Genomic DNA, 72,089 nt, shown 5'->3' on the forward strand with positions numbered 1-72,089 from the left:
TGTCCTATGTTATCATTTTCTGAAAGAAAAGAAACACAAACAATAGTCTGTCTTAAAAAACTGTGTGTATGTGTGTGTGTGTGTGTGTGTGTGTGTGGTGTGTTTCATATGTGTGTCCTGGCATGCTTGATGTGGAGATCAGAGGACAAACTCAATGTTAGTCTCATCTTGCTAGCTACTGGTTCTCTTTGTTGTTCATGGCCATGCTGTCCAGGCTAGCTCACCCATGAGCTTCAGGATTTCTCCATTTTGGCTATCTGCTCTCGTCAGAGGAGTTTCAAGATCAGACACAAGAGACCTTGCCCGTGTGTAAGTAGGTTTTGGAGATTTGAACTCCTCACAGTTGTGTGGCAAGCACTTGACCAACTGAGCTATCTTTACCACCTAGGTCTTCTTTTCAACTCTTCAATCACAACTTTTTTTGATATAAAAAATTGCAAAGTTAGAAAAAAAACTAATAAGCACTGAGGAAAATACAACAAAAACTTGAAATGCGCCAGAATATTGCACACAAATTAACAGAACCGAACTACAGCGAATCAGCAGTTATCATATTTGCTCAAACAGTACTACAACGTACAAAATAATAGGTTGGCCTTTTTATTAGGTACACTGTAGACTAGTCCTAAGAAATCAAAGCTGAGCATGGGAGCACACACCTGTCATCCCAGAAGTAAGTAGAGGTGGGAGGACTTCAAATTCAAGATCAGCTTCAGCCACACATGGAGTTCAAGGCTAGTCTGGGCTATGAACATTTTTTTTTAAAGGTGGGGGCTCTGGACACAGGCATGGCACTTCTGTATGCAAAGAACCTCAAAGGAAGCTTGAGGTCCAAGAAGCATGTTCAAGCTAAGTGTCTGGTTCCTGACCCACCTGTCTTCCAGATGTGTCATTAAGACTGGAATTCCTCTTCCTCAAGGTGGGTGACAAAACTTGAAGTCTTCTCAGAAGCAAGACAGAAAGCATGGTCTCTGCCTTCTCCTTCCATCTGGTTCCAGAGGGGCACTGACTTACACAGGGATAGCCACCTGAACCCCCAAGCCTTGCTGAGGGGCGCTGGCTTACACAGGGCGAGCCACCTGAATCCATAATCCCTGCTGAACTTCCTGCTTCTGGTATGATCATTTGTCCAAACATGTTAGCACGGCTGTCCATTCCTCCAAGAACCAAAGCATAACGCTTTCTGTGAGAGACTGGGTCTTTGTAATTACAAGCTCCTGTTACATAAAACTTCCAGGAAGCAGGGTCTGTCTTTTGCTTTGGGAGTCAGCTATGAGTCTTGTGTTGGGGATATCTCATCTTTCCATATCCAGATTGTAGAGCAATGGAACAGAACCCATACCCAGGATGGGGCGACTGCTAGCATCCCACTTAGTGCTTCTGGATGTCACTTAGCTTTCCTCCCATGATAACTTTAGGGGTATTTATTCCTCTAACCTTTCAAGGGTCTCAGAAAGGCTATATGAAATAATGTATAGAGACAAGATTTTAAGTTACTATTATTTAAAGATACAACTCCAATTAAAAATTGCTCTTTGTGCTTTTAGCACCAACTGATTTGCATGATTGAGCCATTCAGCACGTATTTACTGGTAATCTCCAGAGATACACCCAGTTAACACATATTTGTCGGCTGGACTGGCTCCAATGTGAGTCTAATTTTATATGTGGAACTGTTCTTGACAGACGGCTTTGTAACCCTTAGTGAATGGCATATCAGAGCCGTGCCCCTGTCTTGTTCCTGTTGCAGGCACAGTTCTGCCCACACCTGGCTCTGTTCCTTACACATTTTAGGATGGAGAACTTACTGTTCCAAGCAGAGTTTCCAGGAATCTAAAAGCCTAGGGAAGCCATATTTATAAGTATATAAAGGGCTTGTGATACAGTTTGGTGACAACACACGCTCAACATATACTAGGTTTAATTCCCAGTTCTGAAAACAAAGAACAAGGCATGCAGAATGCTTATAATAGGCAGGAAAAAGGATTAGTGGAAGTGAAAGTTTCTAAGCTGAAGATTTAAAGAGTTATATGATCAAAATAAAGCACCCCAACTTCCACATCAATGGGGGTTGGGTGCTTAGTTATGTATAGGGTAAAGGTGGGCATCTGATAGTATTTGCAGTAAAAAGAATGAACATACTACCCCATAAGTTTAAAAGTCACTAAGTAAAACTTAGCTATGAAGAATTGTTCACAAAAGCAAAGTTGAGACTTATTTGTACACATGAAATAAAAATTCATAAACTAACAGACTTTTAGGAACGCAAACATCTCTCATCATTGTTACTGAGAGATTAAGATGGGTTCTCTCAATTCAAACATTAATTTAGGAGAAGCAAAAAATAATCTGACATTTCTGGTGGTCTCCTGCAACTGAGTGCAAGTCCAGTGACCTTGGAGCAAGGGCTCACTGAGGAGGCATAGGCTCTACCTGGCTCTGCATTAGCACACTGTCATTTTCATTAGACCCAAACGAGATTACAACAAAAATACAAATAAAAAGGGATCGGGATGTCTGTGGCTATAGCTTTGTTAAAACTGATTTATTTCAAGGACTGTAGAGAGAATACTTCTTGCAGTTAGGAGCTTTAGTGCTAGTTTTTTTTTTTAATCAAATATACTTAAAATACATGCCAATGAATAAAAAGGAATCCATGGAGTTTATTAATCTACATTGGGATATCAAAGCAGACTTGCACATCATCTTTCTCCAAATAATTCCAAGAACACCCAAGTGCGTGCCTGTTTGCAGAGTTCACTATCTGGTTATAAAGGCTATTTGGAAATGAGTTAACTCCAGGTCATTTCTGCTGCCTCTGCTTGCGTGGGAGCTTGCGCAATGGAGGGGATTCAGAGAACAAAAACAGTACCTAGTGAGTGTGAGTAGACTCTTTATAAGAGCAGCCAACTAAGAGTGGAGCCAAAATCAACTGCTCCTCAAGTTGGATTATCCAAGAGGACTGAGTGCCACCTGATTAAGCTTCTACTATTGTCTGATTTTCTGCAGTTTTTTAATTTAAAACATTATTACATATATGTTAATGCACATTCAATCTACTGTGCTTAAATTTTCTTAACTCCTCTTTCATATTTCAGGGGAGCCAATGGTTACGTGAAATTAAGAAAAGAAAGTGAATAGGTATTAGTACCTTAGCACTGAGGTCTGTATGGAGATATAAACTTACAAGGATCAGAAGACATGCCAGTGACTAGTGCCCCTTTGGTGGCTTTTGAGTAAACAAATACGAGCCATGAAACAGGGTGAGGAATTTCCACTGGAGCCGGCTGCAGAGAGCAGAGCTCAGTTTACAAACAGAAGGTTTTAATTAACAGATCACCAGGGAGAACAAAGACAAGGAAGTAGAGACAAGGAATGTAGAGTAGCACATTCCTGTATGCTTGAAGGAGAATGCGCTGTACAGACCTCTTCCCCTCCCCCCCCCAGTCCCTCGTGTATCTCCGGTCAGAGTTACTATTAGACAAATGGCCTTTTCCAGATGAGGGGTTGGCAGGATCTTCCTTGTCTCCACATTTCTGGAATCATAGCACACACGGGCTGGGACTCAGAAATACCCAGGCTGTTCATGAAGGCATTCGCTAGGTGTTTCCACCCATTACCATGAAGGAACTACTGGAAACTTTACTTAAACTATGGTATATACACAACTAGTCCTGGAAATGAACCAAAGTGGCATTTCCAGCATCTTTTTTTCCTTTCGAAACCTAATAAAACTACAAACATTGGCTATTACTGGTATCAGTTCTTGGCAGATTCTGAATCTGTTTAGAAACATAAATGCATAATTCTTCCAGTGTCCAGAGACTCACTGGCTTATTACTTAGCCATTTGGAGGCACTCTTGTGTAAGGTACTGCCATAGGACCTAGGGACCTAGTGGGTAGAAGTCCCTGTACTCTCTGAAATGCTGGGGAATGACAGCAGTGTTGGCAGATGAGAACAGAAGTTAAGTTACTAGATTATTGCGGATAGCTCCTGTGAACAGGGTAAGTGGGCTACGGAGGCAGGGATGGCAGGCTGAGGCACAAAAGGAGGCTTCTTTTTTTTTTTTTACTTATTTATTTATTTATAAAAAATTCCACTTTCTCCCCTCCTCCCAATACCCTCCCACTCCCCCTACTCCCTCTCCTCCTCCCTCTCCAGTCCTAAGAGCAGTCAGGGTTTCCTGCCCTGTGGGAAGTTCAAGGTCCTCAGCCCTCCCTCCAGGTCTAGGAACATGAGCATCCAAACAGACTGGATCCCAAAAATCCAGTATATGCAGAGGAAACAAGACCCAGTGTCATTGTCAATGGCTTCTCAGTCAGCCCCCATGTCAGCCACATTCAGAGAACCCGGTTTGATCACATGCTCGTTCAGTCCCAGTCCAGCTAGCCTTGGTGAACTCTCATTAGATCAGTCCCCTTGTATCAGTGGGTGAACGCACCCCTTGCAGTCCTGACTTCCTTGTTCATGTTCTCCCTCCTTCTGCTCCTCAATTGGACCTTGGGGGCTCAGTCCAGTGCTCCAATGTGGGTCTCCGTCTCTATCTCCATCCATCGTCGGATGAGGGTTCCCTCTGATCCTGCCTAAAAGGAGGCTTCTTTGAGGAAAATATTTATTAAGTAAGTTGAGGCCAGGATAAACCATACAATACAATGACATTAACTGTAACATGCCTGTAGAGAACCCTGATCTCAGTAAGTCCTCAATAACTGATAAACGCAAACATCTCTAAGATGTATACTTCTCATTGAAAATGAATGGTATACATTCTTAATATTAAAGAATATAAGATCAGATTAGCTTGAGTTGCTATAGAGTACCTACATGCACGATATTTCAAACACTACCATTTCACTATAAATATATGTTGTGAAGGGGTATTCCAAGATTCAATATTATTATGCATTTTTATAAACATGAAAACACTGTAGTTGCATACAAATTTATTATATGAATAAAAATACTTCATGCCATGGAATGTTGAATTTAACATTAATCTACAGAAAACGTTAACATTTAAGAATTACTTCTCTTACAACTGTCAACTTCAGTAAAAATTTCAGGCTACTGAAAGCAAGTTGTCCATTTGCTCTCAACTATGTTCACAATGATGTTCAAGTCAACAATTTCCTGAAAATTTGTCTACATTAGCCACTTTTTAACTACATAGGTTATCATATAACACTAAAAACGAGTTATTCTAAATTCTAAAATAGAAGTGGCCAAGTTAGCAAGGAAATAAGTCTTTGTCATAGAGGTAAAAATCAAGAATGAAATGGGGAAGCTGCTAAATATGAAAAACACACCAAAGAACCTTTTGTAACGTGTTCTGAAAGAGACAGCCGAATGTACACTACGTGGAGGAGAGCACAAACCAAAGTCAGAGGCACAAAATCAAAAGGGCGTTTAGTAGTCTTTTTAAATGCTCCAGTACCAGAAACACCAGCAAGCCAATGCAAACCGCAGGGAGAGAGGAAGGGTGGCAAAGATGGTTTAACAAAGGGCAGCTGCTACCAACTGCTGTAGGAATTCTTACTGCCAGTAGCCTGTAAGTTACCCGTCCACTTGGGCGTGGCCTTTTATACTCTAACTATCTGTGTGAAGCATGCATCTGGTCTCTCTTCCAGCTGCTGAATTCAGTTGCTGTTCCCCATTTGAGCAGAGGACTGTGATCTGTGAGTCTACCCCTAAATAAATAACCCTTTACTACACTCAATTCTGAGCTAGTGTGGGATTTCTTTTTAGCATCCGTCTTCATCTGGCACACACGTGAATCCGAACGCCACACCCGCCAGGTGGACCAGCTTAAAGGCCTAACTGGTCCACAGCTTAGAATGTCTCCCACCCCTGCCTGCTTGGCTTGCTTTTACCTACTAAGCGTTTTTTGTAAAACCCCCACCATAGCGGAGCTAAATGCCTGTGGTAACTTGGAAATTTCCCAAACTTGTGCACCCCCGCCCACTGCTGCGTTTTGGTTTGTGCTACCTGCTCTTGAGTTCTAGGCTTCTTGCCCCGTGTATAGAATTCATTTAATTACTTTTAATTTGTCAAGGAAAGCATATTTCTCAGTATTTAACCAGCACTAAGATGAAAAACCAAAGTGGTGCTGGACTGTACCTGCTTATTATAATATTAAGCATATTACAGGTATACCACAAATCCAGTCAAGCAGTTATAGAAAGATCGAATTGAACTATAAAGGATATGTTAAACAAACAGAAAGAGATGAAAAATACCCCAAGAAATATATTACATAATGCTTTATTAACCTTGAATTTTCTTAGTGCTAATGAGAAAGGGAACAACAGCAGCAGAGAGACATTGGGTAATAGAACAGTCTTCTGAGTTAAATCAGCTGGTGTATTTCAAGGATGTATTGATCTCACAATGGAAGCCAGGAGATGTGCTACGTTGGGGAAGAGGTTTTGCTCTTGTTTCTACAGGAGAAGAAAAGCTATGGATACCATCAAAATTAATAAAGATTCTGTTTGAAAAAGAGAAATCTCTTGAGAAAGAGAAATGACGGTTTATCCACAGAGCTGACAACCAACCAGGTGGTAAGGAAACCTCATAAGGGTTGGGGCAGTGTTCTGTTCTTGTCTTTGCAGGAAAATACTCATCTTCAAAAAGTCAAGAGACCCTAGACATCTAGATGCCCAAAGAGAAAAAGATAATTATCCAGATAGAATCACCAAGCAAAGAGAATTATCACTTATGAGGACAGGTCATCTGAAGGTAAGAATTTCTGAATAGTAATTAGAATAATAGTCATGACTCACTTAAAAATCAAAGCTGGTTTTGGAGTTGGACAAGGGCTCTGTCCTCTGAATCCAAGCATGTTGTTAAAAGAAAAATTCAGAGTTTCTGTCTCATGTCAGGAACCATCTGATATGAGACAGAAAGAATTTAGAAAAAAATTTACTTTTCTTCAAACCTGTGTTTGTCTCAATCATACCTTTCATTGAATATATGTCTGTATAAATAATGTTTAAGTCTTCCACAATGAACAATGAATTTTCCTGCAGTAATCTTTGAATTTTCCAGGAAGAAGACAGGGCCCCACAATAACAACTTCACCTAGTTGATATGACATCATGACTATAAGACCAGTTTTGGGTATCAGCTGTTCAAGATGGTTCCAACTTAGTTAGCTGAAATGGTGCACTTTTTCACAACATTCTGGCCAGAACTCCAAATAGGAACCTTGGTGTAGGAGGTTCTGTCTATGTGTTGCTTTCTTTGGTTGAATAAAGAAACTGCCTTGGCCTTTTGATGGGGCAGAACTTAGATAGGTGGATTAGACCAAGCTGAATGCTGGGAAGAGCAGTGTGACAGACATCATGGTTCTCCTGCTCAACACAGTTGCTGGATAGACTCATGCCGGTAAGCCACAATCATGTGGCAATGCGCAGATTGGTGGAAATGGGTTGAATTGGGATGTAGGAGTTGGCCAATGGGAGGTTAGGGCTGATGGGCCAAGCAGTGTTTAAATGAATACAGTTTCTGTGTGATTTTTTCGGGTGTTTGCTAGCTGGGCAGGACAGAACAAGGGGCTCCGCTCCCTTCAACAGAACCTCAGAAAAACCCTACTGACTACTCAGAGACTATTTGCAATTATACCAGACAGTAACCTTGAAACTTAACCATCATTTTACTTTCACAGGACCCCATAGAAAGAACATTGTCCCATGACAACTAGAAGTAATTCTAGAAGATGACGCCCCTCTCCCAACAAAGTTTGTCCTCAGGGTTAGGGACATCATTTAGGGGTTGATTATCATTGCTATATGGCTGGGGGTTCGGGGGGAAACTATGTAAGCTCAGGGATCTCTTAAAAAAAGGGGGAAAGTGAATGGGATAATAGATTAGTGTGCGCTTACTTACACTAATAATATAGTGAGTAATAGAGTGAATACTTGTAAGCTATTATTTATAGGCAGTTTACATTGGTATAGATTCTTGTATATTGATACAAACTTAAATTATATTGAATATGTTCCTATTTTTGTCTACAATATTTGCATACCTAGGTAAAGTTATTTTGTTATATTGTATTCATGCATGCTTCTACCTCTGCTTAAGGCATTTTGTATATTGATACAATTTTAGGATATATTTATCATATTACAATATACATTTCTACCTCTGATCAAGACACTTATACATTGTTTACATTTTGAGGTCATTGTCCTCATTTGCTGCACAGTTGTTCAAAGATTGTTTAATATTCTAATATGAGGTCTTAGTCTTTAAGTTATATAGGTATTAAGAATTATAGGTTAATAGTCATCCATGTTTGTCATACTTATAATTAGACTAATCAGGTTCTTTAGATACATAGGTTGTATTCTGCATAGATAAGTAACCTTCAACAACTTCAAAGAGCTGTAGAGTATGGCATTTAAATAACTTAGGGTTTTATTGACGTGAGACAGGACTGCTCCTGGCAGCATCGATCTATTCCCAAGAGAATGCTGAGTACTGAAGACACTCTACTTGGAGCTTGTTTTCTTCTTGGCAAAACTGGCCTTCAGGCAAGGAACTGCCCATGCATCGACCACTGACAAAATGCATGATGTCTGGACAGGACAAGCAGGATACAAGAAAAGACTGTCAAATCTTGCTAAGACAGGGTAAGACGGTTTTGAAAAATTTCCTGCCACTGAAAATGGTCTGTCAGTTACCCTAGGCCTTAGCCAAAGTTGGTTGCTCCAACATTGCAAATGAGATTTTGAGTGATTGCCCACGTAGCCAGTTGTCTCTGTCATTTGTTGCACACTTTCCAAGTTGCTTGATTGCACTTCCTGCTTACTCAAGTAATATTATTTCCCTTCTCGGATCTTTGATGGGGTTGAAGATTAGATAGTTGTGGTGGTTACTTTCCTCTTGTGACTTGGCCAAGTTATTTATAATACAAGACTTAAACTCCTTAGGATAGGATAATATTGAAACATTTATTATGTTTCTTGCTTGATATATTGTTTATGCTGGTTGTAATTCTTATTTTTATACCTGATATTTGTTCTTATTGTATGTAATTTTGTAGGAAGCTTAGAACTCTTATTTAAACAGAAGGGGGAAATGCTGTAGGAATTCCTACAGCCAGTATCCTTTAAGTTACCTGCCCACTTGGGTGTGGCCTCTTATACTATATATGCGAATGTAAAATGTATGATCGCCTTCCCTTCTGGCTGTGGGATTCAGTTGCTGTTCCCTGTTCAGAGGACTGTGATCTGTGAGTCTACCCCTAAATAAATAACCCTTTATTATATTCAGTTCTGAGCTAGTGTGGGACTTCTTTTTAGCATTAGTCTTTAACCCACTTTTAATCTCTTGGCCCTTTTTTGTGCTTCTTATTAGCATATAATCCTTAACTTGTCAACAACAACAAAAAAAGGGTTGTGTTGCTAATTCTTTAAGTCCCCCCTACTGAATTACTAGTCATTTATTTGATCTTGCAATAAAAGGGAGTGTCATCTATCACACAATCAGTGGTGACTGCTAGCTTTCTTTCTGATGTCCTTCCTGTTAGAAGCTCCCTCTGAAGTCAACTGCAGCGTTCAAGGGAACTCTTTAGGTAGTTGTAGAGTCAAGCGATCCTGAGTCTTCCTGCCCTCTCGGAAAAACATTTACCTAAAGGAAAAGAGGCCATCAAGTTTGAACTGTCTGAAGAGGACTCTCCCCATGGCCTCTAGGTCACGGCCCCGTGGTCTTTCAAGAGGGAAAACTGCAAAGCTACATGTTATTATGTGTAAGTCACATGGTCATTATTTGGGCTATATAAACACATGCATGCACACACACTTGTAAACACACATTTACATATGCAGCAGTTCTTTTTATAAACTCTTTAATTGAAATTCAAGGAACACTAAATATTTTACAGATTATAAAAATTTCTCCAACTTTTGGCACTACTGGCCAGAGATGTATCAACATGAATACAAGCTCTTACAGGGAAAACTGAATGCACCTTAATATAATACACTTCCAATGTTTTCAGAAATACACAGGGAAAAACAGTCAGAAGGTACCTGAATCTGTTCGTGTAGTAGAATAAAATCAGAAACAACCATGGAAAACTCAGGTGACAATGCCTTACCTCAGACCCTTCTCTGCCCTGAAACAAGGGCAATTAAGCCATATGAAAAGACTCAAGTTCAAAGCAACCCAGTAAACCACTGAAATCAAGCTGCACATAAAGGCTGATTTTAAAAACATATTCAACGAGTTTGAATGAAAGCATTATTTGTAAGCAGATACTGCAACTATTTTTTTATTATATTACATTATCATTTAAAACAGCTGTCCCAGGACAGTAGTCTGACTATTCACTGTACCACCTTGCTTTATAATGATGATGCATTTAAAATGTTTGAGTCCCTCTGAAGGTGGTTGATAGCTGCATGGCTGGGGCAGACTGAGGGGCCACTGGCAGTGGCACCAGGATTTATCCCTACTACACGTACTGGCTTTTTGGGATCCTATTCTCATTGGATGTATACCTTGCTCAGTCTAGATATAGTAGGGAGGGCCCTGGACCTTCTACAAGGCAATGCGCCTTACCCTCTCTGAGGATTAGATGGGGGTGGGGTGAGAGGGTATGTGGAAGGATTGGGAGAAGGGGAGGGAGTGGGAACTTGGATTGGTATTTTTTCAAAAAATAAAAATAAATAAATAAATAAATAAAATGTTACAGTAGAACAGAATAAACAGATTCTCAGTAAAGCCTGTAACATCTGTGAAAGGACTGGTCATCATGTGGGCCTTCACTTCTTGTCCTAACAGACGCTTCTGTCTTTTGGACAGAAAGAATGCAAAAATGGCAGTCAGTTTTTAGCATTTGTAGGTACTTAATACAACTGATACAAAATCTACAAGAAAAATTCACATTGTTTTACAAGGTTTGGACCTTTTTTTCCTGTTTTAATACAGATAATGCCCTATTATTTACAATGACTAAGGAGCTATTAGTCCGTGTCTGTGTGTGTGTGTGTTTGGGACACACATGCGTGCGCGCGCACACACAGAGTCTAGTATGCAAGACCATGTATGGGCTTAGAGGCCTGAAGTTGACAGTGTTCACCTGTTCTTTATTAAAGGGGGGCTCTGCCTTAACCTGGAGCTAGGCCATTCAGTTAGTCTAATTAGCACTGATTGCAGAGATCACCTCTGCCTGCAAGATGCTGAGACTAGAGGAGGCCACCATGCATCCCAGGCTTTCATGGGTCTGGGCAGGTGGTTTCCACACTCCTGCTCCACCTGCTGATTCCATCCTGCCCACCCTGATTTGCTCCATGTGGAAGTTCAGTCTCACACTGTAACCTAGGCTGGCCCCTAGGTCACAGTTGTCTGTCCTTAGCTCTGAAGTGGTGGTATCAGGTATTATCAGGTATAATCTTCTGAATTACAGCTGTTACCCACATTGTGTTTAACAGCGCAGAAGGAGCAGGGCTGGGCCTGTATTGTTAGGGTAAATCTTTTTTCTCTATATGATTGAGAAAAATTCTGCATAGAAATGTTGTAGCCACAGTGTCTCTCAGTACTTGAAGTCTTAGCTCTCTGGTCACTCTGATCTTTAATCCTAGCACTCGGGAAGAAGCAGCAGACGGATTTCTGTGAGGTTAAGGCCAGCATGGTCTACACTCATTAGAGTGCCAGACCAGCCAGGAATATACAGCAAGACCCTGTCTCAAAAACAAAACAGAACAGAACAAAACAAACAGCAGAACAAAACTCCCCAGCTCGCTTCCTTGCAATAACCAGAGACTTCTAGGTCCCCTACAGCACATTCTAGCCAACCAGGAGGTTGCAAAAATCCCAGCTTTGATCACATATAGCCTCAGTGCAGAGGCTAAGGCAGTTTTGAGGACGGTGACAAGAGCCCAGCCTGCTTTATTCAGACTGTTAGTAGAACAGGCTAGTGCTGGAGAGGGCTTGGAAGGAGCTCAGACTTGGTAGAGAAAACCTATGTCACCAGAGAATGTCTAGACGGCTGAGCAGTCTTTAGAAAAGGTGTGTTAAAGGTTGTGCTGCTGAGGGCTCAGAGCAGGAGGAAGCACTATTGGAAACTCAAGCTTAGCCGAGTTGCACAGTCACATGCAAAGCAGGGCTGGACATGAGGAGTTTGAGACTAAGCTGGAATTCAGGACAACTTTAACCTGCTTTCTTCTTCCTGGCTGAAGTTTGACAGGAAACAGAAACACTGTGTGAAAAGGTGATTCATAGAATGACACCAGGGCTGTGGAGCTCTCCGCCTACCTCATGACAGACACTTAAGAAGGAAGGTAATTTACAAACAACATCACTGTCAGGAAAGCCTGAAGCAGAAAAAGGAGGGTGTGGGTGCACAACCCTCAGATAACACAAAGGGCTGGAATGGCTCAGTAGCTAAAGTGCTTGCCATGCTGTCTGGGTGGGATGGGCGCCCACAATCCCTGAACTCGGAAGGTGGAGACAGCCTAGCGGTAGCTGCTGTGGTGAGCTCTGGGCTTAACTGAGATCTGCCTAAATGAGTAAGATGGAAGAAGACTGAGGAAGACTCCCAACATCAATCCAGGCTTCTCCCAGACACACATCCAAACGTGCACACAAGCAACACACCACACATGTAATGAAATGGTTTGCATATTCAGTCATGCAAAAGGCTCTCAAGGGTATGATGCAGTTCTGTCTTCTCTGAAAAACTAAACATTAGAGATGGGATTATTTCTGTTACAGAAAGATGCTTGGAAGAGCTTCCTGTTTACTGGAGCCCATCTCCACGACACATAGGCAATCTGTGAGGTTTTTAAATAAAATAAAATGAAAGGCACACAGCACAATATGAGAATTAAAAACAAGCTGTGTTGCTTCAGCAAAAGGAATGTGACGTAGACAGTTAAAATTCAAAGGACTAAGTTACAAGAGCCATATGTTAATGTTGGGCCTGAGACGCCGATGGAAGGTCTGGCTGGATTTGCAGGCTTCTTGGTAACAGGGTCTCTGTTTTTCACTGTTGCCTGCCTTTTACCATCAATGTTTATAGCTTATTCTATAGCTGTCCTGACATTTATCTGTGAACAGATAATTCATTCTTAGTGTCACAGGCAGAGATGAATCTCCACTTAATTTAGGTCATCCTAACAAGATTTGGGACTTCTGAAACCAGTGAAATGCAGGTAAGGTTTTAGACTTTGAGTCGAAGTGATACGTTGAGATTTCTGAGCACCTGTGGATGAATGGGGTGAGTTTATTTGGTAGATGAATCTCCAAGACAATGTGGGCCGTGGTAAGCAACCATATCAACTCCCCCACTCCCAAGAAGGTGTAACTGAAGTGGAAAAGCAACCCTGAAGGGTGATTAGGGTCACTCTAAAGCTAACGCTAGGCAACGAGCATGGGTTCACCTGTGCATCCTGTCTCGTCTTTATGTCCTCGAAAGCAGAGCACACTGTAATTACAGAAGGCTCAGGGAGGTGAAAGTGCTGGCTGTAGAGGAGGGCAAGCACCATGGGTAAGGAACACAGGTGGCCTCTGGAGGCTCAGCAGCCAGGCAATCATTCTCTAGAGTCTCCATGCAGTCCTTAATTCTAGCGCAGAGAAACTCTTTTTCAATATCCGACCTACATACCTTTAAGATAATCTCTGCTACTTCAGTCACAAGCTCTGTGTTTTCTTACCTCAGCGACTGAAAAGTACACAGCAATGGTGGCTAAGGACGGAATGGTGTCTGCGGGGAAGCAAGCTTTTCTGTTCCTGATGAAAACTGCCCGCATCACTCAAGGCGTGCCTCGACAAGGGAAACACTAACATCTTGCTGGCAAGTTTTGCTCCAGCCTCTCAGACTGAGTTCACACGCTGAAGAACAACACATTCTGTGTTGCACATCTACAATAATGATTCTAGTGTAACAGATCCCTGTTAAAATGCTGGATGAAAATGAAAGTGATCAAGGCAGGCCTGGATGGGACTGCAATGCCTTGACTTTAAAGTTCTGTTTATCCCATCTTCTCAAAAGCGGTTGACCTTTACAGATACTAAAATTTAGTTGTAATTTTATAAAATACAAGGGCAAAATATACTCTGTGATACTAACATAGTTCAAACGACATGTAAAAATTAACAATATGCAAAATCTTAATTACTTTATGATCAAACAATTTCAAACTCAGAGTAGACACTGGTATATATTACAGAAAAGGTATCCTTACTGGTTACTGGTCATTGCTGCATTAAAAAACTTCAGTGCAAATTTTACCAAACCAAATTTTACCTCTTTTTACCAAAAGAGGTTCTTTCCACTTCATCTGAAAACATTATTACATTAACACTGAGTAATTGTTATGTAAGAAATTGTTGACCTAGATGTTTATAGCTATCAACCAATATAAGCCTGACCTGCAACTAAAAATTCAAACATTCAAAAATTCATCTAGACAAATACTGGAAGACAGATCAACAGCAAAAACAGGATTTATCTGAATAATAAAAATAATTTGGTTGTTTTTATGCTGGAAGTATTTTACCAATATGCACAACATTACCTATTCCTACATGGGTTGGAACAATACTATTTTAGCTGTTGGAGTATCACAGTATTAAGAATATCTGCTTCTTGTAGTGTCTGACTTTCATCTGTTAGCTCTTTACTCGGAAATGAAGTCACAAGAATAAAGTCTGTTGTTGCAAACTCAGGACGTGACTGTATTATGAAGTCTCGGACATCCAGGACCCTGAAGGAATAAGCAAAACGTTCACTGTAGCAAGGACACATTTCCATGTATACTTTTAGCTAAAATCATTCTCACGAAAAAAGTGATATAATCCCAAACTTTTGTTTAAAGGTGCTATAACTTTACTTAATTTACATTATTTTAACGGGAAAGTTCATCATGTTATGAAAGAAAAATAATAATTTTTGAGTATATATTTGTAATAAAACAAAAACAATCTTTAAGTGAATTATGTATAAAATAAGGATTAACAATATTGTTATATTAAAAGAAATCAAAATAAAAACCATTGGCAGCCTATGCCTCTAAGCCATCTGTGTAGACAGTGAGCAGATAATTCTAACACTATGAAAGACACATGCATGCACGCGCGCGCGCACACACACACACACACACACACACACACACGCACATTCAAACATATAAAAGTTAGGTGTGGTGGTACAAGCCTATAATTCCATTTCTTGTATGGCTAAGTCAAGATCACTAACTGAGGCTAGCCTAAGCTATATAGTCACACAGTAAAATCCTATCATTAAAAATAATAACAAAGAATTTAAAAATTATTCTCACATATACTTAGTAACTTAACTAAGACCATAAGCACATGTAGGGCCCACAGATCTACCCCTCCTCCTGGGGTTCATACTGAAGATCGCTTGCAGTTTCTGGCCAAACTTCTTGTTTCAGGTTCTGGCTAAACACCGTTTGTTCCTGTGCTCCTTCTGCCCCCACTGGTGGTTGGTTAGCTATAGGGCCATTGTTTACTCTTGAGCCTGGTAGTTTCCCACCTCTTGTGCAGCAGTGCCAATTGTACCGCAGAGAGTGACGCAGGCGTTACAAGTGCACATCAGGGTCTTATAACCAGTGAACAATGAAAGCACTATTATGTGCAGGGAAAATATTTATATTTAAGTGAGCATTAAAGAGAATGAGACAGCATATAAGAGAATACTGTACCAACAATACAAATGACTTATATCATGCATTTACAATATGAGGTTGCTAAACAGAAAGTTCTGATTAGAATTTCATAAACTTTTTGTTTGTTTGAGATACACCTTATTATGTAGCTCAGACAGATTTACTTCAAACTTGTACTTGTTTTGAGCTTCCAAAGAATGAAAACAGGTGTGTACTACCATCCTAAGTTATAACGACCAATATGTTAACTGAGAAAGTCTCAAAAGATTCTTACTATCTTGAATCTGAGTCCATTTGATGCAGTTTTAGTTACAATGCAAAACTACAGCTAATATATTTGGAGTTGTCTAAACTTGGACTAATAGGATCATTTACTATGATTATTACCATCAATTTCATGTAGTATATAGGTAGTTACCATCCTTTTAACTATTCTTCTGTCAAAAGCTTACTTTGAAAATGTAAAGAACATCTACTACCTATGCTTTGACAGTTTTCTGTGGATCAGCAACAGTATATGAAGAAAAGACCCCTGGCTGGGGAGCAGCTCACCGGTGGGTGCTGTTGAATCTCTGGATCAGACGACTTCCATCTGCCAACCTAATCTGAACTTTTGTAGTGGGCACAGAATCGTCAATAAGAACAGCTGCATTAAGTATTGATTTGTCCTCTTCTTCTGGAGAAGAAGGAGTACTGACAATTTCAGGTGTAAGGCTAAGAAAGAAGAAAGAAGAATCAGAACACACACTGAGTACACGGGACACAGGACACACTGAGCACACGGGACACAGGACACACTGAGCACACGGGACACAGGACACACTGAGCACACGGGACACAGGACACACTGAGTACACGGGACACAGGACACACTGAGTACACGGGACACAGGACACACTGAGCACACGGGACACAGGACACACTGAGCACACGGGACACAGGACACACTGAGCACACGGGACACAGGACACACTGAGCACACGGGACACAGGACACACTGAGTACACGGGACACAGGACACACTGAGTACACGGGACACAGGACACACTGAGCACACGGGACACAGGACACACTGAGCACACGGGACACAGGACACACTGAGCACACGGGACACAGGACACACTGAGCACACGGGACACAGGACACACTGAGCACACGGGACACAGGACACACTGAGCACACGGGACACAGGACACACTGAGCACACGGGACACAGGACACACTGAGCACACGGGACACAGGACACTGAAGGTGGCCAAGCCACAGCTCTGCAGTCAGCTGTGCCATGACCCCTCTGAGGACTTCCCTAGCAAGACCACAGCTTCCTCCCCGTTTTCTCTACTTCTTTTGGCCTCTTTAATTCTACTTATTAATCCCAGATATCTCAGAAGCCTCGCTGCATTTTCTCCAACCCCATCTCTGAACTTTCCTTACACTGTTTAGCACACAGTTCAGGGAGAAATGAGAAACCAGAGACTTAATGTCAGCATGCCCAAGAGTATAAAGAAAATAGACTTCAAATTCCAACTATGTTCTAACTGGATACACTTGAGGAAGAACATCAACCCAGTATAATTCTGTAAGACTGCATTCTGTAGTGCATTTACTACCCCATGAAGTCCTTCAGGACAATGCCTAGGACAAAGAACTCAAAAGTTAATTTTGCTTACATAATCAGAACTGAACTGATACTTTAAAACATTGTTAAAACAATTTTAAAAACATTTGTCTTAAGTAGATACTGCTTTGTAAAAGAGAAATAGCTCCAAGCTATTAGTGAAAAATAAATTCATTACCCAGATGTCCTTTCTCCTCACCAGTGGCCATGCACAGACATGATCCATAGCACGGTACACTCACCTCACCCACCTGCCCCGTGACCCCGAGTCAGCCACCCCATTGGCCTGAGTCCTTGTCTGGTGGGAGCGTACCGCTCTGTTGGACAGATTAACCCCGTCAGGTACAAGGGTTCTTCAAGTTAGGTTGCTACACTACTTGAAGACGGGACCTTCTGAGAAAGGGAAAAGCTGACTTAGCCTTTTCCTATGACAGAAGCTGCTGCATGATGGTGTTTCCATCATCTCCCATCTTCTAGGAAAAATTCTGAGCAAGCAGGCAAGCTTTTTCTGAAATAAAAATTAAGTATAGAGCAGGAAGGGAACCTCAGTAGAAAGCACCTGAGTGTGTCTCCTTGTAAGAAACACGTGTGTGAAAATGAGTTACTGACAAACTGGAATGGATGGAGTGGGTGCGGCAGCCATGTCAGCCGAAAAGCTGAGTCAGAGGTCGACCAGAACGTTGTCCCAGGCCAAGTTTGTTACTGGTGAACAGGCACTGTGGTCTTATCGCTACATTCAGTGTTCACTTTCAAAATCACTCTCCCTTCCTTGAAGGCAGTGTCTCACTCTGTAGCTCAGACTGGCCTGGAACTGGTCCTGTTCATGATTGCTGGGACAACATCAGTGCACAGCAAAGCTCCCTCTTAGTCGACCATCACACTACAGTGAGTTTTTACAAAAGATTTTTCTGTGTACAAGTGTTTTGCCTACATTTATATACATATGCATTATGAGCCTGCCTTGTGCTTGTGGAGACCAGGTAAGGCATTGTGTCCTTTGAAGTTGGAGTTAGAGATGGTTGTACTCTGCCCCAAATGGGTCCTCTGTACGAGCAGCATGCACTCTCAACCACTGATCATCTCTGCAGCCAACTACATTTTCATAGACTCTTTTATTTTAAGGTAAATTAAAAACTTTTTAAAGAGAGAAATTAAGAGATACAAAAAGACTTTTAAGAAAGCAAGAAGAAAGGGTCTGAGCTGAGTTTCACAGGAACAAACCAGGAATCTGAAAGTATCATGAAAACCATTGCCATTGGCCTGAGAACCTCTGAAGCCAAAGCAAGGAAGGGTGCTTAAGCATGCGATGCTAGAACAGACTAGGGGCTGGGGAAGGGAGCAGGGGCCGCCTGGGAGCAGCCCCACGGGATCTAGGGAGCCTAGCACCACCTGCTCCGCAGGGCTGCTTGAGAGAGAAGATCCAGAGGCTGGAGCAAGACGAGGGCTGAACGAGCAGCAGGACCAGCAGGACAGAGAAGACAGGTCAGAGGGTCTGCTGCGCCTCAGGCAGGGGCATCCCCGAGGACTAGGGACCAACTCGAACCGACCTCAGATTCAGTCCCGCAAGACTGTGCGGCAAGCAGAATCTTCTGCACTTGGCAGCACAAAGACACGAAGATTATCTATCCCAGCTACATCATTTATCATCAGTTGAAACCCTCGGCCAGGGTCACGTCTGGTTCTTCCTGACAGCAGCAGACTATTGAGCTCAATTTGCGCTCAACGCAGGGTATGCTACCATTTGCAAACATACAGCTGTCACCCATGACTTCCTTATTTCTATTTACTTGTATATCACAAGAAAACTTGGCTAACTTCTGCCTGTATGCTCTTTGTAATTAGACTACTGCAGTGGACAAAACTGAATTATTTTCCTTTTTGTACTTCAGGAGTTGACTGGAGCTCTTAGAAAATGACAACTGTTAAGCTGCTGTCTTACTAGTTTTTTAGTTTCGATTTTCTTTCTTTCCTTTCTTATTAAGTTTTGGTGCCAGGGATCAAACCTTAATATAGTTCTTAAATGTCCAATGTAAAATGTTATGTGCAAGTTTTCACTTTAGAAAAATGTACTATTTGATTAAATATGAATTTATGTATACTGAGTCACACTAGTGTTAATTTTCTGTATATTAAAACTGAACAATTTCCTTTCTCCATTTTGAGGCAAGGTTAAGCTCTCATAGCCTAGGCTAGCAACAGGATGAGGGAGTATATACACCTGCAACTGGGGGCAGACTGGATAGAAGGCTGAGGGTGACCCTCTATCTCTTTAGTGCTAGGATCAGAGGTGTGGGCCAGCAGGCCAGGTTTGTGGCGCTGGAGCTGGAACCGAAGGGCTGCTTCCAAAGCACAGAGAACTGAAGCACACTCTCCTGTCGCAGCATCTCAGAGTTTCTTCATGGCAGACACAGCACTAAAGGTGGGGGATATAGTCACTCTTTCTCCAGTCAGCAGCACTTGCCAGGCTCTCTTTTGAAGCTGTGCGACTGGGAGCAGAAATGAAAGAACACACCCACAAAGAACAGAAAAATGCCTAGAACCAAATCCAGACAAGAGGGGCTCATAGGAGAGGGAGGAGGGCAGTGTGTGCAGGGGGTATGCTCAAAACACTATACATTATAGACTTACGCGAGAAAGCGGCCAAAACACAACCGGAGAACATGGCACAGTAGGGAAAAGTACGCACCCAGAGTGCTTGGGTTGGAACTCGGTTCTAGTCATTGTCTAGTTCAATCATACCCTGAGCAAATTACTGTTATTTTAAAATAGAGTAATAAGTATCCATATATTAAAGGGCTGCTTTAAAAAAAAGATTTATTTTCATTTCTATGTGGGAATATGTGCAGGTGCCCATGGATACAGGTAGTTGCAAGCAGCATGGGATGGGTGTGGGGAAGCAAACTCGGATCATCTGCAAGAGCAGTGTGTGTATCAAATGAGCTAACGAGTGTAAGGAGGACTCATCTCTGGGTACTTGCTACTAACATTTTATCCAAGTTGCACACGTAATTCCAGCAGGAAGGTCTTTATAGCTTGTATTTCAATTTTTACTTCACAAGTCATTTTTAATTTCTTATTCTCAATGAAATGTCATTTTGAGCAAGAAAGTATTTTTCTCACTAGAGGAATTTTACCTTCCAAGTTTTTGTCCTTCTCCACTAAAAGCCTTGAATCGCAATCTGGGTTTTATGTACTCTTGGTCTTGATGATCCTCCATATCCAGATTCACTTGGCTGCCATGGACCAGTCTCTGAAGCTCCAGGGGAATCTCTCTTAAAAGGAGGGAAAGGTTTTAGTTGAGATTGTTGAAGAGCACACTACCCCACTGAGATGACTGTAATTAAATCACGAGCTTCATGTGTGACTTCTTTCTTCAGGTTGTCTTACACTTTGAACAGTTTTATACTCTACGTTAAATGTATGAGTGTCTGTTTCTATGTATGTACATGGACCACATGCATGCCTGGTGCCCCTGGAGGATGACGCCCTGGGACTGGAGTTTCAGATGGCTGTGGATGCTGGTCCCCTGGGAAAGCAGCCAGTGCGGAGTCATCTCTTCTAGCTAGTCACGCTGTTCTTTAGTGACTCCTAGATAGAAATGTTTTGGGTATCACAACAATCTTGGAGTATATTTAGAAAGGCAAATTATAAGACAGCAATTGATACTTACTTTAACAGAAGAAAATTCTTATATATTTAAAAGTTAAATATTTTTGGTTGTTTCTTTGAAATAGGGTCTCGCACCACAGCTCAGGCTAGCCTGGAATTCTGTATATAGATCAGGCTAGCCGCAAACTCACAGCAGTCCTCCCGTTTTAGACTCTCAAGTATTGGGAGTCTGCACATATTTATTTTAATATCCCTGGGGGAAGTTGTGAAAACTGATGTTGGAAGTATTCCTGAGTGTCAGGTAACTGGTGAGCATTGCCATATTTTAGCAAGAGGGGCAGGGGCTATGAGACACAGTCATGATGAAGTCATCTTTTTTCCTTTTTTTAAATTAAAAATTGTCACACACACACACACACACACAAAAAGAAAAAGAAAAAAAAAAAAACAAGTGAGTGACCCACCTGCCAGCTAAACTGCCCCACTTCCTAGATTCTGTTCCCAAAGAGCCATCCCACAGCCCACGCCCTCCCAGCTCATGGCCTGCTCCTCTTCCAGGCCCAACCCCAGCAGACTTCTGCTCAGGCACAGGCCACACCAGTCAGAACAGAGACACCCTGCTGCAACAAAAGCTAAGCCAGGCACCAGAAGGCCTGTCCCCAACTTAGACTCCTACTAGATCAGAGGTCACACCAGCCACAAGAAATCCAGGTCACAATGACAGAAAAAACCCAAAGAACAAACAGAAGCCAGGGAACAAAACACCCATCTGACAAAGACAAACTTGGAAATCAGCACCTAGACCTATAATTATCCCAAACCCAGATGCCCAAATAGCCAGGACAACACGGCACCATCAGAGCTCAGCTATCCAAAATGACTTTAAAAACAACTTTATGAAGATGATAGAGGTCCTTAAAGAGGAAATCAAAAACATCGCTTAGAGAAATAAGAGGGAAAGACAACAAAAAATTGAAGAAAATCAATAAATCCCTTAAAGAATGCCAAGAAAGCCAAGAAAAAACAAACAGGTAAAGGAAACTATTCAAGACCTGAAAACGGGAATGAAAGCAGTAAAACAGAAATGGAGGGAATTCTGGAAATGGAAAATTGGGTGAATGAACAGGAACTACAGACACAATGCATAACTAAGAGAATACAAGAGAAGCTCAGGGGCAGAAGATATCACAGAAGAAACAGATTCATCAGTCAAAGAAAATGTTATATCTAAAATACTAATGTCAAACATCCAGGAAATCTGGGACATTATGAAAGACCAAATCCAAGAATAATAGAAATAAAAAAAAAAAAGAATCCCAGCTTGAAAACCCAGAAGATATATTTAACAAAATCATAGAAAAAAATTTTCCTAACCTAAGGAAAGACATGTTTACAAAAGTACAAAAAGTTTAAGAACACAAAATAGTTTGGACCAGAAAACAGTTCCATCGCCACATAAAAATCAAAACACTAAATATACAGAATAAAGAAAGATTATTAAAAGCTGCAAAGGAAAAAGACCAAGTAACATATGAAGGCAGACCTATTGGAATTACACCTGACTTCTCAATGGAGACTCTGAAAGCCAGAAAAGCCTGAATTGATGTCTTGCAGACTCTAAGAGACCAGGAATGGCAGCCCAGACTACTATACCCAGCAAAACTTTCAATCACCATAGATAAACCAAGATATTTCATGACAAAGTCAAATTTAAACAATATCTATCCACAAATCCACCCCTACAGAAGGTACTAGCAGGAAAATTCCAACTCAATGAAGTTAACAACAATCACAAAAACACAGGCAATAAATAATCTTATACCAGCAAACCCCCAAAACAGGGAAATACACACACACACACACACACACACACACACAAACACACACTACTACTACTACTACCACCACCACCAACAACAACAACAAAATAACATGAATTAACAATCATTGGACATTAATATCGCTCAATATCAATGGACTCAATATCTCAATAAAAAGACACAGGCTAACAGAATGGATATGAAAATAGGATCCATCCTGCTACTGCATACAAAAAACACACCATGACTCAAAGACTCTTTATCTCAGAGAAAGGGGTTGGGATAGAAAATTTTTCAAACAAATGGACCAAGGGAGCAAGATTTTGAAATTAAAATTAATCAAAAGAGATGGAGAAGGATATTTCATACTTATCAAAGGAAAAATCCCCCAAGAAAATGTTTCAATTCTTTATATCTATGTCACAAACAAAAGGGCACCTATATTTGTAAAAAAAAATTACTAAAGCTTAAATCACACATTGAACATCACACATTAATCATTAGGTCATATTTTAAACACCTATACTCCACAAAATTGAAAAATCTGTTCAATATAGTACTTGAAGTTTTAGCTAGAGCAATAAGACAACTAAAAAAGATCACGGGGATGCAAACTGGAAAAGAAGCCAGAGTATCTTTACTCACAGATGTTATGATAGTACATATCAATTCGACTCCAAATTTTCTACCAGGGAACTCCTACAGCTGATCAACACTTTAGTGAAGTGACTGGATACAAGATTAACTTAAAAAATAAAATCAGTAACCCTCTGATATACAAATGTCAAAAGGACTGAGAAGGAAATCAGGGAAACAACACCCTTCACAATAGTCACAAATAACATAAAGTATCTCGGGGTAACTCTAACCAAGCCAGTGAAAGACCTGTCGTTCAAAAAAACTTCTGGTGCGGGACAATTGTCTATATTCTGTCAATTACGTTTGAAATAAACACTGATTGGCCAGTTGCCAGGCAGGAAGTATAGGGACAACCAGACAGGAAGTAGAGGAGGGTCAATGAGAACAGGAGAATTCAGGGAAGAGGGAAGCTCCCTTTGCAGTCCTGTCTAGCCACAGAAGAAGCAAGATGTGATTGCCCCACTGAAAAGGTACTAAGCCATGTGGCTAACACAGACAAGAATAATGGGCTAATATAAGTTATAAGAGTTAATAAGAAGCCTGAGCTAATGGGCCAATCAGTTTATAGTTAATGTAAACCTCTGTGATTTCTTTGGGACTTAAGAATTGCAGGAACTGGGCAGGACAGAAACTACAGACAACAAACTTCAAGTCTTTAAAGAAAGAAACTGAAGAAGATACCAGAAGATGGAAAGATCTCCCATGCTCATGGATCGGTGATTAACATAGTAAAAATGGCAATCTTACCAAAAGCAATCTACAGATTCAATGCAATCCCCATTAAAATCCCAACACAATTCTTTATAGACCTTGAAAGAACAATACTCAACTTCATAGGGGGAAAAAAAAACAGGATAGCTAAAACTATTCTATATAATACACTTCTGAAGGGATCACCATCTCTGATTTCAAACTGTACTACAGAGCAGTAGTAATAAAAACAGCATGGCCTGGCATAAAAGCAGACACGGTGATCAATGGAATTGAATGAAAGGTCCAGACATAAATCCACATACCTATGCACATCTGATTTTTGATAAAGACAGAAATATATAATGGAAAAAAGTCGGCATCTTCAACAAATGGTGCTAGTCTAACTGAATATTGGCATATAGAAAAAATGCAAACAGATCCATATCTATCACCCTGCATAAAACTCCAGTCCAAGTGGATCAAAGACCTCATTTAAATTCAGATACACTGAAACTGATAGAAGAGAAAATGGGGATTAGCCTTGAATTCACTGGCACAAGAGACTCTCTGAGCAGAACAGAAATAGGACAGGCACTAAGATCAATAATTGATAAATGGGATCTCCTGAAACTGAAAAGCTTATGTAAGGCAAAAAGACACTGTCAATGGGAAAAAACGGCAGCCCACAGAATGGGAAAAGATTTTCAAGCCCCATATCTGACAGAGGGCTAATATCCAAAATATATATATATAAAAAACTCAATGAAAGGTTTCTATACCCTGATATTAAGCCTCTCTGCCAATCAAACCAAGCCTGATTAATAATTAAAAGTCCAGGTTTAATGAGTAAAACGCTCCTGGATGGTCTCCTGGCCCCAAGAGAGGAGAAGGGGAACTGCATGGAACTGGAAAACTACATGGTCTCTCCTTAGGAGGTCCTTTAAATACCCTGCATGGTTCCAGAGGAGCTGCTATTTCGAAGGCTTTCTGAGACTGGGCAAAGATTGGAACCTCAGTAGGAGTGGGGTGGGGGACTGGAGTTGCGGGTTGGTGAGGCAGAGCTCCATCCAAACACTCAAGAAACTAGACATAAACTAAATAATCCAATTAAAAGATCTAAACAGAGAAGTCCCAACAGAGGAAACTCAAATGGCCAAGAAACACTTAAAGAAATGTTCAACATCCTTAGCCATCAGGAAAATGCAAATCAAAATGATTTTGAGATTATTTTATATCTATCAGGATGGCTAAGATAAACACAAGAAACAGCTCACAATGTCAAGGATCTGGAGCAAGATGAACTCCCCCACTGCTGGTAGAGTGCGAACTTGTACAACCACTTTGGAAATCAATATAATGGTTTCTCAGAAAATTGGGAACCAATCTACCTCAAGACTAGTCACACCACTCCTGGGCATATACCCAAAGGATGCTCTATTCTACCTCAAGGACACTTGTTCAACCGTGTTCACAGCAGCTTTATTTATAAAAGCGAGAAACTAGAAACTACCTAGATGCCTTCATCCAAAGAATGAAGAGGTTGTGGTACATTTATATACAATGGAGTATTACTCATGTGTTCCAAGTTCCAACCTGATGGAAAAGAAAGACAAGCATGATATGTACTCACTTATAAGTGTACACTGGCTGTAAAATAAAAGATAATGATGCTACAATCCAGAGACCCAGAGAGGCTATGTAACAAGGAGGGCCTAAGAGGGGATACAAGGATCTCCCTGCAAAGAGGAAAAGGAATAGATTTTGTTGGTGGACAGGGGACAGGTGGGAGTTGGGAACAGGAGTGATCAACTGGTGTGTGGGGGGGAATACTAGGAGAAATGACTGGAATTAGGGAAGTCATTAGGAATTAGGGAATTTGGGAGTAAGGTGGAAATCTAGTGAAATGGAAATTCCATGCAATCTACAAGAGTAACCCTAGCAAAGATTCCTAGTAATGGGGGAGCTGAAGCTTGATCTGGCCATCTTCTGTAACCAGGCAAGGCTTCAAGTGGAGGGATTGGGACACCAACCCAGCCACCAAACTTCCAGCTTATAGCTTATCCTGCCTGCAGTGTTCTAGGACCAGAGCCTAGCACAACTGTCATCAAACAAACCAGAGGGGCATCACCCAGCAACCAAATGGAGGCAGATGTAAAGACCCACAGCCAAAATTAAGCATAGTTCGGGGAGTCCTTTAGAGGAAGGTGAGGAAGGATAGGAGGAACCAGAAGGGTCAGGGACACCAAAAGGACATGGCCCACAGAATCAAGTGACCAGTATGACCAGTACTCATGGTGTCTCACTGAGATCAGGGAGCCTGTAGGGGTCTGGCCTAGGTCCCCTGCATATATGCTATGGCTGAGTAGTTTGGCATCCCTGTGAGACTCCTAACAGGGGGAGCAGGGGCAGTAGCTGATTGTTTCACCTGCTCTTGGGACCCTTTTCCTCCTACTGGATTGCCTCATCCAGTCTTGATGTGACGGTAAGTGCCTGGGCTTATTGTAGCATATTATACCATGTTTGGTTGATGTCCCAAGGAGGCCTGCTATTTTCTAAGGACAGATTGTGGAGGCAGAGGGGAGATGAGGAGAGGAGACTGGGGGAAGGAAAGGGAGGAGAAACTGTGGTTGGAATGTAATATATAAGAGAAGAATAATAAATAAAAAATGCTTTAGGTTAGTATAGAAAGTAAAAGATTTCATTATGGCATCCACATATACACACATCACTGTATTTTGTTTTTACTATTGCTCTATGCCCTTTGCTTCTTTACTGAAAATAGGCTGTCTCCCTTCTACTTCCTTTCCACATGTACTGATTAATCTCTTTTTTATCTACTTTATGAGCTCTTCTTCCCTTCTCATGATCCCCTTTCTATTCATGAGCTATGTACTTATATATAGATACATACATTTATATATCTATGCATATATTAAATCTAGATGCATATTAGAGAAAACATATGGTATCTGAGCCTGGCTGGTATTGTCTAACATTATTTCCAACTTATAGAAATGAATTATGTATCTTCATGTTTTCTTAATCCATTCATCTGTTTATGAACATCTAGGCTGATCCAGTCTCTGAGCTATAGTGAACAGTGCCTTATACACATGATATACAAGTATCTCCATGGTATGTTGCTTTAGAGTTCTTTAGGAAATTATTCAGGAATCCTATGTGTCAAATGGTAGAGTTCTGTCTTTGGAGAACCCTCCATACAGATTCCATCAACAGTGAGGAAGGGTCTTCTTCATTCTTCATATCCCTGCACTGAAAAGAGGTCTTATCTACACAAGGACTTGTCATGGATACACAGGATCACCATCCCTGGCTACAACCATTTGCTTTTAACTCCATCCTGGAGGCAGCCTGATACTGATAAAGGTATTTCTGATTATCAGATAACTGGTGAGCAGCAGATGCTTCAGTGTCAAGGGAGAGCCTGTGGGACTGCACGGCCACAGAAGACAGGTCTACACTGAGGACAGCATCACAGTTAACACAGAATCAGAACGTGCCAGAGGCTGACATGGGGAACAACTCTCTTTTTCATGATGTCGGGGCCTCCTTCTAGCATATAAGTAACCAAAAATCAACTAAGCAGTTTTGGAGGATTTTATATTTTTATTTTTGAAGATCCCTTGCATTTCCAAGAATGCAAATGGTACCTACCATTTAAACTTTATTAAGTCCTTGAATGAAATATGATTAATAGTAATTAGGCTGACAACGCCACACACTTCATCTATGGTGATTTTATATGTTACATTTACATAGAAAGTGTATGAATTGGGCATATGTAAATTGAAATATAAACTTATATTAAAGAAATAATGTAAATATCACTGATAGGAATTTTTTATGAGGCCAGCCTGGTCTACAAGAGCTAGTTCCAGGACAGGCTCCAAAGCTACAAAGAAACCCTGTCTTGAAAAAACAAAACAAAGCAAAAACAAAAAACAAAACAAAAACAAAAAATTACTTTCCTGTACTTAGTATATGTAAGGTAGAATATATCAACTTTTGGAGAAATGATGTGTATAAGCAGATTATACTAACCAAACAGTTTTTCTTGTAGGACAACAAAGACAGTGTTACTAAATCTTTCACGAAAGAGCTAAGAAAGGAGACTTTGCTCATTACTTGTTCTTGATGATATGGTGTGGCTCAGATTTTAAAGCCCATTGAATATTCCCACTTGCCTCAAAATTAACTTCAGCAAACAATGAATGTTTTCTTCTGTCACCTTGAAGTTAGAGCATGAACTTGAATAGCAATGTTGGTTTTCATATATTACATGAGTATTTCCACTACCTAGTTGTTTAGTTTTCAACAGGAAAACACTGTCTTAACTGTTATATCCAAGTACTTGCTGCCATGATTTCAGTGCTCTACTGACAGCATTTCTTGCCTTTATTTGTATCCTTGTAGTAACTGTGCAAAATTTAAATAAAAACCACAACACTAACTCACTTTCTACAGTATCTTTCCTTCAGAGTTCCTTTGTTGTTTCAAAGGATTTTAGCTCCAGCCCACTTCAGCCAGTCTCCCGGATGTTTCATTTAAAGGGCTTAACCTTCAATTTCTCTATGAACTTTTCCTGCTACTCAACCTCACAATGTATCATCAACCTTATGCTTTTAGTGGCATTTCTACTTAGAAAAAGTCCCACAGCGGGGGTGGGACACTGATGTGATAGCCCTGTCCATGAAGTTTTTGTTGAGGGCTGTAGAGGAATTTAGTGGAGCATCCTCGTAGGAGCATGGGTGACAATAACGCTGAGTGCAATGTGGACTACGGAAGCCCAGCTCAAGAGACTTCATAGGGGAACAATAGTGGGAACTGGGCTAGAGACCCATCGTGTGAGATCCAGGCAAAGGGCGTGGCTGAGTTTTGCCTTTGTCCTAAGAATCTCCCTGATGCTAAGTTGAAGAGTTTTGGACTAATTTTATTGGCAGAGGAGATTTCAAGACAGCCTAGTACTGACTGTCAAGTGGTTATTAGTGTTAACTCTTAAGTAGGTCTATAATAAAAAAGGGTAAGCAGGGTAAAAAATATATATTAAGATGTACAGTTTGAGGAAATTTAATGGAGCCATGGTATGTGCTGAAAGAGATAAGAATAAAGGGAATATGGGGAATGGTGACCTCAGGGAAACTCCACCCAACTAATCCTGTAACCTCGGAAAAGAAAAGGCCTCAGGGATCACCTGTTCCTAAGAGCAACAACATACCAGAGCGTATGCAAGTGTAATTCAAAGAGGGGCAGCTTTGGCCACAGGTTCTAGACTCACAGTTGTAAAGGACACAGAAGTGCAAGGTTTAAGGAGAGCTGCTGAGGACAGGTGTATGGCAGGAGTGTCCCCACAAGGAGACCCAGAGAAGCCACTGGTGAAGCTGTCAAAGTGAAGTTCAGATTATTTCGGAGATCCCAAGATGTTGGAGATAAAGTCATGGGATATTTGTCAAAGAGAGCCACTGACAGGGAGACGAATGCGTCCACGAGAGATGCTGCAGTCAACAAAGCTGGACGTATTCAAATTTGAAATCTTGGTCCCCAGCTGGTAGGACTTTTGGGAAAGATCAGAGGATGTGTCACAGGAGATGGGCTCAGAGGTTTAAAGCTCACGCCATTCCCGGCTGGCTCTCTGCCACACGGCTATGGATTAGATGGTAAATTCTCAGCTACTGCTGGAGCGCTACGCCGGCCTGCCTGTAGCCATGCTTCCAGTCCTAATGACCACGGACTCACCCTCTGAGACTGTATACCACCATTAAATGCTTTCTTTTATAAGTTGCCTTGGTCTTGGTGTTTTGTCATGGCACCTTGCCAACAGTAAGCGGGAGAGAGATTTAATGGATAGGTAGATAGATGCTATTTAATTCATTAAGGCATTTCTTCTTGGAGCAAAGCCCATAGTGTCATATTTAAAAGAGGTACAATCACACAATGTCCTTTCTATACAAAGATCCATCTCCCCAAAGTCACTTATGTAATACGTCACAATAACTAATTCTTGAAAGCTAGTAGTGTATATAGAACAGTAAAAAAAAAAAAAAAAAAGAAAAAAAAGAAAAAAGAAAAAAAGAAACAGGGCCTGGGAAGAGGAGCTACTTGGTCAAATAATGCCACACAAGCATGACCACCTGAGCTCAATCTCCAGAGAACCCATGTAACCAGGCTGCATGCGGTGCTATGCACTGGTATCCCAGGACTGGGGCCACAGGTCCCTGGGACACAGTGACCAGCCAGCCTGCCTACTTGGCGAGTTCCAGGCAAATGAGAGAATACCACTGAGACTGACCTACGACCTCCACGTGCATGTGTATACACACATAAGCAGTTACATACTCAAAATAGTTCCATTCCACATAATAAAGAGAATAAGAATAATTCATCTTACCCTCTCTTAACAGATTCCAAAAACTGAGCATTTGTTGGGTCACTGTAAGGTCTCAATTCTCCATCATCTAAACTGAAACCATTGCTCCACAGCTTCAGTAAAATCTGAACCTTTTGGAGAGGGGAAAAAAAAAAGAACTTATCTCCAAACAATATTAGATTTCAATGTTATATCTCCCAACTTACTGTCTGATTAATTTATCTTAAAATACAGAGATATTTGTTTTAATCAAAGCTAAACATGTGTGTCCACCATGTGTTTACTTAGTAGGTTTATTTTTAGCTTAAAACACTGATAATAGCTGCAAATATCGAAGTCTCATGGGTGGCGCCTGGCTGCTGAGCAATCACTCAGAGTTCACGAGGGAGCAGAAGCAACAGCAAGACAGACTCCACTTCGCACCTGTGACTCGGACCCCTCTTCCAGCCCCAAATCTCTTTAGTTCCACCACTTAACAATACATGCCAAGGGGCAAGGAAACCCTTCCAAGAAACTGTTAATGTCTGAAATAAATTTATAATTTTAATATTTTCAAAGGCAACAGAAATAATGATTTCAAATGTTTTTATAATTTAATTCATGCTGTATTATAAAAGCATACAATTTCTAAGAAAAAATTGTGAGAATTATACATTCTGCCTGGCAGTGGTGGTGCACGTCTTTAATTCCAGCATTCAGTAGGCAGAGGCACGTGGATCTTGAGTTTGAGGTCAGTGTGGTCTACAGAGTGAGCTCCAGGACATCTAGAGCTACACAGAGAAACTCTGTCTCAAAAACAAAACAAAACAAACAAAACCAAAAAAATTATACATTCCAATATAGCAGTAGAAATATTGCTAATAAAAGTACACAAGTTCTTTAACTCCTGCTTCAAAAACTAGTAAGAGATGTCTATATTTATAGTGTTAACTATTAATTCAGGAAGGAGAAACAAACAATATCAACTGGAGGTGAATGCTTAACATTTTGATGACTGTACCTACATCTTGCAGCTGATTTTCTCCATAGATATACTCTGACCGCTTACAGAAGGAACTGCCCAGTCTGTATCCTCCACCTGTAAACGACTGGAATACAGGATAAATGGGTTAAGAGTTCACTATAGCTTACATTCAAAATGTTATTTGGATACTTGATATTTCAAAACTAGATAAGAAATTATTGGACAGATTCACAGTGACTAGGAAAATACATTAGAATGACGTCCTTAAGTTACAAGCAAGTGTCTATTCATATAAACATTAGTAACTCGAAATGTGCAATAACTTAGTTTGATCCCCAGAATCCACACAGTAGAAGAGAGAACAGACTCCTGCAAACTGTCCACTGACGTCCACATGTGGGATGTGGATTTGTGTGTACACGACCACACACACAAAATAAATGTTAGAAATTGTTAAAGAATTCTGTATGTATTTTATAGGCTTTAAATTTTTTTTTATGTTTTAACTGAAATAGAAATTACATCATTTTCTCCCTTCTAGCCCCTCTCACATCCCCTCTCCAAGTTGAGAGCCTCTTTTTTATTATTGTTACATACATACATGTATGTAAATACATATCTCACACTGAATGCTTTTATTGGTGGTGTGTATACAGTTTCCAGACTGACCACTCTGCACTGGATAACCAACAAGTGGTCATCCCTGGAAGCGGGTAATCCTCCTTCTCCCAGCAGTCAAGAGTTGCCTGTAGTTCTTAGGGGTGTGACCACATGCGATTTCCCCTCCCATGTTAACGCCCCTGAACATGCCATTGTTCCAGTCTTGGTTACGCAGCCACTTCCAGGGGCTTTTACAGCTGACTTTCTCGCATTCTGGCTCTTACAATCTTCTTGCCCCCTCTTCCACGATATAGGAGCCGTGATGCAGATGCATCTGTTGTGGCTGAGTTTCACCATGACCTGTTGACTTCTGCACTGTGTCCATGTGTCATTTCCTGGGATGACCTCCATCTTTTTTTTTATATTTATTTATTTATTATGTATACAATATTCTGTCTGTGTGTATGTCTGCAGGCCAGAAGAGGGCACCAGACCTCATTACAGATGGTTGTGAGCCACCATGTGGTTGCCGGGAATTGAACTCAGGACCTTTGGAAGAGCGGGCAATGCTCTTAACCACTGAGCCATCTCTCCAGCCCCCGGATGACCTCCATCTTAAGCTGTTTGTTAGCTACAGGAAGTCAGCTATAGTCACAATTTGATCTTACCTACATCAAGTAGGTTATGATCACACTTTTGATATTGCTGTTCTAAACACATAGTCCTCAGGGAGGATACTGTGGGCAGAAATGGCTATTCTTTTAATTACCATTTGCATGACAAATGTGCTTTAGATTACAACCTTACTTTGTTCCACATATGAAATCAATTCCATACTTTGCTTACAGAATTGGGGAACATGGAAATGCTAAAATGACCTCAAGGCTTGACAGAAGGAAGTTTTTCAGCTGCTGCCAAATAAAGTCTAAAACTGAAGTTTCATGGAGCAGTCATTCTCAGCCATGGGGCCAGAAAGATCAGAAAAGCATCGCCACATCCAAGGAGCTCGCACCTTCCCAGAACAACACAGTTACAGACAGCACTGACCTTAGCTTTGTCGTCACTGGAAGATCTTGTGGCTTCACTTAGCGGGACGGCCCCATGCTCCCTTGCCTCTCTGAAGAGGTCATTCACAATGTTCCCAGGTGGAGGCTGAGCTATATGTACTCCACATTCCTGTTCACCTGAATAAAGCCTTTAAACATCACAGCTCATGAATAAAAACTCAGAACAGACACAAACCACTCTAAAATAAGAAGCTATAAGCCATAGGAAATAACTTTTCTTTATAAAGAAGTACACTGAGCTCTTCAGGATATCTGACTTTACAATGGAACTCAGGCAAACATAAAACAGGGAGAGTCTGTATCCCTTCTGGGTTTGTGGAGCCTGACAATGTCAGCACCAGCATGGTGACTGGGGTCCTGGTTTCCCACCTCGACCCTGGATGACTGCTTAAGGATTCTTCTCCTGTTGGGGAGGGGAGGGGGCGGCACTGGCAACAGGTGGAGGTTATTCTTGCCCCATATGGCTACACAAATGTTTACTCTTCAAAGAGACCTAGTGCATTACAATACCCAGTGTAAATAACTTCATATATTCCCTATGTAGTAACTAAGATCTGCCCTGACTCTAACTTCAGAAAGGCTACAAAACACACATTTCCATTCACCTAAGATTATTCTAATCTTTCTCAAGGAGATCAGAAAATTTAACAATGAAGTAACACATAGAGACTTCCTACAAGGTGTCAGAGTTCACTTTTCATTTCCCCACTCCTTCTACTCCAGTTTCCACTAACCCACAGAGCAATGGCGGAAACTACAACAGCCCTGCACAGGGCACAGAGGTTCCCTTCAGGGTTTTCTCCTAAGCTGGCAACCGAGTTACAGAGGAAGCGGCAGTCCTCATGTCCTGCTACCTGGACACAGGTGTGTACACCAGCAGAACCCCACTACTGCTGTGGGGAGGGGCACCACCCCACCAGTGTCACCGAGTCCACTAGAACCCACAGTCTTCGCATGCTCGCACTGCACACCCGTGGTGTGGGGGTGGGGTACAGCACATGAAGAAAGAGCCTGCCTGTCTCTGAAGTAAGTGCAGTGTTGGAGAGGAGAGACTGGATAGCACATGGCCTCAGGAACTGCGACAGAGCCAGCACAGCGTCCTGCCATGTTTGTCCCCAAATATAACATCTTCCCTCCCTGTCCCATGTCAACAAGCTGGCAGAGTGAATGATCCTGCCTCTTTGCCTTGTGACAAAGGCCGGGGAAAACTGGTCACAGGAAAAGATTTAGCGGTTTGTTATGGCCTTCCCTGAGACCATGCAGCCTCACTGATATTTATAGTCAGAGCTGCAAGCCGTCTGGAACTGACTGTGTGTTGCATAAGGGAAAGAGAGGCCAATGCTAATTTCTTCCCTTAGACAATGCTATGAAATGCCCTCTCCTCGCTGCTCTGCAGTGGCATCTTTGCCGGAGTCAAACAGCCATCTCCAAGGGTGGAAGATTCAGAGTCTAGTTTTGACTCACTGGTCAGACTCTTAGGCCTCTGCAGCTTTGCAATAAGTCTTCATATCGAGTACTTTGTGTCCTGAGCTCGAAGGGTGCTCCACGAATGCTCTAGCCGTTCTCTGAGGAGACAGAGGACCACGGGCACCTACAACTGGAGCAGTGACAACCCTGCCCGCTTCCATCTTCTCACTTCACATGGGAACTTCGTCTTCCCTGGCTTTCCTGAGAGGCACCATTCCCCTCACTGTGCAGTTCCCTGGGGTTCCAACCATGCTTCGGTTTTACTACATTTCCTTTCTTCCCTTTTCCACAATAAGATGTCAATGCCCTTGCCTTCTGTTCTCCTCTTATTTGAAACTCATTTGATCAAAAAAGTATTTATCCACTCCCATTGCAACTTCCGATAAATGACTCAAAGGTAATATTTCACCTCCCTTTAAAAACATCTTTTCTTCCATTTTCTCACCATGCAGCCCAAGCTATGGTCCTCCTGCCTGAGCCACACAAGTGCTGGTATTGCAAGCATACACGATCATGCCTAGCTCTCTCTTACTTTGTTTGGCTGGTTGCCTGGGGCAGGAGTGAGACAGTCTTCTGTATAGGAGGCTGGCTTTGAACTTCCTACACAGCTAACGCTGACCTTCAGCCCCTACCTTCCCAGTGTAGGGAGTAAAGCCATATGCCACCACGCCTCGCCCTAACTTACTGAAATTTAAACTTTGTAAAGACCTAAAAAATAAAGCACCTACTGAGTACTCCTGCATGAATGATGTTCACCAGTTCCATGCTGCAGGCCTCTCGTCAGCAAGCACAGCTCTACCGCAGCTCCCCAAACTCTCTTTCCTACTCATGCCCTGTATTCCGTGCCAGGAAGTTTCTATAACCAAGTTTTAGAAAGCACTGGCGCAATTCCATCCTCTCCCTCATTCCAGTGTAACCGCCTACTGCTGTCTTGCCCCTTAGGGTACCCAAAGTGGGCTGCCTCTTCTTCTCCCATTGTTGTAATTTGACATCGATTTTTCTAAAAAGATATGCTTTTTCCTATTTCCCCAAAAAGATTAACAGTTAATATTATCAAAGGGCAAATATATTTTCATACAATTCTTATAACTAAGCGATCCCCATTTTCCAGATGAGAAAACGGACTAGGGCTGGTTAATGAAGAGACACCCCCCACACATACACATGGGGGCTGAGCTCCTGAACTCCGGCTCCTTTTCACTGAATGAACTTTATGCACACAAGCATTTCAGTGACTTGAACAGATGCAGCACAATAATGGAGCCAAGTGCAAATGAACATCTAAGTCTGCTCACTCAAGGAGTCAAGCGCTTAACTCAGAACAAGGCCCTCCTAAGTGTAGACTTGTGTGACAGCAAGGTCACACACCCATGAGGTTCACCCTGGCTGCACTTCCACTAAGCTGTAACGTTCCACAGCCTTTCCTTCTGTACTCTCCTGTCCTTTCTTCGGGCTTACTTTGATTTTAGTAACTGTTTAAGGCCCATACTAGGCATATCACACCGTCTATCTCATTTAATTCTCAAAACAATGCTACGTAAATAATGACCTGTAGAGGACATGTCCTAAATTTTGCTGCTGGCACACAGCCTCACATGAGTGAATTTGTTAAAGTTGTCAAACTGCTCTGAAGGTTGGTCTAAAGATTGCACACTTCTTGGAGGTTAACGGTATCGACCACTTTATGACTAATATTTTTGAAAATGAAACTATATTAGTGTTTTATTTAGCTTCTACTGAGCAAGAGCAAACTGGGTGATGCAAGGGTTGAGTACATTATACAGGTTATCATTACTGAGGGGAGCGATGGCAGGAGCTGGAGGTGGGGACTGAAGCGGAGACGTGGGGGAATGCTACTCACTAGATTGCTCTGCATGGTTTGCTCAACACACTTTCTTATACCCAGGGCCAGCTGCCCAGGGATAGCACCTCCCACATGGGCTGGACCATTCCACATAATTAATCAAGGAATACCCCCACACACTTGCCTGTAGACCAGTCAGCCAGAGGCAGTCTCTCACTGGGAGTGCTCTTCCCAGGAGACTCAAGCTTGTGTTAAGCTGACAGAAACTAACCAGTGCAGCTGGCTTAAAAAGCCAGGGGGCCAGGTGTGGTGGTGCTAGCATGCTGTTTCTGGAAATCTCAACTCTTGGGAGGCTGAGGCAGGGGGATTGCGGGTAGCTTGACTAACAGTGAGTTCCAGGCCTGACTAGGCTACATATGACACTTTGAAAACTACAAGAAGTGACAGGGAGCGAACAACCATTTTGATTTCTAGCACTGCCCGGGAGGACAGACAATGAGCAGCGGCCTACAGAAAGGAAACGTGGGGACAGTGAGCAGGGCAAACGTTCTCACTGAAGGTGAAGTGGGGAGGCGTGAACTGCTGCATGAAGTGAAAACTATCACGCTCAGAAAAGACTGATGATCTCCGTGCGCACTGTACCTGAAGTGATTAAACAGCCTTCGGATCTCTTACAGAAATTTATCCTTTTGAGTGGTAAATGATTCTTGAGGTCAACATTACTGGTTGGAGAGGTGCAGCTCAGCGGTAGGAGTACATGGTTAATGTGTGTGCGACACTGAGTTTAGTCCATGACACCCCCAAATGAGCAAACAAAAGAGCACTACCAAATCAAACTACTAACAACAAATCCTTTTCAGATTGCATAAGTAAATGCATCCAACTGGGGGAAAGAAAGAGTTCTAGGGATTGAACCCAAGGCCTTGCACATGCAAGGCAAAACTCTACCACTGAGCCACATCCGCAGACTTTAGTATTTTCAGGCTGCTCAAAATGGCTTGAACCTCTTGGCAGCCTAGGACAATCTTAGCTCACGATCACAGAATGAACCCGTGAAACGCAAGGAAAATATCTATGTCAATCTTGCAAAAATTCAAGTATCAGGTTTACTACACTAAGAGCAAAGTTAAGTTCTTCTCATGTGCGCAAGCTAGGGAGTCAAAGGCTGAACAATGAACTACTGAGTGAGGAAAACTCAGGCAGAATCAAATTAAATACTTTAAAAATGGGGAAAGGGAATATATACATTAAGGAGGTAATTAAAATATTACACAATCTACATACACTCATATATCTAACAATAAGAGCTAAGTCAAAGGATAGTATATTCAAACCATGCCGAGATACCAACCTGCAGATTACAAGGACAGACTGTACCTGACAATGGAGTGATGTGGTGGTCAGCACCTTAAGCAAGTGAGCATGTCACCAAGAGTGGGGAAACTTGGAATTATATGGCTCCTGATGTGATACAATAAAAAGCAGACAGTATCACTTATCTAGTACACTTGACAAAAATGTTTAACAAGAATCTAATTATGAGGAAACAGTGATCTAGAATGTAGGATATTTTGAGACATATGGTGTATACTTTTTAAAACAGTGAATGTAATAAATTTTAGAATATGGAGGTGTGCTAAATACAGGGAGAGAGAGAGAGAGAGAGAGAGAGAGAGAGAGAGAGCACATTTCTACATTCAAAACTCAACACAGGAAAAGTCAAATGCAATGAGTAGTCTCTAGCTGGGTCCCCAAATCCCCAAGGTGGCTGAAGATGTGACATCGTGGTGCCACTGTTAATTTGTGGGCTATACTTTGTTATTTGGGTTCTTCTTAGGGGGTGTACAATGAAATGCCTAGAAGTGGGTGTCATGAATGCTGGAATTTGCTTTCAGATAGCTGAATGAAAAGAGAGTGAGCGCAAGCACGAGTGAGGGCAGGGCTATATGAGGACACGTTAACCCCTGGTGAAGCAGGGGAAATGCTCAGTCTCTATTCACCTGCTAACCTTCACGCTTCCTATGGGCTTCAACATTTGTGAAGGAAAACACAGGGGAGAAACTATAAGGACTTTTCTTATCATTCAAGTACACGAAGATGTATCATTTTTGTCTCCCCTTCAAAAAATATGTGAAGTGACAAAAACATAATATCCAGTGAACTTTTCTACTTCTGAGGAAATTATACTTTTTGAGAATGAGAGGTAATAAGAAAATTCAAGTTTGCTCTCTAATGTAATACTAAAAAAAGTCAATAAAAGTATTCACACTACAGTATATGTGATTCTTATCTTCTAAACCTCTAGTCTGTTCTTTTCATCATCCAGAGATTTAAATGACAACACAGACATCCCAGGAAATCATGTCAGACCAGGCACGGCAGTACAGAAGCACACACAGAGACTTCAGAACTGACAGATTCTTCAGTGGGGACCAGGGACTCGCAGAGCCCCATGGGTGGTGGGGAGAACCCCGCTGGCCCTCGACGGACAAGACTGCTCACGAGTGCTGCTGAGAGGAGAGCCTGGACATGTCACCAAGCTCAATGAGCATTAGGACAAAAATATTAAAGCGCCATCTTGCCTGATTCAAGACAGAGTTCATGTGGTGCTTAGGATAATAGCAGACACCATGGGATTTCTTCAGAAGTTTTTTTTTCACTGACTATAAAAATTTTAGAATAGTATCTCCATATTTCTTTTTAAAAAATTAACTCAGAAAATCCTCAAAGTGACTTAAACTCGGCTCAGCACGCTAAGCTGCTGCAGGCAGCTGTCTGGAAGCAACACTCACCGCTGCGGCAGTGTCCGTGGGCTCTTAAAGATGGGAGCTGCAGACCGGGCAGGCCTGGAAGACTTGCATTTCACTTCCTCTTCGTACAGCCCTGCCAAGGCCAACTACACACAAGGACAGGCTTGTTATCCAGCTAGCGATGGAAATACACTTGTAGACAGCTGAGGAACACACATTAGTTTGGAATTGGGCATTAACAATTTCCTACGAAAAAATGAAGGCTGTTGCCTCAAAAGATATTATCTTTCCAAAACAAACTAACTTGTGAGGTTTCACAGTATTCAATTAATTAAGCTGCCTATGCCAGAGAAAATTTGTTACAATAATTCTTTTAATTAACTATTCAACAGTTTCAAAAACTGAGTTTGGCAACACACTGTTTTCCCCATCTGGACCTGCGTAACTTTCCTCCAGGCTTTCAGGGCTTTCTGAAGACAGTTCATGCTATAGTCAGTTTCTCTAAATCAATCTCACAATATAATTTTGCTCAGTAGTTTTCAAAATCCAGGAACATGAAACAAGTTCAAAAGTATTGCCTGATAGTCTATCAGACATAAATTTCATCAAGTTCAGGGGAAAGAGCTGAAAAATAAGACAATGAATTAAATATAGGTTTCAACCACTTATAAAGCAATACTGCAAAATTAAACACTGCAGGGACATAGCTGGTTACTTTTGAAATAAAGTAAAAATATATTTGCCCTTGAAATAGAATTTAAAATATTAATCTAATTATTACAGAGTTTTTTTTCCCTCCTTCTACTTTTGCTGTTTGGGTAATAAATTAAAAGTTTTTCAACTAGGCATAGTGGCACAACCCTTTAATCCCAGCACTTGGGAAGCAGAAGCAGGAAGATGTCTGTGAATTCGAGGCCAGCCTGGTCTACACAGTGAATTCCAGGAGTCAGGGCTGTGTAGAGAGACCCTGTCTCAGAAAACAGGCAAAACAAAAGAAATTTCCTTAATGCTCCTAGTGGGTATTCAATCGGTGTGATTATAATCTTTGGGCCCCCCACTCTCGCTACAATTAAACAAGCCTTCTCCTCCACCAGGTAACTATCTCTGTGTAGTTTTCCCTCAGAAGGAAAAGAAGAATAAGTAACTGAGGCCAAATCATCCAGTCCTGATTCTTTTTCAGGGCTGCGAACTGAACTCAGGCAGAGCCTCACACATATTAGACAACCACCCTCACACTCAGGACATCCCCTAGCCAATAGGTTCCATACACCTTTGGCTAAACACATTTAAAGTACACACTCAGGGCATCTAGAGGCTTTCCCCCCATTTCCTAACCGTTTTTATTCCTCCTTCTTCCTGTCTCTCACAGATGATGCAGCAACTCATGGATTTCTGAAAAGGCAGTTTCCCTAGAAATGCTAATGAATGGCTCTGACCTCTTAAGAACTGAATTAAAAGTTCTTACGTAGATCATAATTCTTTTGACATTAAAATATAATTCCATCATCTATCCCTTCCTTCTCCTTCCCATGTTCACACTCCCCCTTGTTCTCTCTCAGCTGGCTCCAAACCTTAACTTAGGCATTTACTGTGTATGTCTGATGGATTACTGAACATCGTTGAGTTTAATTTTTACGTCTCTAAATGACTAATGAAATTTTTGTCAAGATCAGTTGAAAGATTAGTGTATGTAAAACACAGGCACAGATGCCCATCACGACAGGGTCTTAGTTTTAAACTGTCCCTGTCTTCACTCTCCCCCAGCAGACTCCTCTGCGTCTCTCTGTCACCCTTACTACCCCTACTTAACAAAGTTAGAGTCATTAGGGAGGAGGGGAGCCTTAATGATTGATGGGGGAGGGCCCAGTGCATTGTGGGTAGTGCCATCCCCGGGCTGGGGGGTCCTGGGTTCTCAAAGAAAGCAGGCTGGGCAAGCCACAGGGAGCAAGCAGGTAAGCAGCATCCTCCAAGACTTGTCTCCAGGTCCCTGCCTTGCTTGAGTTCCTAGCCTGACTGGTCTTTTGAGGATGAACAATGATGTGGAAGGAAGCCTAAGTCAAATAAACCCTTTCCCCCCACGTTGTTCTCTGGTCGTGGTGTTTCAACACTGCGGTAGTGATCCTGACTAAGGCAATTAGTTAAGTGGCTTCAGGGTCACCTGTAGCAAACCAATGCTCAATCAGTACCATTGTAACTTTACATCGGTTTGGTCTATTAAGGCTAGTTTACAAGCCTATTTCAAGTCTGTGGTCTTTCAAAATACTTAATACCATACAAGAGTATACTGTACTACTTATGGATTTGATAGCCTATTTATCTCCAAATTCTCCAAAGTTATAACAGCAAGTAGTCAGTATGTTTGGTTAAAGATGAAGACCAGCTACTAAAAATGCCCTGCCAAGGTTGGAGAATTCAGGCTCATTTATTCTTAACCATAACCCCTTACACATGTTTAATTGCTGAGTTTTATCAATGATCTCACGAGAAGACAGAAAAATGCCTAAAATGAGCAAGTAGTGTTAGCATCTGATAAAGTAGTATTTAGTGGACAAGTGTTCAGCTGACTAACGTCGGCGTTGTAACATCATCGAGTTTTATTTCTGTTACATTGTTTTATGGAGTACCTCTTACAAGTGGGCTGCAACCACAGCCTGAACTGTTTTAAGCTCTCTCCTGCAAAAACGCCAAGCTTTTTGATAAGAAAAAAAAAAAGAAAAAAAAAGAAAAATTGCTTTTAATGTGTAAGTCTTTAAATCCGAAAGCGCATCCAAGATCAAGACGCGTTATTTTTAAATTACTTTTTAAGCGATGGCCATAGGAACTCTCCAGCAGTCAGGTAGCATCAAACGGGAGCCACCCAGACCGCCCCGCAAAATGGCATTGCCCACAGCTGCCCGGTGCGCCGCGCGCCCTGGGTTCCACGCCCACCACCCAGCCGCGCGCCTCCCCGAGAGACCCCAGCCATCATTCTCCTCCGACAGGGTCCGAGCAAGGCTCAGGCGAGGTACCCAGTGCCTCCCGCCCGCCGCTGCGCTCCGGGCCTCCGTACCTGTAAGTCCCGCGCACTCGGGGGCCGAGGCCTCGAGGACCCCCTCTCCGGCTCCTCCGGCTCCGCGCGTCCTCCCTCCGCCATCTTCCACCCGCTCTCGGCGCCCGCCCCGGACTCGCGACTTCCGGGGCTGGTTGCTTAGCGACCGCGGAAGGGGGCGGAGCCACTCGGCGACCACCCCCTCGGGAGTGGGCGGAGCTGAGTCGTATTAGCTTGGTCCTCGCTCCTTTTCCCCACCGGTCCTTGTGACGCTCCAGCACCTCCGTGTGCAGTCACTCAGCCACTCGCTGGGAGATACTGCAGGTCGTCCCGAGTGCAGCCTTGACTTGCAGGACCATGCAACTCAACAGATGAACGTTGCAACTTCACCTTTTAAGTCTTGTTCCAATCGTTCGTTTTCTCTTATCAAGGATTGGATGGTACATCCGTCCCTCCGCATCCGTTTTGAAGAGAAACGCAGTAAAGCTTTTGGCAGTGAAAATGGATACTCTTAAACCACCACAGCCAAGGATTAATTTAACCCTTTCCTGTCTTATCCAAGGCACTGACATCTCCCAAGGATTGCCAAGGTAGAAAAAGAAGTTCGGACCTTTATGTAACCCGAAAGCTAGTGAGGGAAAGAAAGACGAAAACAGATAGCAGAATAAATTTGTACATAAGCTTTGCAAAGATTATCAAACGAGGCCTGTATGTGAATTGAGAATACTCCATTGGTACCTACTGTGTGCACCAGGCTGGGTGCCAGCCTGCAGTGTGCTGCCTTGTCGTGGTCTTTTTAAAAAAACAGCAAATTTGACCAGCTACAGAAGTTGAAACTGAGAGAGAGAGGTCTATACAGTGTGCTGCCTCAACCCCAAACCCACTTCTTTCTCCTCCAAACTGCTGCTTTTTCGTTCTGTTCCTTACAGTATCATCTAACTTATATTGGATATTAGTCATCTGGAGGTCACTGAGGTTATTTATCGGTGAGGTCGAATTTCCCAGTGCTGGTGTAGGCTGGAACAATTAAGACTAGAAGAAGGGCTCTTGAAGTAGTCACTGTGGCCAATAGCAGAAGTTTCAGTGTTTTTGCCATGTGACGTGTAGCTCAGGCGGTGTTCTCAGCAGTGTGGTGATCAGGGAGAAGGTGTAGAGTTGACAGCTTCCCACTCAAGGTATCCAGGCAGCATGAAGGAGACTAACAGGCGTCAGTCAGAAGACTATGTCTTAAGAATATATAGGACTTGTGTGGAGAAGGGTGTGTGGCTTGAGTGGGGAATTAGAGTATGGTGATAACTTATTTGTACAAATAAAGCTTACCTGATGATCAGAGGGTGGAGCTAGCTACTAGCTGACCATAGAGGTCTGGAGGTATGTACAGACAGACAGGAAGTGATATGGCTGGACAGAGAGAAGTGATAAGGCAAGAGGAAGTTGTGTAGGTGACAGTGGTTTCGCTCCTTCGTCTCTCTGTCTCTCAGCATTTTACCCTGTATCTGACTCTGGACTTTTATTAAGGCCTATTAGAATTCCTGCTACATATTGGTGCCCAACTTAAAGGCAGGAATTCACAAAAACGCCACAAGCAAAGGCATAAACAGGAGCTGTACGTGGGGGCTCCCGCACCTCCAGATAACCTCCAGATAGACTTTCTTTTCTTTTTTCCCCCAAGCCTCTGACATTTTGCTATATGATTCAAATGAAGATACTTTAGAAAGAACGTTTGAAGAAGTAAGGAAAGTTTTGACTTGTTGGGGATTGCAAATTGCTCCTGAAAAAAAAGGAGATTCTATTAAAAGGCTATAAAATAGGTATACAAAATTTAGATCCCAAAAGGCACAAATTAGGAGAGATCGATTGCAGACTCTTAACGACTTTCAAAGATTGCTAGGAGACATTTCCTATATATGACTCACTATTGGGATAAAACATGATGAACCGATTAATTTAAAATTAAAACTTTAGATGGTGACAAGAACTGAAATAGGCCCAGGAAATTATCAACTGCAGCTGACAGAGAATTGGCTTTGGTAGAAAAGAAATTACAGATTGCACCTGTGGATCCAAAGCTTAACAGCTTTCTGGTCATATTTCTCCCTTACCTGTAATGGTCTTTAAGAGACAACCCCCCCACTCCCCACCACTGCAGAGGCAGGCAGATCTTCCTTCCTCTTCCAGTCTGACCTCCCTGCTGTCTGTCTCTGTCCCAAAGAGGTTAAGTGCTGCAGTGGCTCCTCTCCTCTTCCCCCCTTCCTCCCTCTCTCTGCCTTTCTGCTTGTCCCTTTTCTCCCCTTCTCCCCTTTCCCCTTTCCGTCCATAACCCACTAAATAAATATTCAGCCTCACTCTGCATGGTGTGCCTATTCATCCTGGTCTCTCACCTGCCACACGGCTCCCTGCCTGGGATCCACTGCCCCTTGTGGTCCATGGTTCACTTGGGGAACAGCACTGTTTTCTTTTTACCATAATACTCTCTAAGCATTCCCCTATAGGAATTTTAATGCAAAGGGAAGATGTTATCTTAGAATGAATCTTTTTACCACATAAACTGAATAAAAATAAGAAACTTATGTGGGAAAGAGTTAATTCTAAGAAGAAAATATCCATCAATTAACAGGAATTGACCTGCCAGAAATTATAATATCTTTTAATAGTGATGAAATTGACAAGTTATGGGCAGAAAGTGAAATCTAGCAAAGAGCTTACAGTAATTTTGGGGAGAGATTAGCAATAAATATCCCCAAAGCGAGAGAATTTAACTTATAAAGAGAACTAACTGAATCCTTTCTCACATTGTAAAGGAAACATCAATAATTGGAGCTCCTACATTCTATACTGATGCAAAAAAATCAGGAAAGGCAGATTACAAATCAGAAAATTTAAGTAAAGTGGATCTAAGCTCTCATGATTTTGTCCAAAAGTCAGAATTATAAGTTATTTTCATGGTACTAATAAATTTTATGGAATCTCTCAACATAGTTAATGTTTTGCGATATGCTGAAAGAATTGTTTTGCATATTGAAACTGCTGAATTTATACTAGATGATACATAATAGACTTTATTATTTATTTAATTACAAGAAATAATCAGGAATAGGAATCATCCCACATATATTTCATATATATGAAACACACATCTGATTTCATACAGTTCTGCCAGGCCCTTTAGCACAAGGTAATGAATAAATTAATCAGTGATTAATTGGAAACATGCTGGAGGCCTCAGAATTTCATAAAAAAATCATGTTAATAGCAAAGATTTAAATAGAAGATGTTTTCATCATGTGGCAACAAGCCAAGGAAATTGTAAGGAAATGTTTTACTTGTTATTTATACAAAATGCCACTACCTATGGGAAGTAACCCAAAGGGTACTCAAAGCAATGAAATCTGGCAAATAGATGTGTTCTATTTTGTAGAATTTGGAAAGCTAAAATATGTACACCACTTTATTGATACCTATTCAGATTTTCAATGGGCAGCACTTTGGGTTCAGAAAAGGCTGATTAGGTAATCACACATTTGCTAGAAGTTATGGCCACCGTGTGTATTCCTGTACAAATAAAAACAGGTGATGCTCCAGCATATGTCTCTAAGAAAATGAAACAGTTTTTGCTTATTATAGTATAAAACTTATTACATGCGTGTCACACAGTTCTATAGGTCAGGCAGTTATTGAAAGATCAAATTGAACTGGAAAGGATATGTTAAGTGAGCAGAAAGGGATGACAAAGACCCCCAGAAATGACTGGATAATGCTTTATTAACTTTGAATTTTCTAAATACTAATGAGAAAGGAACAACAGCTGCAGAAACACATTGTAGAGTAGGAAAAACACAGAATTAAATCAGCTGATATACGTTAAACATTTCTGACCTTAGAATGGAATCCAGTACATGTGTTACGTTGGGGTTTTGCTTTTGTTTCCACAGGAGAAGGAACACTATGAATACCATCAAAATTGGTAACAATTCGACTTAAACAAGAGACACCCTTGCTTTGAAGAGGCTATATTTATTAAAATAGCATGGCCATGCAATCTAAACTAACTTTAAAACTAACAAATGCTTTTCATTTGATCAGGTATAGCTTGCCAAAAGGGAACCTCCTGAAAAATTAGGATTGGGGAATACTTCTTTTATGTTTGTTTGTTTGTTTGTTTGTTTATTTATTTATTTATTTATTTATTTTTGTCTTTTCAGAAGAATGAATGTGTCTAGTTAAGGAATCCAAAGACCACTAGACAAATAAGACATCTGAAGAAAAAGGACAAATCATCAAGAAAAGTGTACCAAGAAAAAGATTAAATAGGCCTATTGGCATATCACATTTCCAACAGGATAAAATTTCATAATGCTTCCCAAATGTTTGTTTCTGCTATTCTCTACAGATATAGAATGAAAATGGTATTTTTTTGTCATCCTATCTCTAAACCCAAACATACTTGAAGTAAAATCCAAAAATCTCTGTGTCATGTCGAAAGAGCGACCTAATATGGAACAGAAGATAAACAAAATTAAAGGACTAGTATATTGAAGCTAATCTCAATCCTTTGGTTCTATTTTCAATCTTTGATGCTTTTCTTGAGGCATAAATATTCTCTAAAATTTTATAAGATTAAAATATGTATATTTTAAAGGTTTTTTTTAGCATGATATTGTCATACAGAGTACTAACTAACTCTAGAAAAAAGACTTCATCTAGCTTCTTGTACATGGTTTCAGGTTTGAGTCTCTACCAGGTAACTAGGAATTAAGTTTTTGTACTCTGGATGTACATAGCAAATATTGATTCTTTAACCTCTTTGAGTTCTGCGGCACATGACATTTAAAATGTTTATGTTTTCTGCAGTGAACCAAGACCATGCCTAATAGTGGCATTTGAATTCTCCGAAAGGAGAATAGGGCCACAGAGCAATAATTCTACCAGGACTATGATAACACCACTAAGCTGAAATAAATAATAATAATAACAACAATAAAAACACCCAAAGAATAACTTTGTACTACAAACTTCTCAAGACAATTTTGAGGTGGCTAGCTGAGATAATCCACCATTACAGACTATGCTAGCCAGGATTTGAGACAAACCCTGCACTTTCCCATGATGCATAGACTGAATGATACAGCTACCTCTCCCAGGATTTGACAATTAACCCAGGTTTTTCTTTTCAGGATCCCCTAAATATGTTGTTATCCCCAGACAGTAGGAAGTAAATTTAAGAATATGATGCTTACATTCCCAAGAGGTGGGGTGGGTAGATTTTTGTTGTTCAATGGGTTATGCATATTTGTCTTTGTTTAAGGGGGGATTGGTTACCAGTCGTTACTGGCTACAGTCAGTAAGAAAGTTGAACAAAGGAGATTAGCTTCAGAGTTCTTGTTTTGATTAAAAAAGGGGGGGACATATAAATATGATAGATTATAAGAGTAGATTATTGAAACTATTCTGAAGAAATAAGGGGAGGATATAGAAACAGGATTAAAAGGTAGATTATTGAATCTACTTTTAAACCAAAAAAAAAAAGCCACTACTAGTTTTAAATATTTTACATTGGCTTGGATTTTTTTGTATAGTGACACAAAGTTGAGATTATTTTTGTTATACTGTACATACATTTCTAATCTTGTTCAAGTATGATGCCTAGGCCAGTCATATAACAATATAATGATTACCAACTATTTAGGATAATAAGGAAATGCAGGTTAGCAATTAGTCACTCATTGCAATCAAACTTGTAGTCATATTAGATATGTTTTTAAGGTCAAACAGAAATATATTTTAGATAGATCGTCTTCAAGTTCATCAGAGATTTATAAAATACGGCATTTAAGATGTTTTAATAATATAGATTCTTTCTTTTTATGACAATGAGACATAACTGCTGGCAGTATCAATCTACTTCAGAAAATATGATGGGCATTGCAGAAACTCCACGTGGAGTTTATTTTCTTTGTGGCAAAGGTTAGCCACTAGGGAAGAAAGAGCTCTTGACTCATTGCTGACACTGTGCTGTATAAATTGGACAAGCAGGACACAAAAGAAAGAATTTTTGAACTTTGCCAAGACAAGGTAGTACAGCCCTTTACAAATCCTACTACAGAAAAATCTGTCAGATATTCTAGGCCTATAGGCTGATGATGGATGCCTCAGCACTGCAGAGGAATCTTGGGTGACTATCCAGGTAGCCAGCTCTTTCTGTCATTTCTCACATTTTTTTTTTTTTGCAATTGGTTGCTTGTACTTCTTGCTTATTCAGGTAATATTATTTCCTTCTTGGATCTCTAATGAAGTTGGTAACTTCATAGTTATAGTTATTGTCCTTGATACCAGATTCAGAAAAGAAATTCTTTAGAGAAATGTAAAGTGTATAAGGTTGAGAAACATAAGAAGATAATTTTGGCAATGCAAGTTAGAATAGAAAGTGAATTAGGTACAATTTTTGGACTCACCAAGATAGGATATATATGGAATATTTTCTCTGAATTTGTCAATTATTTATGGACTAGACATTGTTAATGTATTTATTGCCTGTATATTTATATTGTATATAATTATAATTATATTGTATATAATTATTGTACTTATTGTATATAGTTTTTTCTTATATTAGTTTTAACCTTCTTTTTAAATTTTTAGACCAAAAGGAGGAAATGTGGTGCTATCTTGTTTATACAAATAAAGCTTGCATGAAGATCAGAGGCTAGAGTTAGCCACTAGCTAACAATAGAGGTTTGGAGGTCTGTACAGACAAACAGGAAGAGATATGACTGGGCAGAAAGAGGAAGTGATAAGGTGGGAGGAGACAGGTGCTCAGTCTTTTTGTGACTGCTAAGTTGAGTAGGTAAGGTGACTGTGGTTTTGCTCCTTTGTCTCTCTGATCTCTCAGCGTTTCCATTTCTCAGCTTTAATTAGAACTCATGCTCCATCCGAAAATGACCAAGGAAGACCAAACCTGCAATGCTAATGGGTTTGGTTTTTCCCTCTACAAAAATATAGAGGGATCAAAGAATTTGATAAGTAAAATCTAATCTCTCTGCATTTTAGCAATAATGCCTGGGGTACTGACCAGATCAGCAGAAGGCAAGTCTGGAAGTCCAAGGACCGCAAGAAGCATTTGGAGGCACCTTCCGAGTGGAGGCAGTGAGGAAGTGAACCAAATCCGCTTGTGATGGGATGGAGGTGAAATGTGGCTTCAGGGCTTCAATGCAGTTGGACCAGGTTTACTCCTGAAATATTGTTTGCGAAGACAGTGCATGTCTTTGGCACTATGACAATTGAAACCTTAAGTTTTGATGTATTCTTTTTGTAACAGTTAAACCTGACAGCATGCTTGTTTAACCCTGACTTGTGGAGTTTAGAGACAGAGTTCCACTAAATTGCATAACTTAGTCTTGAACTCCTAAGGCTTCAGCAATCCAAGCCGGCCTCAGGATTGAATTCCAGCTGCTTATCACCGTGCCTGGATTCTACATTACAACTCTTAATTAGTGATGTCAACATATGAGACACGTGACAGTCTGTTTATGTTAGCTACTCTGAAATCTGTGGAGCTTTGGGGTCACTTTGGAGTCCCGAATCTTTGCTGAATATTGAACATTTTTAGAGGATCTAATTGGGTCTCTGGGTTCTGTCCTCTTTCTTGGAAAAGGGCTGCCATTTTCCTTCAGTTAGCTCTAAGACATATCTACTTGTCTTAAATGTGGTCCTGTAACTCGTTGTGATTTACTGTGGAAACTCAAGAATGATAATCAAGTACCTCTAAATTTCAGGGATTGAATTCCAGCTCTGCCTCCAGAGGGGAAAAGATGCCAATCTCTCACTTTACCTTTTGAAATGTCTGGTGTTTGGATGCTAGGGGACAGTTGAGGATTTGAGAAATAGTCGTTCTTTCCTGCAGAATTTGAAACCCCTTCGTTTGCCTAGGATGTCTCTAAGGTTCCAGTCACCTTCAGCTCCAGACTCTCTACATCTGAATCCTGAGCTCAACAAGCATGCTGCTTTATCTCAGGCTCTTTCTCATGTGCAAGCCTGAGTGAGGGGAGCTGTTGCGTGGGAAGCCAGCGAGTTAGATCTACCCAGTGTGTTCCCTTCTCCTGGCTTCTGTTTCTCCAGATGCCCCTCTGCATATGACTGTTCTTTGGTCCTGAGTTTCTAACTGTGGTTAGAAGATTGGTGTTATGTAACCTCTTCTGATGTCACTGGATCTCCAAATTCAAATTTACTAATCCTGTTTGGTTTTGCATTTATGTTAATGAATAGTAGTAGCCCATCTTTATACTTTCTTATTTTGTTTAGTTTTAGCACCAGGTTTATTCTGGCTTTGATAGATATGTGGGGAAGAACCTTCTCACCTTTTTTTTTTTAAATCCCTAGAAAACCTTAAGTTATATTTTCTTTTTTTGTTGTAGTTTTTGGTTTAAAATTTTTAAAAGATTATTTTTATCTTATGTGTGTGTGATTTGCCTGAATACATCCATCTGTATGTACTCTGTGTGTGACTTGCCTGACTATAACTATCTGTATGTACTCTGTGTGCCTCTTGAGGTATAAAGAGTGTGAGATTCTGTGGAAGTGGAGGTACAGACCGCTGTGAGTCACCTTGAGAGCAGATGATAGATCCCAGGACCCCTGAGAGTAGTGTGCTGTCTTAACCACTAAATATCTCTCCCGTCACCTTATATTATGTTTTGTTATTTTTCCTTTAAATGTGGGGCTAGAATTTATTGGAAAAAGTGTTCAAGTCTAGATTTTTCCCTGTGGGGGAGGGAAATTGAAATTATAGATATTTATTTAACAGTTATAAATTTATTTGGATTATCTGGTTTTAGGTGAAGTTTTCCTTCTCCTTTTAAATTTATATTTTGCTGGCTTAAAATTGTACGTTAGTGAGTTCTCTATTATCATAATAAATACCCACGATAAAAGCAAAAAATAAAAAGATATAGGTGGGTGAGATAGTTCAGTAGCGGATAAAATCGTTTGCTACTAATCCTGAAAAGCTGAGTTTTATCCTCAGGACCCACACAGTGGAAAGATAGAACTAGCTCCTACAAATTATCCTCTGGCATCCAGAGGGGCTCAGTGACAAGTACCCTATTCCCACAGAAATAAATAAATGCATGTGATTTCACAATTTTGGAGATTTAAAAATCTGTGACTATTTGGCATGGTTGCTTTGGGCTGTGCAGCACATTATAGCTGAAGAACGTGATGGAACAGCATCATTTGTGTTGTAGTCAGGAGGCAAATGAGAAGGGCAGGAGGCCCTCGTTTCAGGTCCCTTCCTGTTACCTGCTCCACATTTCTGGTCAGCACCGCCTGGAGGACCAAGCCTTTTAACACATGGGCTTTTTGAACCATCCAGATACAAATTGTAGTAAGTGGGTAGCCTGCCTTATGATTGTATGTTACAGATAAAAACCATGTTGATACCCTTTCATTGCTGATTCTGGTTAATTCTCCCTTCCTTTAGTAGCTCAGCAAGGGCTAGGTTGGCCTCTGCTTGCTACATAATCCAGGGCTGCCCTCAAGCTTGCATTAGCCCGCTCACCCTCCAGTGTTCCTGTATTATAGGCGTGCGCCATCACCCCTGTCTTGGCCAGGGTGTTAAACATCCCATTTGTTTTCAAAGATGTACCATTTGACATTATCTTCTTTATTGTTTGAGTCTATTTTCTTCATACTCAGAGGCTTTATTTAAAAATCTCTCCCTGTTCATTATCGAAGTTAGAAGATTGTATACCAATAGACTGAATATAAACAGAGGAAAGTTTCCAGCAGCCCGTCAGCAGAGGTCCCCAGAGGAACAGGGTCCTCTGGTACCAACGGGAGGAACAGACGAGCAACAGGTTTTCCAGCTGGAAAGCCCCAGGTTCTACAGGCCCTAGGCCATGGGGCATATTCATGCCCCTCTACCCCTCATTGCAGCCCTAGCAGCCAGTCAGCAGAGAGCCCCTGGAGGCACAGGCTCCACCTGTACTGATGAGAGAAAGAATCACCACTGTACCTATAATTACCCCAAACCCCGACAGGTCAATGGCAGTGTAAGAATACACTCAACAACATAAAGAACAACATGGGCCACCAGAACCTAGTGGTTCCACACCAGCAAGACCTGCTGATCCCAATGCAGAGGAAGCAGAAGAAAACAACCTTAAAAATAACTTTATAAAGATAATAGAGGCCCCTAAAGAGGAAATAAAAATTTCCTTTAAAGAAGCGGAGGAGAAGACAAACAAAAAATTGGAAGAAATCAGTAATTCCTTTAAAGAAAACCAAGAAACCAATCAAACAGGTGAAGGAAACAGTTCAAATCCTAAAAATTGAAGTATAGGCAATAAAACACACACACACACACACACACACACACACACACACACACACAAACTGAGGGAATTTTGGAAATGGAAAATCTGGGTAAACAAACAGGAACTACAGACGCAAGCATAATCAGTAGAATTTAAGAGATGGAGGGGGCAGTGGTGGTGCACACCTTTAATCCCAGCACTTGGGAAACAAAGGCAGGTGAATGCTATGAGTTTGAGGCCCTCCTGGTTTACAGAGTGAGTGCCAAGACAGGCTTCAAAGCTTCAGGGAGAAACTGTCTCAAAAGCCAAAGCTGGGGGAAGGAAGACTTTAAGAAATGGAATATAGAATCTCAGGTGCTGAAGATATGATAGAGGAACCAGATTCATCGGTCAAAGAAAACATTAAATCTAACAAATTCTTAAAACAAAATATCCAGGAAATCTGGGACACCATGAAAAGACCAAACCTAAAAGTATTAGGGATAAAAAAAGAAGAAATCCAGCTCAAAGGCACAGAAAATATATTCAACAAAGTCATAGAAGAAAACTTTTCCAACCTAAAGAAGGATATCCCTATGAAGGTACTAGAAGTTTACAGAACACCAAATATACCAGATTAAAAAAAATTCCCTTGTCATTTAATAATCAAAACACAAAACATGCAGAATAAAGAAAGAATATTAAGAGCTGCAAAGAAAAAAGTTCAAGTAACATATAAAGGCAGACCTATCAGAATAACACCTGACTTCTTAATGGAGACTTTGAAAGCCAGAAAGTCCCAGAAATGTTCTGCAGACACTAAGAGACCACGGATGCCAGCCCAGACTAATATACCCAGCAAAACTTTCAATCACCCTAGACAAAGAAAGCAAGATATTTCATGACAAAACCAGATTCAAACAATATCTATCCACAAATTCAGCTCTACAGAAAGTACTAGAAGAAAAATTTGAACTCAAGGAAGTTAACTGCATCCTCAAGAAACACAGAGATAAACTCACACCAGCAAACCCCAAAGAAGGGAATCACAGTACCAACACCAACAACAAAACCAAAAATTAATAGGAATTAACAATCACAGGTCATTAATATCCCTTAATATTAATGGACTCAATTCACCTATAAAAAGATACAAACTAACAGAATGTATACGAAATAGGATTCATCCTTCTGCTGCATACAAGAAACACACCTCAACCTCAAAGGCAGACATTACCTCATAGTAAAAAGTTGGGAGAAGGTTTTCCAATCAATGGACATAAGAAACAAGCTGTTGTAGCTATCCTAATATCTAACAAAGTATATTTCAAGCTAAAATTAATCAAAAGAGATGGAGATGGACATTTCATATTCATCCCAGGAAAAATCCATCAAGATGAAGTCTCAATTCTGAACATCTATGCCTCAAATACAAGGGTATCCCCAATTTGTAAAAAAAAATAAATAAAGCTTAAACCACACTTCAAATCCTACATGCCAATACTGGGAGACTTCAATACCCCATTCTCATTAATAGACAGGTCTGCCAGACAGAAACTTAATAGAGAAATAAGGGAATTAACAGATAATTTGACTCAAATGGGCTGAACAGACATTTATAGAACATTTTACCCAAACACAAAAGAATATACCTTCTCAGCACCTCTTGGAACCTTCTCTAAAATTGATAGCATACCTGGTAGTAAAGCAAATCTCAATAGATAGAAAAAATTTGGAATAATCTCCCTGTATCTGATCACCATGGCTTAAAGTTATGCTGAAGAGGATGTGGAGTAGAGGACCATACCTTCATTGCTCGTATGAGTGCAAACTTGTACAACCACTTTGGAAATCAGTATAGTAGTGTCTCAAAAAACTGGAACTCATTCTACTTCAAGACCCAGCAAAACCACTTTTGGGCATATACCCAAAGTTTGCTTAATCATGCCACAAGGACACTTATTCAACTATGTTCATAGAACATTATTCTTAATAGTCAGAAGCTGGAAACAACCAAGATGCTCCTCAAATGAAGAATAGATGTAGTGGCATTTCATTTGTATTTTAATAAATAAAGCTTACCTGAGGATCAGAAAAGTAAAATACCCCATTGGCTCTTACCTTAACCTCAGTCAGAAAATGGTGATCCTGCCTCTAGGAAACCTCAGAATGAGACCAAGTCTGAGAGCTATCTTCCCCTCTCATATAATTCTCTCTCGTTCTGGGATTAAGGGTGTGTACCACTACCACCTGATTTCTATGGCAATGATACACACCTTTATCCCAGTAGCCACACTAGTTTGCCATAGAAACCAGGCAGTAGTGGTACATGCCCTTAATCCCAGAACTAGAGAGGATAGTAAGACAGGAGGAGACAGTGGCTGGATGTTTTGCTATTCTGGCCTTCAGGTTGAACCCCAATTTCTATCTCTGAGTTTTTGATAATTGTGTTTCAAATGTATAAAGAAAATTTGGTACATTTGTACAATAGAGTATTACTCAGTGATAAAAAACAATGACATCATGAAATTTGCAGCAAATGGATGAAACAAGAGAAAAAAAAAACCATCCTGAGTGAGGTAACCCAGACCCAGAAAGACAAACACTGTATATACTCACTCATAACTGGGCATTAGATGTAAAGCAAAGGACAAACAGGCTACAATTCACAGCCCCAGAGGAGCTAAGGAACAAGGAGGACCCTAAGAGGGACATACATGGCTCGCCCTAAGAAGAGGAAACAGATAAGATCTCTTGGGTAAACTGAGAGCAGGTGGGGGAAAGAAGGGGGGGGGATGGGGGATAACATGAGGGAATGGACTGATTGAGCTGGGGGAGGGATAGAGAGGGAGACAAATAAAAGAGACATCTTGATAAGGATGCCATTAGGTGATTAGGGAGAAACTGTGGCATTTGATATGGTGACACTGGTCTTCTCTAGACTCTGGGCTGTTACAGCAAGTTCCTCCAGGGCTGTATTACCAGCTGCCATAACAAAACAGCACACACGCTGGTTTAAATCACTGATGGTTACTGTCTCAGAGTTCTGGAAACCGGAAAGCCAAGACGGCCTGCGGGCCCTGGCAAGGGCTATCATCCTGAATTTTTAATGGCTGTTCTCTTGCTGTGTCTTTACACTGTGGGATTGGTGAAGAGATGAGATGAGCGTGCTATTCCGGTACCTGAATACCAATAAGGATACCAATGCTGTGAGCAGGATAGAATTGCCTCCCAAATCTCTACTTCCTAATGTTATCTTAGGGAGTAGAGCTACATATTTTAAACTTATGAGTCAGCAGTACAACACAGTACAATCCATAGCGGCTCCCCAGATCCTGTGGGATACATAATTCAGATGTCATTTTCAATATTAGGACCCACAGATTCTCTCTACTGAATATTGGCAAGGTCCCAGACTGACAGTGTGTACTGTAGTACCCCATTTGTTTTCATTCTGGTATCCACCATGTGAGGATGTCCCAGGCTGAGACCCAGGCTGAGACCCAGGCTGAGAATGGGATTTCTCTCTCCCTGACTTTCAAGTCTAAGTTCCCCATCGGTTAGTGTTGAATCCTGTAGCATGAATAATAAAAACCCAAAGACAGAAAACCAGAAAAGCAAAGCAGCCAAACTGCTAGCGAAGTCTTACTTCTACCAAAACTGGGCAACTGCGGACTAAGCGGACTAAGCAGTCGGAGCCTCTCTCTCCTCCTATTTTATATTCCCTCTAGTGATGGAATTAAAGGTGTATGACTCCTTAGTTCTGGGATTAAAGGTGTGAGCCACCACAACCTGGATTTGTTTCAGCATTGATCTTGTGTAGCCCAGGGTGGCCTTGAACTCACAGAGATTCATCTGCCTCTGTCTCCCAAATCCTGGGATTAAAGGTGTCACCACTGTCTGACCTCTAGTGGCTTAGCTCTGCCCTTCTGACCTTTAGGCAAGCTTTATTCATTAAAATAGAAATAAAATATCACTATAGAATCCAAAAATGTCCTCTATAAGTTTATACACTTGAACACTTAGTCTCCGACTGGTTGCATCATTAACAGAGCTAGGACTTCTGGGTTATCAGGCATAGCTGGCCGACATAGGTCAGTAGGACGGCATCTGAGCTGCTCCTTTTCTTTGTTTCCTGATTTGCTAAAATGTGAACAATCCATATCTCAAACTCCTCTTTCCTGCCACCGTGCCTCCCCCACCCACCTGGACCAATCCCCCCTGAGACTGGAAGCCACAGAGTCCTTCCCCAAGTTGCTTCTATCAGTTTTCCTTCCTTCCTTCCTTCCTTCCTTCCTTCCTTCCTTCCTTCCTTCCTTCCTTCCTTCCTTCCTTCCTTCTTTCCTTCCTTCCTTCCTTCCTTCCTTCTGGACAAGAAAACTAACTCATGTACCATCTCTTGTTAACAGAATAAACATTTGAGAATGAGTTATCTTTGGGACTTTCCATTCCACTGCAGGCTGTAACTAGCAAGTTATTATCTTTCAAAGTGGCCCAGAAAAGCCTTGAACAGCTGGCCTTCTCTGGGTTTCTATCTCAGCTTATGGGCATGTGCCATTGTGTCTGGCTCGGCTATTTCTTTATAATATTTACTCCCAGCACTTGGTAGGCAGAGGCAGGTGGATCTCAGTGAGTTTGAAGCCCACCTGGTGTACCAAGTGAATTTCAGGACAGTTAGGACTGTTACACAAAGGAACCCTGTCTCAAAAAACAAACAAACAAACAAACAAACAAACAGAAACAAAACAAAACAAAACAAACCCCCAAAAACAAAAAGGTAAAAGTTTGTGCAGTGTGACACACGTCCACAAGAGGGCCCACCAACACCAGCACACAGCCTTCAACTCTAATGGGAGACTCCAGACTCAGCAAGGGACTCCTAATCTTTCTTTAAATATGGACTCTCCATGAACACAGAGTTATATCTGAAGTATACAGTAAGAAGACCAACTGTCTTCCTGTGATTACTGGTATATAGAAAACTGTAAAGACCAGCTGTGATCACCGTTGTATAGAGGACTGTAAAGTTAAATCTGATTAACAAAAAGATCAGCTGCTAACCACAAAATGTGTGGGGTTTACCCATCTCATAACACCTTTATGCTAAAAAAGCAGTTTGAAGGCTTCCGGTCTAAGTGCATTTTTATTCCATTTACTGATTTAGTGGAAAACGTTAATCAGGCATTCCTCAAGTCTTTGTCTGTTCCCAGGAACCTTTATTTTCCCCTGCTTTCCCCTCAGGTCCTCTCTTCCTCCTTCCTTCCCTCCCTTCTGCCTAAGTCAAGCACTCCCTCAGCCACAGTCAGGGCAGTGAGTCCTCTGCCTCTGCCTTGCATCTACAATAATAGCCTCAACCTCTTAGGATCCCCCTCCTTTTACTTCTTGTTTTTTGTCGTTCAGTAGATGGTTGCTTCCTATGAGCAGTTACTCTAAAGCAAGTTCCTTTAAATAAACCAATAGTAAATAGTTACATTGAAACACAGTTTATCAGCATGGAGCATCTGCCTATTTCTAGGAGTCCTAGCAGCTCTGGAAAAATGAATCCTGAGGCCTGATTCAAATGAACTATCAAGGTTAACTGCAGCCTCTGGGAAGGAGCTGGGACCCATGCTGCTGATAAAGCATGCAGTTAGCCAGTCAGTATCATCAGAGATCTGAGAAGGATACATTATAGCAGAAAGTATAATCCAAGTGGCCCAAACTCAGGAAAGCGAGGACTTGCTGTAGCTGGGATGTTACCCTAGGCTTTCACCATCTTGCTGGCTTTCTTGGGGGCAGAAGCGGTTAAGACTTCAGCTGTCCTGCAGGATCTTGATCTTCAGCTACCACACACGGCAGCATCAGCCTTTGCCTGTCAGACCCAGAAGGTCTGAGAGATTTTCCTGTGGAGAAGGAAAACCGACCTCATCTTGATGAGGCAGAATAGGGCAGTCAGCCAGCTGTGTACACAGTTTGGGCAGAGCCCTGGTGGCAGAAAAGGTGGGGGGGGGCAATTTTCCCAGTGATTAACGTTACCATAATCCAGGTATCATGGTTGGTGCCCCATTATCTTCTTTGGAGACCTTTAAGTTTGCTTCTAGGATCTGACATTTTTGTCTATCATGGCAAGACTTTTTATTAGGTTTTTTTTTTTTTTTTTTTTTTTTTTTTTTTTTTTTTTTTTTTTTTTGAGAGCTCTGGCTTTCCTGGAACTTGCTTTGTAGAGCAGGCTGAATTTAGAGATCTCCTGCCCTGTCTCTTGATTAATCCTGCTGGGATTAAAGGTGTGCACCACTGTTGCCCTGGTTACTAAGTATCTTAGATCTCTGGAGATTTTAAGGGCCATCTATGAAGTATACCTAATTTCAAAAAAACTTGTTTTAGTTACTCGCTTTAGGTGTAACCTTGAAAACATTCAGGCAGCTGAATAAAGCTTGTCATTAAATGAACTCTACAACAGTTTTCAATTTCGTACCTTTTGTAAGATGACGAATTTTACATCTTTATCTCTGTTAAGTTTGAGCCTGAAAAATCTGAGTTCAAGATTTAATTGAAGATCCTTCGGCATCAAAATAAAACTGTAAACCATAAATCCAGTCCATAGAGAGACTGGGGACTTTACAAAGCCATAAATATAGTCCACAGATAGACTAGAAACTTTATTCTTTTATAGTGCATCACAACAGAAGGTCACAGTTTTTTTTTTTATGAGGCAATTTATCCAAATATCAAAAGCTTAACAAAGTTACCAAAGACAGAAAGATTAGACATGTATTTTCAGGTCAGTTACTGTCAATCTGAGTAGTTCTTAGGACTCTATAAACTTTATTTATCAAAAATTCTTTATTCAAACATACGTTGCTTCTTGTTTAAATTTTCTAGGAGCCAGGTGTTGAGTAGTTAGCAAAGACATAAGTGGCTAGACGTACATCACTAAGTCAGTTTTTAACCTGAGTATCTTTATAACCCGAGTTTATCTTTATAACCTTAGGAATTTATAAACCTTACAAAATTTCATATTAATTTAAGATATGTTGGAGGCCTGCTGCTGTTCCCTTAGTCTGAAAAGCAGAGACAATGACAAACCAAGGGCTCAGTGGGACTGAGAAGTTTCATACCATCTGGTCATCTTAAGACAGTGGCGGAGTCACATGGTATGTATGCTTTAACCTTAATAAAGATGGCTGTTAACCGTTGTGACTGCTGTTCAAAATCTCCCCCCCTTTTTTAAGTGAGTCTTCCTTAAAATAAGAGTTGAATCTAAGCTACTTATACAGTATATTTTAAACAAGATTTGAAATACACACACACACACACACGTGCGCACATGAGCATACACAGACACACACACACACACACCACACACACACACACACACACACATTAACAAGTTAGGATTATCCACGTATGGGTTTTTTTTAACCATAAGCCTTTTAGTATAACTTTTAAGTCAGATTTTTTTTTTACAGATTTTATAAATGTTTAAACCATACCCAATGAACTTCTAAATCCTGAGATTAAGATAGAGTTCATAGCATAGTTTTAAGAGATTTTATGAGAGCAGAGCAAAGAGAAATCAGAGAGAAAAGATTTTTAAAAGTGATAATTAGAAAAGCCTCAGAGATGAGAGACTTATTGCAGTGGTGAGAAGTTTAGACACTAGAGATTTGGGATCATTTGCTTGTGCAGTGGCAGCAGGAGTCGTTACCATATGAGAGAATCTGAAAATCGCATGTTCCAATCTTTGATTTTTGATCTGTATGGAGGCCAAGCTGTTTGTACTAACAGAGTGAGGCTTTAATAAAATCTGAGCCTGTGGAGGACTCCAAGAGGGAGCTGGGAGAGGGTGTAGGTGTCCCAGGGGGGCTAAGGGAAGTTCTGGGGCTGCGGGAGGAAACTTAAGGGAGAGATAGGGCAGGTGGCTCTGAAGGGAAGGAGAAGAAACTTCAGAAGAGAGCTGAGAGCAGCTGCTGAGGGACTGCCAGTGGCACCCTAGAGATTGTGTAGTGGCCCAGGTGGGCTTTGAGAAGCTAGACTGCTGGCAGCTCCTGGGGGGAGGGGGAGAAGACAAGGGAAGAGTCACAGGAGGTGACAGGTGACAGGAGACTACAGGCAGTATGGCTGCTTCTGCCGGGAGGGCAGAGAAAGCTCCAGGTAGGAGCCAAACCGAGGTGGCTAAAATGTTGTTGTTTAAGAATTTCTGCTTGGGTCATCCCCAAGTGGAATGAAAAATTTATCAGAAAGAAATGTTCCAAATCACAGACACGAGGCATTCCTTCCCATGTGATGGGGGGGGGGGGGCAAGTTTCCCCACTTCTGCCTGTTCCTGAGAGTGGGTTCTTTCCTCATTTCCACTGGTCTTGGGACTCCCCCTCGCCATCTACCAGGACCGTGGACCTAGAAGTTTCCAGTGTACACCCAAGATAAAAATTTTCCCCTAAGCTCCTTAACTCTGCCTTCCGTCCCAGCCCTGTTTCTGTCCCCAGCGGATTTCCGATCGCCTGAAGACTGCAAACTGTTCCAAACATGCCAACCCTAGATGCTTCTGACTCATTTTCCGGCATGAGCTTCTGTGTTCCAAAATGGTCCAAAGCGCTAGCTCCAGGTGGCGCAGCCTCCCAGACTGCTCCAGAGCAGCCAGCACTTCCGAAGTCCCAGGTGGTTTCTGAAGATCTGAGATAGTGGGCCAAACAGCACGCCTACCTCCCCCCCCCCCCCCCCCCCCCCCCCCGTCCGAAGCCTTGGCCAGCATTCCAGCCTTCCTGCCTCCCCCTCCCCTCAACAATACCCCTATTTCATCTAGAAGTACTTACCACCCCCTTTACCAACGACAAAAAGGCTGGGATGTTAGGTCTCAAGCAGGGGACAAAAAAGGCTGACTGAGATACCTATTAACATATTGAAGAGGGTGCTGTCCCCAGCTTCTCTCAGGGTCGCTAGTACCTATTATGGAGTTATCCTGGATGGAATACTCTGCTCCCTACTCCACACTCTCCAGCCCAGGGACTAGACTGGGCTCCCCCCACCCCCACCCCAGCTTCTCTGATTCCTTATGTAACCAGTCGTTTGGCTACAAGGGTCTCTTGTCCTCTTGGCGGTGTCACTCTTGGCTCCCACTCTCCTGGTCTCTTGGTTTCTGTCTCTCCCCTTTCCCCTCCCATCCTCTGGAATCATGTTCCCTGTCTCTGCCTGTGCTTCCCTTGATACCTATAGCAAGAATCTCCACCCCTTAGGAGCAGTTATGTCTCCTCTTTCTTTCTTCTTTCTTTCTTTCTTTCTTTCTTTCTTTCTTTCTTTCTTTCTTTCTTTCTTTCTTTCTTTCTTCCTTCCTTCCTTCCTTCCTTCCTTCCTTTCTTCCTTCCTTCCTTCCTTTCTCTCTTTATTTCTCTTTTTTTCTCTCTTTCTTTCTTTTTTCATTCACAGGGATCCTTTCTGCTTGCAAGAGCAGGCTTTGAAGCTGAAAGAATACTTCTCAAAGTCGGTCATCAAAATCTGAAAAAAATAAATAAGGTCATCTTTGAACGAATTCTCAACGTTTCCACAAAGATGTCTCACACTTGGCTCACTTTTATTCTTGACTCTTAGTGAAATTCCTGACCTTCGAAATGGGGTGAGATTGGCTTAAGCCTCTTGCTATTTGATTTTAGCTGAGGAAAAAGCAGACAGAAGGTTAAAGTGCTCTACTGCATTTCCACACGTTTCTTCTCTTCTTATACTAAAGAAGAGTAGACACCTTTTCTACTGTGTCTCTTAGGCTTTCCCCTTCATTGCTTCCCAGGTTCTAAATTACTATGATCCAAAAGGGGGGTTGTTGTCTATGGTTTTTCTGTCTTAGTTGGGGTTCTATTGCTGACCAAAAGCAACTTGGAGAATGTGGTAGTTTGACTGTAACTGGTTACCACAGTCCCGCAGGGAGTGGCCCTAGTAGGAGATGTGGCTTTGTCAGAGTGGGTATACCCTTGTTGGAGGAAGTGCATCACTGTGGGGGTGGACTTTGAGGTCTTATATGCTCAGGATACCGCCCAGTTTCTCAGTCTCTTTTTGCCTGCAAGATGTAGGCTTCTCAGTTACTGCTCCAGTACCACATCTTCCTGCATGTTGCCATGCTCCCTGCCCTGATGGTAACAGACAGAACCTCTGAAACTGTAAGCCAGCCACCCCATTTATAAGGGTTGCCATGGCCACGGTGTCTCTTCACAGCAATAGAGATCCTAACTAAGACAGAAATTGGTTTCAGGGACTGGGGTATTGTTGTGATAGCTCTGACTGTTATTCTTTTGCTCTGGTCCCTTTAAGGGCAAGCCACGCCCACTCCCAGCCACTTCTGACCTCCTGGTCACCATCTTAGCTCTCTCTCTTCTATCCCCGTCTCTTGGCTTGTGCACACGTGTTTTTCCGCCCTCTGTCCTCTTTTCTATTTCTGCCTTTTTTCCTCTCCTTCTTCTTTAAGTAATAAATGTTTACCCTTACATCTATTTACTATGTCCTGTGAGCCTTTTATCCGCCACAACCCGCCCGCCTGACTCTCCGGGCTGCATGGCAGGACCAGCCTGCCACTCTGGGAACCTTGCAGGGACCCACAGCTGTCCTTGTCGGACTAGCGGCTGCTCTGTGAGCCTGCCGGGAAACATGCCAGCATTAAAGAACAAAACTGACCATTGGACTTTGGTACTTGGGGATAAGAAAACAGTAAAAAGCTTTAAACACTGCTTAATGGCCCGTACTAGTAGGAGCTTGAAACATAGAGGTGATAAGAGTTATTTGAACGATTGGGGGCTCACTCAAGAGGTTTCAGAAAAGAACTTTTAGTATGTTGTTACCTAGAAATCATTCTGGTGATATTCTTGAGAAGAAGGTGGCTGCCTTTTGCCCTAGTCTGAAGAGTCTACTGTTCTGCTGGAAGCTTAACCCCAGCCCCTGGCATCCATATACCTAAAGATATATGGATGGGATGTTCTGGTAGAAGTTCCATCCCAACCCCCTATCTCTCTCTAAACCCTGCCACATCTCAGAAAGCCTGCCAAATGATGACCCCCTCCTCCAGAGATGCTTAAGACCACTCCCACAGGGTATTTAAACTGCCCCCCAGAAAACAGATGTGTGGTTTTCTGGTCTTCCTTTCCTGTCTCTTCTCTGGGGGCTTGGAAAACCATCCAGGAACGTTTTATCCATTAAACCTGGGCTTTTTCTAATTTGGTTTGATTTGGTCTGATTTGAATTGCTGCATCACTGGAGAGGCTTATCAGGTTGCAGGAACTTTTCATCTGCCTGAGACTAAAGTGAAGAGTTTCGGATTAATTCCATTGGCAGAGGAAATCTCAAAATAGCCAAATGTAGACACTGTCATGTGGTTACTATTGTTCATGCTTATAAAGATTTATAATGAAAAGGAGCAAACTGAGCAGGGTAAATTACAAAATGTAAGTCTGAGGAGAAAAAGAGTACCAGGAAGTAGAATAGAGCTAAGTCTTGTTTTCAAGGGAACAGATTAATAAATGGAATAAAGGTAGTGGTAACCTCAGGGTAAGACCCCACTCAGCTACGTTTCTAACTTGTGAAAAAGAACGAGAGAAAAGCTTACAGTCACTAGCATTTGAGAAGCAGAGGCAGATGAATCTCCGAATTTGAGACCAGCCTGGTCTAGAGAGCAAGTTTCAGAACAGTGCTATACCTACCGACCAATTTTATGGAAATATCTTTTAAATTGTGGTTCCCACCTCTCAGATGATTCTTGTTTGAGTCAAGTTGACAAAAACTAAACAAACAAACAAACAAAACAAAAACATCTCCTCTAACCATCAGCAAAACACCTTGAGAGTGCCTTCACCAGGCCTGACCTCTGAGAGCCAGGGCCTCAGACAGGCAAGTCATAGGAATGTTCCTTTTACTTGGAGGGTCAATGATAGTGGTGCTTCCAGAAGTGCTGGGGGCATAGGTATTTCTGTTGTTGGCACTACGGAGAGTCAAGTCTCAAGTATCCTTGATTGCTGTGAGATGTTCTCTAGGGAGATCAAGGTTAACAAATAGTTCGTCTCTGGAAACAAACGTTAGAGTTCTTCACTTTAAGGGTACTTAAGTACCAAGTCCATCAAACACATGAGATAAATGAACAAATCATTAATTTTTTTATTTCAGTAAATTCTCCTACTTTTTAAAAGAGTATTTTTCATAAGTCATAAGTCTTATCAATAAAACTCTAAATAACGTTTATACATACATAAACCAATTGATATACACATATTCTAAGCAACACAACTAGTGTAGAGGACATATAACTGTACATAATTTTGCATTATTAACATTACCTCCCTTTGTTTCATTTGTTAATTTTCTGTGTATAGTGCAGTGCCTGCACATTCACTGTGAAGCATGGAGAAGCTAGACCCCCAGCATCCTTGTAACTTTGTCTATCGCTTCATCACCAGCCTTCTGCATTGCTATCTTTTGTATCTTCCTAACTCTCTGGCTCTAAGTGAGTGACTTTGCATATTTGGAAGACAGACTTCTTCCCCCTGCCTGCTCTAGGGATCAAGTACAGCACCCTGCATGTATTAGGCAAGCACCCTACCTGTAAATGAAATCACTGATCCCTGGGCTTTTTGGAGGAAAGTATTCTACTATGTAGCCCCAACTGGCTTAGAAATTTCGGTCTAACTCAGGATAGACAGGAATTGAGTCTTTTTGCATCTACCTAACAAATTCTAGGATCATAATCATGTAATTCACATGTGATTGGAAAAATTCAGAATGAGGAATTAACATAAGTCAGATAATTAGTACCAGAAAGATTTGAAAGGATTCCCAATGGCAGATACAGAGAGCAGTCACTTCCCAAGCCTGAGGGAGAACACCCTCTCCGCACTTCCCCAAGTGTTGCTGAAGAGGGTAGATCTGTAGCTCTTGGCTAATGGAGAAGTGCAGTGAGGTGCTGATTGATGAGGCTTGCCAGCAGCCTCTGTGAGGAGTCCAGCTGCACAGCCGTAGCTACTGTAAAGCTGCTGGGGGCAGTGTCACAGCGAAGAAACTGTCTGGACCACAGCAGAACTTTCTAAATCAAATCTGTCTGGGTTAGTTTTTGCCAACTTGGCACACACAAGCTAGAGTTATCTGGGAGGAGGAACCTCTACTGAGAAACTACCTTTATCAGATTGGCCTTCTGCACCTCTGTAAAGGTATTTTCTTGATTAAGTACTGATGTGGGAGGGTCTAGCTCGGCATGCACGGTGCGACCTCTAACAAGCAGTCCTGTGCTGTAAGAATGTAGGCTAAGTAAGCAAGGAGGAGCAAGCCATCGGCTATCATTCCTCCGTGTCCCCTGCTTCAGTTTCTTTTTCCAGGTTCCCAACTTGAGTTCCTGCCTTGACTTCCCTCAGTCACAGACTGTTACGTGGGAGATGAGAATCAAGAGCAACTTGAAGAGAGAGAATTTCTTTGGGCTTATGGTTTCAGAGGGAAAGAGTCCGACACAGCGGGGCATAGTGGCAGTAGGCGGCAGGAACTGCTGAGAGCTTGTATCCCAAAGCCCAAGTTGGAAGCAAAGAGAGCACATTGGGATGGCGGAAGGCTTTTGGTCCTCCAAAGCCTGCTCTCAGTTACATCCTTCCTCCAACAGGCCTAGCCCAACAAGCCCAGCAGCTAGGGACCAAAAGTATCCAGGCATCTGAGCCTACAAGAGACCATCTCATTCAAGCCACCACATCACCTAAATGCTATTTGTCAAGAACTTGATTCAGTGCATTTTAAAATTCAAAATGTGTCCAAGTAGCTGGACGAGAATTAAAAATGGCTCTCAAAACGATCTTGAGAGTTTCCCCAGTGACTAACTGAGCAAAGATTTCTGGGGTGACAGGGTTTGTTTCCCCGAGAGCACAAGTGGCCATATGAACACAGTGGGCCTTATGCTGTGTAGTAAGTCATTATGTATTTAAGAATCTTGAACATTTTAACGCAGGAGAAAGAAAAAAAACGGGTCTAGGGGATCAAGGAATAACTCTACATTGTAACTCTGATTTTAAAACAAAACGGTTAAAATACAGAAAGCTGATATGGCCCTGAAAAAAATGTGCTGATAGTCCACTTGTCAATCAACTGTCCATTAGCTCCAGATGTGCCCTTGAAGGCCAGCTTGTGACGTGAACCGGACCCTGTAGTAATTTCTCCTGTTCCAAGGTGTTTTGTCACTCAGAGAGAAGAGTCTTCTCCTGTTTCTGTGCTCCATGCTCTTTTTGTTTCTGAAGTGTTTCTCAGCATGTGGGATGTCTTGAGGTATTCACTCTCGTGAGATCAGTAGCACCTTACATTCGTGTCCAGTCGTGGCTTCTCAGCATGCTTCTGAGCCCAGGTCAGGGCACACCACACGACACACATCATATACTCTTAGCTTAGTTGATTCTGAGCCCTAGCCACTGAAGCGAGACCTTTCTAATGCATATCTGCCCCATGTTGTGAGATTCTGTAGCACTTTAAACAGACATACTTTGCTTTGTGTTCCTTGGAGATAGTCTTTTATATGCAGGTAGTCTAAGGCAGCTGCGGTGTGCACTTCTGTGCTTTCGCTCTCAGCCCCCTAAAATCAGTCACGCTTCCCCCAAAATCTTCTTAAATCACTGGAACATGGGGTTTTACAATTCAGAGGAAAGTCAGCAATTCGTATTGACAGATTATGGCAAGTTGTTGTCTGCTCAACTTTGGGCATTTCCTAGTCATAGACTATAGAGCTGGTATGTAGTGCTCCTCTCCTGGCTGAGATCTGCCCCTTATTCATGGAGCTGGACCAGTGAACACTGTTGAGTGGACTGGCACCTGTGACAAGGGTGCCACTCTGGTTTCCTTTCTCTTAGAAGACGGAGTTAGAGTCAAACAGAGAGAAAATGTGTCAGAAACAGGACTGGAGATAAGCAAGGCATAAGACAGTCATTTTCTGGTCTAGGAATCCCAAAGAACGCCTAGGAAGAAAGAACCAAAACAGGTCGAGCGACCTGGAGAGAGAGAAGCAGGTGACGCCAGGGCACCTTTGGGTTTCGGTCAGAGTCTGAGTTCACATCCTTGCCTGCCTCACAACTATGCAATAATGTCTCTCCTTAGAGCCCGGCATGTTTGCATTCTTCACTTTCTCTGGATTCTCAGGATCCCCTGACTGACAAACTCCTAACCTAGAAACGATGCCCAGAGCAGGTAATACATAGCCAAGGTGGTCCAGCTATATGTGGAAGAAGCCGTTCTGACTGAAAGTCCCTTGTCCGTTCCTCCACATCCTAAACCACTGTGCTCCTCTAGCTTGTCTGTGCTTCCAGGACAGGCACCAGGATTGCCCTTCTAATGAGTCTTCTCTGTCCCGCCACGTAGCTCCCAAAAATGACATGGAGATTTCTTAGTAATTATAAAAACTCAGCCTACAGCTTAGGCTAGTTCCTAACTAGATTTTATAATCTAAATTAACTCCCTTTTATTAATATATGTGCTGCCATGTGGCTTGCGGCTGATACTGCTCTTTTTACCACGTCTTCTGCATATCTTGTTTGTTCTCTGTCTTCCCGATCTTCTTACATCTCCTGCGTGCCTAGATTCCTCTTCCTATTTCCTCTCTATCTGCCCGGAAGTCCCACCTATCTCCCCATCTACTTATTGGCCTTTCAGCTCCTTATTAAACCAATCGCAGCACTATAATTCACACAGTGTACAAATAGCCCACGTGCCCTGACTGGGGCAGGGAGGAATAAAGAAAACACATACACACATCCAGAGATGGAGTATGTTCTGATTGATAGAGCCATACCGCCAGCAGCCTGGAGACTCAGTGCATCTGTATCTACAGCAGGAATGGGGAGGCTGAAGGTTATCTAATCTGGAAAGAAGGTCTTTCTAAGGGAGCAGTGCCATCTTGCAGTCCTGTGGAAGGAGGAGGCTATAGCAGATACTTCTTGTACATAGTGTCAACATTGGATCCCAATCCCTTGAGCCTGACCTTGCTATTTCCATGATATTTTTGTCAGGATTGTTACTGCTTTGATGAAACTCCATGACCAAAGCAAGTTGTGGAGGAAAGAGTTTATTTAGCTTCCACTTCAGCATTGCTGTTCATCACTGAAGGAAGTCAGGACAGGAACTCAAACAGGGCAGGATCCCGGTGACAGGAACTGTTGCAGAGGCCATGGAGAGGTTCTGCTCACTGGCTCTTTCCACATAGCTCTCTCAGTCTGCTTTCTTAAAGAGCCTAGGATCACCAGCCCAGATGTGACCCACCTACAATAGGCAGGGCCCTTCCATATCAATCACTAATTAAGAAAATACCCTACAGGCTTGCTTATAGCCTGACCTTATGAAGGTATTTACTCAAGTCTCCTTCCTCTCTGATGACTCAAACTTGAGTCAAGTTGGCATAAAACTTGCCAGTATACGTGAGTCTGAGGCCTTAGGGTTCTTGACGTGGTCATACACATTTTAAAAGACCACATTCACTCAGGGCTTTGTTCAGGACCCACACTCTGCTCCAGCAGACCATGTTCGGAGAGGAGAAGACAGCTTGAGGAACTTTGTTATGACATGCTTGATATAAAAATGCTTGATTATATCAGAGCTTATTTCTTTCATCAAAGACATTTTAATTTATATTGTCAATGAGAGAAAAGGAAAAGATAATGAAAACAGTAGTCTTTTTTGATACGTAATAGGTGGTGCACATCTTTAATCTTGGAGGCAGAGGCAGGTGGACCTCTGTGAGTTCAAGGCCAGCCTGGTCTGCAGAAGTGAGTTTCAGGCTGGTCAGGGCTACCCAGGAAACCCTGTATTGAAATACCAAAATACAAAACCAAATAAGAAACTACAGGCTACTACAACTGAAGTTGTTTTTAAAACATCAAATGGCATCAATGAAAAGTGAGATCCAACCTTTTTCCAAAGTCTCAATTGGGAATTACAGGGAGCCATCTTATACATGATTTCTTACACAACAGCCTCATACATTACAAAGTGTATTGATTGCTGTAGATGTAACGCAGTGGTAGAATACTTGCCTAGCATTCATAATGCCTTGGGGTTCAATTCTCAGTACTGCAAAGCAAAACAAAATAAAAAGCAAAGTAAAGCAAACAAACACAGGCTGCAAAATATTCTTCATGGTGTTGCTGCATAGTTTTTCTACAGTTTATTTTACCTGACTATTACAATATATTATTTCCAAATATTTATTATGCTACTGCAAATAGGACTGCCTTGAATATGTCTGAAAAAAATGGGTGGAACAGATTCTCAAGGTAGAATTGCTGGGTCAAAGGCTAAGGGGTGTATCTTTGTGGTAGAAGCTTTCAAACTACTAGCCAACTTCAGCACCAATCAGCCCTCTCACAGTTTATAAAGCATCTGCTCTCACATCATCTCCACCAGTCCTTAAATTGTCAATCAGAGAGTTGGAAATGCCACCTGGGTTGTTTCTTTTATTATGAATGAAAAAATGATAAGGAGATGATGAGGAACATAGATTGCTCGTACTGAATAATTCAGTCAACTCAACCTTAGGAGGAAACAGGAGGACTCAGTAGAAATTCAGCTTTAAATTATCGCAAAATAAAAAACGAGAGGATGAGGGAGGCAGGAAAAACCGTTGCCGTGAGAAGTGATGTCATGCAGAACCCATATCCGTTGTTAAACTGGGCATTGACATCCAACATGGAGTCCGCATGCTTGAAGGGCATGCACTGCTGCACAAAGGTCCTGACTGGAGACCCGGGGGAGGAGCCTAGAGGAGTCTTAGATGAAATCAGTCAGACGTGACATCGGTGTGCATAACCAGCAGTACAATCTGCGGGAGTAATCGGGCTCCGCCTAAGCTTTGTGTGTCTGTTTCCTTATGCACAGACAGAAAGCGGTGAGGACATAGGCACCTTAGAAGAGTGGGGATCAACCGGTGTGTTAATGAGTTTGCTCTTGTTAAGGATTTCTAAAATGAAAACCTCCTAATTCTGATCGTCCAGCAGGTGGTGACATCCCAACACCCAAAATTTACTCTGAAACTTGGGACAGGATTTCCCCTCAGAATTCAGCTTAGAAACGTTCTTTTCCATAGTAGTAAAAATTTATGTTATAGAATAATACATGCCCATAAAATTTATTACAATGCATTTCATACACTCACTTTGGATATCAACTGCTGAATTCTTTTGCTATCTTTACAAATTGAAATTCTAATCCTGCTAAGAGCCTCAGGTGATTTGACTTCCAATCTGTAACTGCCCCCTTAACTCAGTTTTACGAACACTTTGGTTTTAGGGAAGTGAATCGTGTGGTTGAGTAGGAATGATAGATGCAATTTGTTGATCTTACCTATTATTTTCTCCGGTCTGGGTACCGAACCTTGGGCCTTACATGTTCTAGGCAAGTGCTCTGCTGTTGCCCTATACAGTCCAACCTCTGAAACTTAAAAGAAAAGAAAGAAAGAAAGAAAGCGCCAAGTCAAGTTATATAGTGCTACCTAGAACAAAAGATTATTTGAAATTATGCTTTATTTTAATTTCTTTCAGTTAGAAATGATACGTCGCTTACAGAGAGGGCTACGTACCATTTCCTTGGCGAGACATGGGATCTGTCTGTGAAAGTTTGAAATAGGACAGGCAGTAATCTGAGTTGATTTAAGAGGTGTTATATAAAGTAGAGGTGGGGAATGAGCTCAAAACTTTCACATTCTCAGCCCCTTTCAAAGAAGGAAGGAATAAATCCATCCTATCCAAACAGTCGCTCTCTAAGTAATGAAACCGAAGGCTTCAGTAAAGTGCCATGAGAAGTCTTGTAATCCAGTCTCAGAAGTGGGATAGATCAGATAATGAGGGATATTTGTATAATTATGACGGACTTAAGCAAAATTGAAAGGTGAAGTGAGCCCAGGAAAACCGGTCTGCTTTAGCCAAGAGTAAAGCGATTTGTGGGCAAAAGCATTCCTTCTGTCTCGTGTTCACAGAACGCCTTGGGGTGACCCTCTGTCTCTGGTTCTCTGAGCTACCTTAGAGATCTCATGAGCCTTCTCTCTCCCAGGTTTCAGCTTCCTAGGTTTTCTGTTTGTTTGTTTGTTTGTTTTTGTTTTATGAGACAGAGTTTCTCTGTATAGCTTTATAGCTTTGGTGTCCGTTCTGGAACTAACTCTTGTAGACGAGGCTGGCCTCGAACTCACAGAGATCTGACTGCCTCTGCCTCCTGAGTGCTGGGATTAAAGGCGTGCACCACCACCCAGCCCTAGATTTGTTTTATAGCTAGCTACCAATGTAGCTTTTAAATACATGTTCCGGGATTTTGCTTTCTATTTACCAAAGTTAAGTTTTACCTAGTTGAAATTAACATATAAATACTATTTCTTTACTGTTTATTATATTAGTTGTTTCATCATTTGTGTGTGTGTGTGTGTGTGTGTGTGTGTGTCGTGGGGTCTGGAGTTTGAACTTTGTGCGTGCGAGTTAGGACAGTATCCTACCACTATATTAATGCTGCCTTCCTCCAGTATACATTCATGTTTAAGAATGTTGGCATATGAACAGTTTTTAAAAGCTATGTTATTATCTCATTTTATATGAAATACTGTCTTGGGTTTCTTATCACGCTTGTACCAGTTTTCCAATTTTTCAGCCTTAATTAGCTACTTAGTACCTTTATATGTATTATTTGGGAAATATGAAAATGGAAATATCCAGTGGGAAAAAGATAAATGTGGCCAGTGACCATCATACATAACACGCTTTCATAAAACTCAGTGAG

General features: G+C 41.6%; 1 protein-coding gene across 3 annotated transcripts; it reads right to left on the minus strand.

Moving 5' to 3' along the window:
- Positions 1 to 9,835: 9,835 nt before the first annotated feature.
- Ubxn2b (UBX domain protein 2B) lies at positions 9,836 to 42,219 on the minus strand. Of its 3 annotated transcripts, XM_048419910.3 has the most exons (8): positions 42,106 to 42,219; positions 39,099 to 39,202; positions 33,016 to 33,163; positions 31,409 to 31,492; positions 30,426 to 30,535; positions 20,393 to 20,530; positions 16,193 to 16,354; positions 9,836 to 14,716 (listed from the first exon to the last, which is right to left on the minus strand). In XM_048419910.3, the coding sequence occupies exons 1-8, from the start codon at positions 42,187 to 42,189 to the stop codon at positions 14,554 to 14,556; spliced, it is 993 nt and encodes a 330-aa protein (XP_048275867.2). In that variant the 5' UTR covers positions 42,190 to 42,219; the 3' UTR covers positions 9,836 to 14,553. The 3 variants fall into 3 exon arrangements, with proteins under 3 accessions (XP_048275867.2, XP_087753208.1, XP_085533160.1); XM_087897082.1 differs by lacking the exon at positions 20,393 to 20,530; XM_085677034.2 differs by lacking the exon at positions 16,193 to 16,354.
- Positions 42,220 to 72,089: the final 29,870 nt, after the last annotated feature.

Source organism: Myodes glareolus, chromosome 16 (assembly GCF_982192425.1).
Source record: "Myodes glareolus chromosome 16, mMyoGla1.1, whole genome shotgun sequence".
Taxonomy (NCBI): domain Eukaryota; kingdom Metazoa; phylum Chordata; class Mammalia; order Rodentia; family Cricetidae; genus Myodes; species Myodes glareolus.

What these genes read in the sequence shown, in the direction of transcription:
- Ubxn2b (XM_048419910.3), bottom strand. Translation starts at nt 42,189, where the DNA reads ATGGCGGAGGGAGGACGCGCGGAGCCGGAGGAGCCGGAGAGGGGGTCC. An exon ending in CCACGGACACTGCCGCAGCG is followed by an intron (nt 33,164 to 39,098) that starts GTGAGTGTTGCT and finishes TGATGTTTAAAG; the next exon opens with GCTTTATTCAGGTGAACAGG. An exon ending in TTGGAATCTGTTAAGAGAGG is followed by an intron (nt 20,531 to 30,425) that starts GTAAGATGAATT and finishes CCTCCTTTTAAG; the next exon opens with AGAGATTCCCCTGGAGCTTC.